General features: G+C 40.2%; 2 protein-coding genes and 1 pseudogene across 2 annotated transcripts; 1 reads left to right on the forward strand and 2 right to left on the reverse strand.

The window, feature by feature from the left end:
• Positions 1 to 20,648: 20,648 nt before the first annotated feature.
• LOC115502691 (vomeronasal type-1 receptor 4-like) lies at positions 20,649 to 21,569 on the reverse strand. The gene has a single exon (XM_030298353.1). The coding sequence runs from the start codon at positions 21,567 to 21,569 to the stop codon at positions 20,649 to 20,651; it is 921 nt and encodes a 306-aa protein (XP_030154213.1).
• An 11,346-nt stretch (positions 21,570 to 32,915) lies between these two features.
• Positions 32,916 to 33,857, forward strand: LOC115502189 (vomeronasal type-1 receptor 4-like). The gene has a single exon (XM_030297371.1). It carries the CDS (start codon positions 32,916 to 32,918, stop codon positions 33,855 to 33,857), a length of 942 nt encoding a protein of 313 aa, XP_030153231.1.
• Positions 33,858 to 65,004: 31,147 nt separating this feature from the next.
• Positions 65,005 to 65,547, reverse strand: LOC116737792 (annotated as a pseudogene).
• Positions 65,548 to 72,089: the final 6,542 nt, after the last annotated feature.

Consider the following 72,089-nt stretch of genomic DNA (forward strand, 5'->3'; position numbering starts at 1 on the left):
GGATGATGGGGAACAGACTCAGTGGTGTTGAAAATGCCCCAGGTGATTCTAATGTGTATCCAGCATTGGGCCCCAGGGCCTTAGCTCATCCATTAATGAGGAATGAACCAGCCCCGGATCTAGAGACAGGGAGAGAGGTGAGGTGGGCTGTCCTTGACATGGGGTGTTATTGGGGGAGCCTGTGACTCCAAGGGGAGGGTTAGTGCAGCCCAGATCCCCTCTGCTGCAGCTTGTGTGTGTGCCTCACCAGGAGGGGAGTGCATTCTGCAGGAAGAGGTCTCTGTGTAGCAGTTTACTGTGCTGAACCCCTCTTTGGCAGTGGGCAGCAGAGGGCCGTCTCCCACATGGGGAGGTCTACCTGTCTGTGGTTGTGGCACAGAAAGGGGTAAGTTGACTCTAAGCATTAAACAGCATATATTTGACACTCAGGTTTGACGTCTCGAGACCCATCTTGAGAATTACCGAGAAGGAAGAGGAGGAAAGCCTAGGAGTCAGGAATAACTTTCTCAGGTAAAGTCACATCTGGGTTCCTCTCCGTCCTGTACCACCACTGGGCCATGCTCATCTCACTCTGAAGCGTCCCTCCTGACATGCTTGCTCACGCTCACCCCAGGACCTTATCTCAGCCCCTCTATCTCCACGCAGATTCCAGCTCCTACAATTCTGTGAATGTATTTTATGGAGATTGGATTTACATGTTGCTATTTTAAAAAAGTTTTTACAAGGTTTTTGTCATAGGCTAAGAGAAAAACATTGACAGTTTTATTTACATTTAGTACAATTTATACGTGTTCGTTGTACTAGAAATGCTGAAATGCACATGAAATGCACAGAATCATAGATAATGAAGAATTATCTAAACACAGATGTCATTTAGAGACTGGTACTTTGATTTCAGTTATTTTCAGTGTGTTTCATTTCATAAATAATTTTTATTTATTTTAACTCTGAAAGTATGCCTGACATGTTTTCCATGGCCTTAAATTCTTTTTTGCACAATCACCTAAATGAGATAACAGCAGTAGGAATACTTTGTGCACATGCACCTGTGCAGACATATATATTGATCTTTATCCGTGTTTATTTTTCAGCCTTGAGCTTGTTTCAGGTTTTCTCCACTAGGAAGCCCTCTGTCAACACACTTTTACTGTTGTGTCCATTACTTCACTGTGTGGTGCCATGGGTTCCATCCTAAAGCCTGACAACTTGTTCAGGTCTGGGCTCTGTCATTTATTACCTATATGACTTGAGGCATGTTCCTTAGAGTGTGTGTGACAGAATTGGGTCCTGTATAAAATGGGAACAAATACTAATTTAATTGGATTCTATATTCCTTTTACAAGTTAAAACTTGTAAAGCATCAGAGTAATGCTTACCATATGGGAAATGTTCAAAACTTTTAGTGAGTTCTGTAATTATGAGCTTCCCATCTTTCCAATTTTTACCTTTGGTGATGCCCGTATGGACTTGGTCATCCCTGAAGACACTACTCATGCCCTCGCTCATGGAGAAATTAGCTGTCATTTGGTGTATACAACATACTATCTAGAACTTGCATATAATCTACCATGTGAAGGTTTTTCGTTTGTGTGTATTTTTTTTCCCTTCCTTCACATAATGTTAAGTCTGTATGTTGGGGTACATTATGGAAATGATATAAATCTACCATTCTTCCTGGGCCAACTATTGTCACTTAGGGCCCCATTTAGTAATTTGGGGACTAGAAAATCATTCTGTGGATGGGTGATACTGCTAACTTCCAGAGCTAATGCAGTGTCCATTTGTTCCCCTTTATTCCATGAAAATATCAGTGGAAGGTGAGCAAACATCCTTAAGCCTCTGGCATACTTAATTCTTTGTCCTAATGGGAAGATCATGTTGTCTTTTCTTCTGTACCATTATTTCTTTCTAGTATGTGATAATTTCATGAAATTTTCTTGTATTCTCTCAAAAGTAAAAACAAAAAACATTTCCTTAGATATTCTTTGCTTCCCAGTACATTGTTTACAAAAGTATGTTCATCCTCAGATTATCAGTTTCCTTTTTTTTTTTTAAGTTTTTATTCATTTTTTGAGAAAGAGACAGAGTGTGAGTGGGGGAGGGGCAGAGAGAGAGGGAGACACAGACTCCGAAGCAGGCTCCAGGCTGCTGTCAGCACAGAGCCCTACACACGGCTTGAACTCCTCAACCATGAGATCATGACCTGAGCCAAAGTCGGACACTTAACCGACTGAGCCACCCAGGTACCGTATTTCTTTGTTTTCTAGTTGAAAACAAACTGAGCCTGAGTGGCTCAGTCGGTTGGGCATCCAACTTCGGCTCAGGTCATGATCTCACAGTTCATGAGTTGGAGCCCCGTGTTGGGCTCTGTGCTGACAGCTCAGAGCCTAGAGTCTGCTTCGGATTCTGTGTCTCCCTGTCTCTCTCTGCCCCTCCCCTGCTCATGCTTTGTCTCTCTCTGTCTCAAAAATAAAAGTGTTTAAAAAAATTTTTTAAAAAAAGTACCTTTCATTTCCACCCAGTCATAATATTGTACCCTCAGCTTCTCCATTCCACTAAGTATATGTAGAGTTACTACATATCATTACTTTTTTTTTATTTTAAGCATTTTATTAAATTTAGGAATATTGACTAATAGCATCAATCTAGTTTGAGGGGTGTAGGCTAATGATTGGATATTTGTATATATTGTGAGATTGTCACCACAAGTCTAATTGACATCCATCACCATACGTTGTTACAGCATTTTTTCTCTTATGATCGGAACTTTTAAGATCAACTCAGCAGTTTTCATATATACAGTATTGTATGTATATTTTCTTTTCTTGCACAATATTGTAAAATCTCAGAATGTAGCTAAGGGAAATTTTCTGATGGAAAGTATAAAATCAGGGATATATGACTTGCTGAAAATGATCTTTTGTAGATTATTCCAGCACTCATTTCTAGTTGATGCTTATACCTCTCTCCTCCTCTCATTTTTGTATAAGAAGTACTCTCCTGATGGCCTCTTGGTGAAATGTGCTTTCATTTCAGGAACTGTTGACATTCAGGGATGTGGCCATAGAGTTCTCTCAGGAGGAGTGGGAGTGCCTGGACCCCGCTCAGAGGGCCTGGTACAGGGACGTGATGTTGGAGAACTACAGGACCCCGGTCTCCCTGGGTGAGGATAGTTTCCCTGCAGAGGTTGGGAAATGTTCTAGGCTATCTTTGTGTTTCTTTCGGGAGGCGCTTGAGAGTCCCTGCCCTATTTGACTGAGAGTGAAGCCCTGTTGATCCAGAAATGAAAAGCTTCACAACGAGGTGTCTGGATTTGAAGTGCCCCCTTTCTTCCGATGATGTGCTCACTACATGCAGGTTAGTGGTGGTGCTAGAAGATGAGGAGACACAAGACTTTATGTCAAAACTTTAAAACATCGGATTGCCTGGTTTTACTTCTGTACTCTTGATTCAGTAGTTCTAGGAAGAGAGCTGGATATCTGTATTTGTCAAACATTTAAGTATTTGGAAGAAGTAGGTCGGTCACTGAACAAGTCTGTGAAATGCTATTCACAACCCGCCTGTGTTGAATGTCCTTGGTCTCAGCTGTCCAGGAACTGGGATTGGTTTATGGAAAAGCTGCAGGACATCATCTACCGGTTTCCATGTCAGCAAGACCCTCTTTCTGAGCTGAATATCGTCTCCACTGTGGAGGAAGGAAGAGCCTTGCACGGCCAGGAGTGGGGTGAAACTAGCGGCAAAACCCAGGTGGGTGGGAAGGTATCAAAGATGTGAAGGCAAATGAGGGTCAGATGGCAGAGAGGAATTGACTCCCTGAAATGTTGTTTGGGACATTCTCCCCGGGTGGGAGAGGTGTTTGGAAAAGAAGAGTTGATCTCTTGTGGGGTCTCAAAGGAGGGTGTTATTCTCCTCCTTCACCCTCTTCTTGGTGTGTGCATGTCTCCTGCCCTCCTCAGTGGGAGTGCAGCTCCTGGCAGCGACAAGGGCAAAGTCTTTGTCACGACCCAGGCATGCCCTTCTCTGCCCCCAGGAGTCCTTACTGGTTCGACCTTGGGGAGCACATGGAGGGCTGTTTGTAAGGGGCGTCTTCCTTCGTTGCGTCTCCTTGTCTAGTCAGTCACACAGATCTTAGGTGAGGCCCCCTTCGTCCTGACTGCGGGCCTTCTCCAGCTTGTATCCTGTTTCATGTGCTTGAGTGACCTGTCATGATGGGAACATTCTTTGCATCTTGGGCCAGAGGCAGGTGCATGGGCTGGCCCAAGCCCTCTGCATGCTCCATGCCTCTGCCATTTCTTCATTTCCACTTTCACGCTGTAGGGGCATGTGTACTGGGAATGGAGTGGGTGTTTCGAGATTGTTATTCAGCAGTGCTGTAAAGACAGTGTGTGGCGGGGGCAGTCAGCTGGGGGGACCTTTGTTTGATCCCCAGTCCTTCATGGGGACCGTATTTCAGGCTTTGGGCCATCAGCCAGGAGTCTGTAGGTAGATCCCAGGTCCTGTTTCAACATCCCACAAAGTATAACCCCTTTCCTTAGTCTCGTATCTTCTTTGTCTCTGTCTTGCAGGTCTTCCTTAGTCTGGGAGTGTGGGAAAACCTTGGCTCTCCCTGATTTCATAGTCTCCTAAGTTTGTGTGGTTTTGCCTCTGAAACTTTCTGGGTTGTGAAATACACTTCCTTAGTGTCTGAACTTTTATCCTCGTATTTTCTGTGGTGATAACCTACCCATTATGTACTGGACGACTTGTGTGGTGAACTCTTCCATACAAAGTTGTAGTGGTAAAAAGAACATTCTAGATGCAGAACACTTATATTTAGATGTCAAAGCACCATTCTGCCAAGTGGAGTTGTGCCCCCGAAGCACCTGAGTAGAGTGGTCAGCATGTTCCAGGATGCTGGCATCGAGTGTAGCATGAGAGCCTGGCCTAGGGCTCCAGGACTTCTGGTTTTTGGAGTGTCACAAAAGTGTCTCTCAAGGGCACTGTGGGAGTGGTGATTGAGTACACTAAGGGTCATCCCCCTTGATTTGGCTGAAGAAATACAGGAAGTTATTCTAGAGGGATCATTGTCTGCCTTCATAACCCCATCTATGAGGCTGTTAACTGAACTGTTATTCACACAACAGTGTTCGTTCCATGTGTACGTCCTTGTTCCTTCCCCAGCAAATAAGATTTTAAATTATCGTATTGAGAGAATTTATGAGTTCATGATGCTTATTACATTATTGAGCTCTACTCCATTTCTTTTGTTGAAGATGCTGGTACTTTGATGCACATTTCCAGGTATTACAAATTTCCTTCCGGAGTGTTCAGGGTTATGGTGGAGCAAGTGTTTTTCTAAAACCTATGTAATGTCTAGAATTTTGGGAAGATATATCATATTTATCCTTCCTGCACATGTTTTGCTTGAATTCATACCTGCTCATTAACAAATACCTGGCCCATCTGAATGAATTTAGAATAAAAAAAAATTTTTTTTTAATGTTTATTTTATATTTGAGAGAGAGAGACAGTGCACAAGCAGGGGAAGGGCAGAGAGAGAGAAATGGAGACAGAATATGAAGCAGGCTCCAGGCTCCAAGCTGTGCACGGAGCATGACGCGAGGCTCGAACCACAAGCCATGAGTTCATGACATGAGCTGAAGTTGTTTGCTTAACTGACTGAGCCACCCAGGTGCCCTGAATTTGGATTTTTAAAATCAAGAATATTGAATATCTTGAGAATATGCTTTTGTTATGAAGTGACTCTGTTCATCCCTGAAAAACAAAGTAATTTATTCATAATTTGTTATATAAAATACCTTGTTTTTTCTATGGTATATTTAAAATTTTCTAAATATGACTTGTTGAATTTTATATGAATTTTATAGATGTTTTATATTTTGGTTTAAGTGCTTTATTTTAATTAATCATCTCCCTGTCTAGATTCACCATGTAACTCTTGGTACATTGAACTTGTACTTAAATATCTAAGTTCGTTTTATAGAAACATAGCCAATTTCTTACATTTCGTGTACTTCTTCATCACTGTTATTCATGAGACAGTATCCACAAAATTTCTAAGGTTCTGGAAATCCTATTATTCATTAACCCATGATGGCTGTTTTCTTCCCCATATTCTATTAACCTGAACTCTGTTTGAAGTGCACATTGTCCTTCTTGACCCATATCCTGGTGTTCTGTTGTTCTCAGGCTGTTACTGGTTTTTATTTGTTGGTCACCACTGCACAGCCACCTCCTGCATGGACCTTCTGGAACTGGCAAATATTGTTTCTTCCTTTAACTGATAAAACTGCCTTCATTAGAAGTTATTCCTTGCTGGGGCCCCTGGGTGGCTCAGTTGGTTAAGATCTGACTTTGGGTCAGGTTATTATCTCACAGTTTGTGGGTTTGAGCCCTGCATCGGGCTCCATGCTTGTGGTGCAGAGCCTGCATGGGGTTCTCTTTCTCTGCCCCTTCCTTCCTCTGTCTCTTGCTCTCTCTGTCTGTCTCTCTCTCTCAAAAGAAATTAAAAAAAAAAAAAAGTTACTCCTTGTTCTTTTGGTCATATGACCCTTAAGGTTATCTATAGTTCCCTAATAATCTTTATGAAGTCAGGATTATTAATTGTGGGCAAGTGCACATTAATTTTTATTTATTCTTGATAATTATATGTTTACTAATACATAGTAAAATGTATTACCCTCACCTCATGTCTGTTTCATGCATGGAATTATGATGAGGGATCCAGTGAGAATTTCAGGGTATTAGAGGAAGCCAGCCTAAGAGAAACTATTATTTTTATATAATATAAACAGACTTAGCTTCAAAATTTTAAGGTATTAAAATTGGAAGATATATATTTTTAAAGCTGTTGTGAAATTACTTACATTGTTATTTAAAAATTAACTTTTTAAAAAATACTGGGGGGTGGGCAGAGAGAGAGAATGGGAGAGAGAGAATTCCAAGCAGACTCCACATTGTCAGCACAGAGCCCAACATGGGGCTTGATCTCACGAACTGTGAGATCATGACCTGAGCCGATATAAAGAGTTGGACACTTAACCAACTGAGCCACCCAAGCGTCCCTAAAGATGAACTTTTAATTAAAGTGGAATTTACGTAACAAAATTAACCATTTTCAACTGAATAATTCAGTGCATTTAGTGCATTTACCAGGTGTTCAACCACCATCTCTGTCTGGTTGTACATTCCCATCACTCCAAATTAGTGTCCATTATCCTTAATCAGTTTCTCCACATTTTCCTCTGTCCCCAGTCCCTGAAACTGCCTGTGTGCATTCTGTCTCTGTTTTTCTGTTCTGTAGATTTCTTCTTTTTCAAAATTGTCTGGACTCTTTAGGGGCCTTTGTGGTTCCATATGTATTGGATCATGTTTTCTATTTCTCAACAAGTCTTGGAATTTTGATAGTGTATCTGTAGAATCTCCAGACCACTTTGGTGAATATTACCATTTTCAAAACTATGAAGTGTTCCCATCCATAAATATGGAACATCTTCTCCATTTATTTAGGTGTTTAATTTCTCTCAGCAACGTTTTATAGTTTTCAGTCTGTTGATCTTTCATCTCCTTGGTTAAATTTGTTCCTAAGTATCTGATTCTTTGGATGTTATGTTATACAGGGAATAATTTTTAACATTTCTTTTTCACATTGTCCATTTAATGTGTAGTAGTAACACAGCTGATTTTTCATGTATTGATGCTGTGTTTCCTGACATCATTTGTAACACTAGAAGGTTGTGTGTGTGTGTTGGGGGGTATTTTATGGAATTTTCTGTAGAAAAAGAGCACCCGACACTTCCTTTCCACATGGACTTCCATTTCTCTGCTTCTGCCGTGTGCTACCATTAGTATGGGTTTCTTTTATATATGCTATACACACATATACTAGCGTGTTAGTTTATTAAACAGTCCACCATATTTTAAGGAGGCTAAAAAATAGGAAAGATATTGTTTATTTATCCATAGAGTTACTACTTCTAGTGCTCTTAATTCCTTTGTGTAGATCAGGAGTCTGCCACCTACAGAACATGAGCCAAATACAGCCTAACATTTGTTTTTAAGTACAGTGTAACTGGAATGCAGCCACATTCATATTTAGGTACTTTTGACCCAGTAAGGACATAATGGAAGAGTGGTAACAGAATCAGTATGGCCTACAAAGAATAAAATATTTACTGTATGTTCCTTGCATAAAAGTTTGCCGACCTCACACATAGAGTCACATTATCATCACATCTGAGTTAGTATAAAATTTGGGATATGAAACATACGAAAAGTCAACTTTGTATAAATACTAGGCACAAGATTGGTCTCACATGGAAGCATAAGACTAGGAATAATTGGGGGTTAGTAGATCTTGTACTAATGAGGAAACATGAAATATGTGATTTTGTTACTATTCAATTTTTAAGTACAATATCTTATTATATGTTAAAAATTTGTTGACATTGACATTGAAGGTATAACTGAGGCATAAAAGACCCACCAAATTTTACTTGATACACATTCTTAAGTAGCAGTATACCCCTGGCTGGCTACAGGGGTAGACAAGATGAAAAGTATGTATCTTAACAAGTTCTGGGATCAAATCCCTCAGACAGTTTTGACAAATGGTATTTACTGTCTTTCCTTTAAGTCCTTACCCCACCCCACTGCTATGTTCTCTCGGTAGGGGTAAGGCTGCCATAAAGAAGTAGGTCCATGCATTCTCCAAAAAAGTCATGGTTTTGGATCTATTACATACAATCTGAAGCACTCTGGGCAGTTTTCCTATTAAAATTTTAAAAATTCTAACTGCAAGGATTCCCAAAATTTAAATGCCTGCAGTGGAAACTTAGTTTCACATTTCTCTAAGCCACACAACAATTGTGGATATTCCCAATCCACTGTAAATATGTTCCCATTCTGGCAATTTTCTACTTGTTTCCTCCACCCACTTGCCCTTCCTCATTGGTATTTGCATGATACGCTTTCAGTGGTTCTGCTCAAAGATGACCTCATCATGTGGGCATTGCCTGAAAACATTGTTTAAATTAGGAAACCCTGTGATCTATCATTGTATATGAACATGTTTATGGTACTTACCAGTATTGTATTTTATCCTTACAGACTTAACCTTATAGAATATAAGCTACTTGAAGGCAGGGAATTTTGTGTCCTGCTAATATCAGTGATTAGAATAGTTCCTGACTGGTAGAATGATCGAATGCCTTTTATCTGTACAAAGCAGAAAGTTACTGTAGTGCGTAAAAGCTACGAGACTAATAGGTCACATGCTCAAGTAAACATGTAATTCCATTTGTGACACCAAATTCTTTACTCCTGTAACTTTGTACCCTAGTGTTCTGAACATTCCTCCTAAATTCTCAAGCTGTATTTTGTTTGGTTCATCTTCTGAGTTTTAGGGAGCACGTGCCAAACAGCTCTAACCCATCTGTGAAGGATGATGCCTTTTGTAGATCTTCTCAGCTACAAAATGTTAAATTCAAGATTCCCTCTCACTTGCTCCATTCTACTCTCAATACAAATATTAATCTTATTGGTCAGGTCGGACAGTTCTTATTTGTGAGGGACAGACCTCCTGGAAATCAGTGGCTGAAACAACTAGGTGGTCTATCATTCTCACATAACAGGAAGCCCAGAGATGCAGGTTGGGATGGGACGGGTCCCTTGGGCAGTCTTCTGCCTGCTCCACCTCCCTTAGCACTCAGCACTCTCTCTCTTCTTACTGCAGGATGGCCACTGTATGACCAAGAAGAATGAATAGTGAGGGGCAAAGGCCTTTTCGTTATTAGGTTTTGTCTTATTTACACGGAAGTAATCCAAGAGGGTTCTTCCTAATTAGCTACACATTTTAAAAGTGCAATTTTTATAAAGATATGGGGGGGGGGGGGTGGGGTCGCCCAGTCAGTTGACTGTCACGACTCAAAAATGAATAAACAAAAAAAAATAAAAATAAAAAGAAAACATTTCATAGACCAAATTTAAAAATACCCACTATTAATATTAACTGACAAGGTACTCAAGGATAACTTTGGGATGAGACAGATTCTTCAGTGGACTTTGTTCTTTATCCTGAATGTATAATATTGCATGCAACCCATGACCAGTCTGATATGTGTTTGAAATGAGTAAAAAATTGTTAATCCTTAGTGTTTTCTAACTTACAGATTTATTTCCTATGAAATTTATTGATTTCATTTTAAGTTAATTTTATCTGAATCAACTAGTTTGCCATGTTTCAATACAGATGTTCTGATTCTAGTACCTTTTTTAAAAGTTTTTAAGAATTTGTTCATTTATTTTTTCACACTCAGTGTGGACCCCAACGGGGGGCTTGATCCCATGAATCATGAGATCATGACCTCAGCAAAATGAAGAGTTGGATGCTTAACTGACTGAGCCACCCAGGCACTCCCTGATTCTAGTATCTTGGTATAAAAATGGAAGGAGTGATTTTGAGATTCCATTCATTCCATTCTCCCTTAAAGTGAAAGCTCTATAAAAGGCTTTTCATTGGGAAATATTCTATCACTTCTGAATGTGTTTTAGTAATAGACTAGAACTTAATAGAAAAAGAATTGGGACATCGTCTAAAAATATCTTAGGTAGTTGATCTAAACAGTAATTCACAACCAGTTTGCACAATCATACTGTGCAGTGGGGGCTATTTGTGCGTCAGGAACAAAAGGAAGCATGAGGAAGATTGTGGTCTTTCCCAACCAAGTCAGTCAGGAGTAAACATTCAGTCTTATATTAAAGAGTCTGGCTCTACTTTTGATGCCTGACTAATGATACTTGTGAAGCATCATTACAACCTCTTACCATTCTGCCCATCTGGGCAGGAAAAGTTAATAATGACGCCCGAGAGGCCCTTCCCTTGGCAGGAGTCATAAGTTCACAGTGTCAGTGAGTACCATCACCCCCGCCCCACACAGGATGCATCATAACAAAAGTAGTCCCCATTCCCTGCTTTCTCTACCCATTTTCAGAACTTGAGAAGCCTACCCTGCTCTCCCGAGAAAGCATCATTATGTAATAAATATTCTCCTTACACTTCAGTGCATGCAGTCATCATTCTTGACATCTGACATCCTGTTCCAGTGCAGTAAGCACAAATGCAAATGATCATAAATGTTTTAGAGGGTAAATATGAGATTTCTAGTTATCAAAATTCCCATTGTGTATATTCATTCTTTTTTTTTTTTAATTAAATTATTTATTTTTGAGAGAGAGACAGAGCATAAGCAGGGAAGGGGCAGAGAGAGAGGGAGACATGGAATCTGAAGCAGGCCCCAGGCTCTGAACTGTCAGCACAGAGCCCGACGCGGGGCTCGAAGTCACAGACCGCTAGATGACCTGAGCCGAAGTCAGACGCTCAACTGACTGAGCCACCCAGGTGCCCCGTGTATGTTCATTCTTGAGAGTAAAATGAAGACTTACCTTTTCAAATTATTCCCTGAGCACTCCAGCAAAAATGTAGTTTGCGTTATCTTTATCCTTCTGAAATTTTCTTTTAGTTCCTAATTCTTTTCATATGCCTACTACTTTTCTGTTGTCATTTAATATAACGGTGCAACACATGGGTCTCATTGCAGCACAAAAGTCATGCCAAAATATAATCATATGGTGTATATTTGTGAATGGGGAGGCAGGTTGTAGAGGGTGAGAATTTGAAATTGCATTATTATGGTATTTTCATTATAGCCAGAAAAATAATCTGGGATATACTGTGGAGTGCATAACTCTCAAACACATTCATCTTATGAATATGTATTTCCAAAATTGTAGGTTTGAATCTAACATGGAAGAAAATTGTTATGGATGACATTCAACCTGGAGAGTCCAAGAATATATTACTAGTATCATTATGAAATGCCCCAATGAGCTGGGATGCACCTGGGCTAATAAAAGGCACATGGGGGCACCTGGGTGGCTCAGTTGTTTAAGTGGCCAACTTCGGCTCAGGTCATGATCTCAGGGTTCGTGGCTTTGAGCCCGCGTTGGGCTTTGTGCTGACAGAGCCTGGAGGCTGTTTCAGATTCTGTGTCTCCCTCTCTCTCTGACCCTTCCCCACTCACACTCTTTCTCTCCCTCTCAAAAAATAAACATTAAAAAAAAAAAAGCACATGATTCATTTAGGGTTTCACAAAAGCTTACATTTTAGTTACTTAGATAAAAGAAACAGGGCATCCTAAATAAAATGATAGATATCTTGATGAGGTTACTTCATTATTGACTTTGGACTTCTGGCTGAAAATCTGTTATTCATGTTATGTCTTCATCACAGACCTTTCATATGTTGCCATGACAGTGTCTGTGATGGAACCTCTTGTTTTGGTCTAATGTAAATGGTATTTTGTTTTCAATTTTCAATTCACTTGTTCATCTTTAGTATCTGGGAAGGCAGTTAACTTTTGTACCTTAGCTTTGTATCCTGCATCCTTGATATAATTGCATATTAGCGTTTTATCTACCAAACTTTGGGCATCATATGAAATAGTTCAATGCTGTGGTGACAGGTCCTACTCTGCTTTGTTCCTCGCATAAAAACAAAGGACTCTCTGTTACCATACTATTACTGAGTGAATCTTGCAATCATTCAGTCCCACTTAATGACCACTTGGTCGTGGGGCAGGTTCCATGTGTAATTGTTGCAATCTGAGTATCTGTAGTTAACAGGATCTCAGAAGCTTTATGCATAATTGGTATTGGCATTAGAGTAAATCTCTACACATAAATGGACACTGGTCACAGTCAGAATTATAGATAAGGCTCTAAAAAGAAGGTAAAGTAAGTATTTCTCAGTGGGTAGTAAAGGTAAGTGGAGAATACTGGATTTCAGTTGAAATGGTAAATGTAGCCAATGGTTCAGGAAGGAAAGACAAAGGAAGGACATGCATCATTGGGAACCCACATATGGCCTCCAGGGTTTTGGCAGTAGGAATGGTCTCCTTATCACAGATTCTGATTAAAATCCTGGGGAATTTCCCTCTTCCTTACCATTACATCTTCCTTTTCTTCATAGGTTAAGGGTAAGGTCCACAGATGTGAGTGTCAGGTACCTGTTTGTAGCCAACTCCTTACTCATCATCTTTACAAGAATCTCCAGAACAGTGACAGCTTTTGGATAGGAGCATTTTCTCCCTGGTTGTGAATTTCAGTTTGCTTGCTGGGGCATACACTGTGCTGTATTATGTAACATGTAACTCTCTGAGGAACCTGGGTAAAGTTTACAAGGACTTTTCCATACTATCTTCGCACAGTTTGTGTGTCTATAATTCCTTCAAAGTAAGAAAGGCAACACGATGTTCGGTGGCTTTTATGAAGTTCTCGTGCAGCTCTGTGTTCAGATGGGAATAAAGGACATTACAGGTGAGTCCAGAAATCATTCTTAAAATACATCACCTCTTTGGGAATTTTCCAGAACACTGTAAATGTGGGTGTGCCTCCACCCGACGTAACATTTAGTCGCTCTTCTTTTAAGAATTGAGTCAGGAGCACAGGAGTACATCCAGAGGACTGGGGTTTAAAGTGTTTGCTTTCCTGTGTATTGGTGGATACTTTGTTCTGGAACCAGCACTGATCCTGCACGAAGTGGGCAGATGGTCTGAGGAAAGGGGATGATGAGTCCAGAAGCACCATTGAAAGTCTCTTAATGTCTGAATGAACAAAGCTTCGTCTTTCTCTTAAGAACAAGGATAAGAAACCCTCCGTTCCAGACAGGAGTTCCCAGGACACTCACAACGGAAGAAGTAGAGATACACAGAACAGCTCCTGCCTCATGAAGGGAAGCCGTCCCCACACAAGACAACCAGTTTTTGGTAGTTCTCTAATCCCATATCTTGACCTTACCCCTAAGCTCTCTGAGCAGGGGCCAGGCCCTCCCTGTGCTTCTGGGAGAATACCGTGGGGTATTGGTGATTGTCACAGCCCTCAAGGAGGCAATGGGGACATTCTTTTGTTTTTACGCAGCGTGAGACAAGAAGAGGGGTATCGGGATTGGTTCTGGTGTCACGGGAGGATTGGTACTTGTGTTGGTGGCAGAACTTCTGGGTCCTGACTTTGGACATGTTGTTTGACCTTTGTTAATTCTCAGCTGGCTCCTTTTGGTGGCACCCGCCCTGCAAGGCTCAGCTGGATATTGTGTGGGACCTTCCTGTGAAATGGTGTGGTCAGCGGGAGCCATTGTACATGTGTGTGCCTTCATATAATAGTTACAGGTCGAGTAACCTAGTATATGAATTCAGGCGCTTCTCAGTCTCATCTAGCCAGAGTACCACCCCAAAAGCAATTCTTAATGTCCCACATCATCCCTCTGCACCTGCCTGCATCCCCTGTGACCTTGCCTCCTATTGTCCTAACCTGGAGGGTTTGTGGAAAAAGTGAGGTAATGTGGCCCCTGCTGTTTCTTACACAAAGCTGATTAAGTATCCCTTTTCCTCACACGACTGATGCAGTCCCAGGATTGCATAACAGCCTGGAGTGGTCATGGGAAAGAGAATTCGTAGGGAATGTAGGAAGAAAGAGAGTTTTAGGATGCAGAGTAAAGGGGCTTTATAAAGCTGGAGATAAACAGGTGAGGGAATTCCAAAACATGAGACAAATGTGTCCGCCTACAGACCCACAAATGGTGCTTTAAAAACATGTCCCACTTGGGGCACCTGGGTGGCTCAGTCACTTAAAACTCCCAACTCTTGGTTTCCGCTTAGGTCACAACTTCACGGTTTGTGGGTTCAAGCCTGGTGTCGGGCTCCAAGCTGACAGTGCAGAGCCTGCTTAGGATTCTCTCTCTCCCTTCTCTTTCTGTTTGCCCCTCCCTGGCTCACATGCGTGCACATTCTCTCTCTCTCTTTCTCTCTCTCAAAGTAAATAAACTTAAAAAAATAAAAACATGTCCAGCTTCACCAGCAGCATGACTACCATCCGTTTCTTCAGTGAACAGGCATTTGCTCACCATGGCTTCTGAATGACGCAGACGATTATATCAGCCCCAATGATTTGTTTGTACAACTTACCGACACAATGATACCAGCCCTTAATCTTAGTCTACAGTTTTTCTAATTTTTTTTAACGTTTATTTTATTTCTCAGAGAGACACTAACTAGCTTCCACAAGGTAATGTGGTCCATTATTGTCTCCACGGGGGAGTAAAGTCCAGGTTGCTTCCTTTTCCTCCATTCTGCTGATGTCCTGTTACGCATATTAATTTTGCACGTTAGCGGGGTGCCTGGATGGCTCAGCCGGTTAAGCTCGCAACTTAGGCTCAGGTCATGATCTCACGGTTTGTGGGTTTGAGCCCTGTGTCAGGCTCTGTGCTGACAGCTTAAAGTCTGGAGCCTGCCTCGGACTCTCTGTCTCCCTCTCTCACTGCCCCCCCCCCCCCCGCCCTGCCGCCCTGCTCTCTCTCTCTGTGTCTCTCAAAAAATAAACCTTGGGGCACCTGGGTGGCACAGTCGGTTAAGCGTCCGACTTCAGCCAGGTCACGATCTCGCGGTCCGTGAGTTCGAGCCCCGCGTCAGGCTGTGGGCTGATGGCTCAGAGCCTGGAGCCTGTTTCCGATTCTGTGTCTCCCTCTCTCTCTGCCCCTCCCCTCCTGTTCATGCTCTGTCTCTCTCTGTCCCCAAAATAAATAAAACATTAAAAAAAAAAATAAATAAACCTTAAAAAAATTTAATTTTGCACATTAGCATTTTAATGTACACGCATGGTAGCGTAACAAATGGGATAACTTACTTTGTATCTTTTGATTGCATCTTTCCATAACACCCTAGGCCTATTGGCAGACAGGCAAAGGAGATTCATTCCATAGAATGATATGGGAAAATATGGAAGCTGTGGCCTTGAGTATTTATACTTAATGAATCACTGGGAAGGTGGTGGGAGGTAGTGATGGGCAGAACAGATATTATGATGGATATAACCGAACTGGGACAATTATCCATAAGGAAATCCTTACTGCTAGAAGAGATCAAGGGTATAAAACATTTGGGGGGAAACCCCACCTTAAGTCAGTGATATTTGCAGAAAGTGTCTTTGAACCCAAGGACCAAAATCCATTTTTTTTTTTTAATTTTTTTTTTCAACGTTTATTTATTTTTGGGACAGAGAGAGACAGAGCATGAACGGGGGAGGGGCAGAGAGAGAGGGAGACACAGAATCGGAAACAGGCTCCAGGCTCTGAGCCATCAGCCCAGAGCCCGACGCGGGGCTCGAACTCACGGACCGCGAGATCGTGACCTGGCTGAAGTCGGACGCTTAACCGACTGCGCCACCCAGGCGCCCCACCAAAATCCATTTTTAAAAAAATGTTCATTTATTTTTGAGAGAGAGAGTGTGAGCAGGGGAGGGGCAGAGAGAGGGAGACACAGAATCTGAAGCAGGCTCCAGGCTCTGAGCTGTCAGTCAGCACAGAGCCCAACATGGGGCTCGAACTCACGAACCACAAGATCATGACCTGAGCAGAAACTGAATGCTTAACCAACTGAGCCACCTAGATGCCCCCAGTGTATAGTTTTTCAAGTGGCAGGTCATACAGCTCCGACATGGGCAGTAAGCCAAGATCCTGGATTCTGACCACTGAGTAAAACAACCACATCAGCTCACATTTCTGTATGTTTGGCATTGAGGATAAACATCCAGCCCGGTGAACCCATATGAGGTTCCAGCTTTAGCTGAACCATCAGTGGACCAGTGCCAGACATTGAGGGGAATCTGGGATGATTGAGGGCCTCACGGTGCCAGGGGCTTTTCTTCCGGCTGCAGATAGGACTCGGCTCTGTAGACCTGAGATGTTGCTGAGGCTGGTCAGAATTCATTCGTAAATATACCGTCTTCATTCAGCCAGCAAGTCATTTAGGACCTTTCTGCCTTGTTCTTTTAGAGTCCAAGTTGACTCATCCACATGGGAATGTCACACCAGATAGTCACAAGTCCTGAATAGATCAGGCTTCACTTTTGACAAATGTTCAGTAGCAAGCTAACGGCTGCTTTTCCAAAGCAATTTACCTGTTACGTTAAACCTGAGTCTGAACCCCAGCAGAGTCTTCCAGATGGAGACTGCCTGCCTTGGTCACAGACTCCAAATGGTGGAATCTGGCACAGAGTTTTGCTTTGTCTCTGATATACTGGAAGTCTATTAAGGGGTTGGGTCCTTTACCTACTGGCAGACAAGGAACATACTAGGCAGGGCTATTGAGACTGATGTCTCTAACTTTCCAACAAAGAACTCATCCACCTGGTGAAACTTTGACAACGGAGGGCTGAGGCAGTTGTGCTATATCCTCACCCACCCACGGATGGCAGACGCCTGGAGAGTTTGCTACACTAACACTTCTCTAGCTTCAGCTCACCTTGAAGAATGTGGATAAATGTGGAATCTCATACAAATGGTAATGGCTGTAAAAAGTGGTAAAACATTTTGAAAAGTATGTCAAAGTATTTGCTGAAGTGAACAGATGTTGGGGGGCCTGAGTGGCTCTGACGGTTAAGCGTCCGATTTCAGCTCAGGTCATGATCTCACAGTTCGTGAGTTTGAGCCCCACCTCGGGCTCTGTGCTGACAGCTCGGAGCCCAGAGCCTGCTTCAGAATCTGTGTCTCCCTCTCTCTCTGCCCCTCCCCCACTCGCACTCTGTCTCTCTCTCCCAAAATGAGTAAGCGTTAGAAAGTAATAATAAAGTGAACAGATGTAAACCTCTGATCCATAAAATTCACTACCCCCATATTGTAAACAACAGAAATTTGTGCATGTGTCACCAAAACACAAGTGCTAGAATTTACATAGCAGAGCTTTTCTTAATAGCCCCAAACTGAAAACCACCCACAAATGCATGGAGAGTGGAAAGACTGGAGCAATTGGTAGACATTTATACAATGGAATCTGTTAACGTGTTAGGGTCCACACAATGGAATTAAGGCTAATAGATGACCTAATGATAGTAAGGATGGGTTCACAAACAGCATTTGTAATGAGAAGCCAAATACATAAGGTTTTATTCTGTATGGTTCCATTTCTATAAAGTGCCAAATGGACACTTTGAAAAGTGGTCTGGGGACACCTGGGTGGCTCAGTTGGTTAAGTGTCCGACTTCAGCTCATGTCATGATCTCATGGTTCGTGGGTTTGAGCCCTGCGTTGACCTCTGTGCTAACAGCTCGGAGCCTGGATCCTGCTTCAGATTCTGTGTCCCCCTTTCTTTCTGCCCTCCCCCACTCATGCTCTGTCTGTCTGTCTTTCTCTCTCAAAAATAAAACATTAAAAAAGAAAAGAAAGAAAAGTGATCTGTGCTGTTAGATGTCACATTGCTGTTTACCCTGGTATGGAGTCACTGGGAGGGTTACAAGGAGGTATTTTGGGCTGAGAAGCCGGTCTTTTGAACTAGGGCATGGATATATAAGTTTGTCCCATTTGTACTGTTTCGCCAGACTCTGTACTTAATCCCTGTACATCGGTCTTTAAAACTCATTTTGAAATACCGATTTTTTAAAATTCAGGAGAAGGTAAGTAGATTAATGCTTTCATGTCCTTGCAGTGCTATTGTAGAGATATTGAATAACAACGTAATTTGTTTTTGTTTGTTTATTTATTTTTTAACATTTATTTTTGACAGAGCATGAGCGGGGGAGGGGCACAGAGAGGGGGAGACACAGAATCCAAAGCAGGCTCCAGTCTCTGAGCTGTCAGCACAGAGCCCGATGCGGGTCTTGAACTCACAGACCACGAGATCATGACCCGAGCTGAAGGTGGACGCTCAACCGACTGAGCCACCCAAGCACCCCCATAATTTGTGTTTAAATGTGTGCTTAATTTCTAGGTTGAGAATTAAGATATTGGTTAGGAAACCTTCTAAGTTAATGGGTAAAACACAGAATTGTTAAACATTTACACAGAAGATAGAAAAAAAAGAAAATAGACCACGAGTAATGAGGAACATGCAATAAGTTGGTAAATCGAATCCTAACTCACCACTATTATACTGAACATAAATTGGGTAATTGTTCTTGTTATGGTCTAACATTGTTTGATTCTGTTCAGTAGGATTTTTTTTTCCAAAGGGCAAAACATTAGGATTAAAGTAAAATAATGAAATATAATCTGTTGACATTTTAGCCTAGTAAATTGCCAACTAGACCACATAATAGAGTTTATTGTAGGTTATCATCATAATTATTATTTTGAGTGCTATTCTTGACATTTATTAATGTACAGTTGTCCAGTTCCATTACTCAGTGAATAACAAACATTATCTGAGAACTCACCACACATACATGTTCATACACGCACAGACACATATACAAGTGTATGTGTGCATCTTCATTCATGGTCTAATGTGTGGTAAATATTTTTTTTTAAATTTTTTTTTTAATGTTTATTTTTGAGAGAGAGAGAGAGCAATACACAGAATCGGAAGCAGGATCCAGGCTCTGAGCTGTCAGGACAGAGCCCAACGTGGGACTGGAACCCATGAACTGAGAGATTATGACCTGAGCTGAAGTCGGATGCTTATCCAACTGAGCCACCCAGGCGCCCCTGTGGCAAATATTTCTAAGTGTCTCTTGTCATCTAAAAATGTGTTCTCTATTTGGTGCCACAAGGTTCAACATATCAATGTTGTATCAAACTAATTGTCTTTTCAAATTACTGAATCTAATATTTTACTACGGTTTCATAAAGTAAATACAGAGATAGCTACATTATAAATTTTTCTGCACTTGAGAAATAACCATTTGCTCCTGTGGAAATCCTCCTGCCACACACTGGATATAAACAAATGGGATTCCTGACTTTACCTCTAAATGACTGTTCCTGAGCTCCTGCAGTCGTAGCGAAAAGCTCTGCTTACTTCCTCCTAAGTGAGATGAGGGCCCCCAGGACTCTTAACAAAATGACACTTGTCATCTTCACATTACATAGAAAACTCTGTCCTGTACAGTTGCCAAAACCCATGTCACTGCATCCTAGACATCTTGCCTTTTTGCCTCTCACTCGCCTGATGTCTTGTTAAAAATTGGCCGTATATCTGTGTGCTTTTTCCCACTGCAGTTTAATCTGGATCTTTCTACAGGAAAAAATGTATGCTTATCTCCCTCTATACAGTGGTCTTCCAAATGACCACCATCACTGTAAGCTTGAAATGTACTAACTTCATAACTTGAGCCCAAATACACCTAATACCTGAACCCGATTTCTGTTTCCACTTCACCCCGTTCTGTTTCGTTTTTCTCAGAGAACATTTTGTTTTTTCAGTTTCCTGAATGGCCAGCTCACATATTGTTCCTTTTTCACGGAACTTTACCAGACATTCCATGCTTGGTTAATTTCTGGATAAATGTGTTCTATTGAAAGTTACATACTCAAAGACACCCCCTTAATATCCAGGTTGTGTCAGGACCCACATTTTATTATTTCTAGACGTTGAACTACTCCACTACAAACATGACCAACAATTATGTAAGGACTTATGTGATAATTACATAGTATTACATTTACAGTAATTAGCATTTATGGTTTGTTATCGGGCATAAGTTCAGTGTGGTCCAACATTTCTTGTAATATGGCTGCATCACCACTGCGCACACAACTCTGTGAAGAGGAGTGAATAAACAGTAAACACGCTGTGCAGAAACAACTTGATACGCTTCTGATGAGATCAGGAGATTTTGTTCCTTGGCCAGACAAAGCAGAGCCTGGACAGGCTGGAGCCGTGGCTTATGAGAACATAGGGGCTGACAGTTGGGAAACATCCATTGATGAAGGCAGAGATGTTCACCAGCAACCAACTGGGATTATTAATAAGAGCAATGCAGAGTTGGAAGGTGGAGGACAGGGTGTAAAATGACACGAAGATGCTCACAAGGACAAGGATTCTTTGGGTGGCAGTGGACTCGGGGGAGCATCTAGCAGAGAGTTTGTTGCCACGAATGTATCTGACCCGCTGCTTGTGCCTGTGCAGGATGGAAACCATGGAGCCGCTGGCCCAGATCATGAGCCCCAGACATAAAACATCAGGGAATGATAACATCGCTGCCAGTACGGATAACATGAGTTTGTTATTGCCCATGCCAGAGCAGTATCCCAAATTCTTTTTCATGGTGATGTTTGCGTTGCTCCATTTGCCAGTCACATTTACGGGAAAAGAGATATTTGCCAGCATTGCCAGAATCCAGCACAAGAAAACAAAGGAGCCAGTGTGCTTGGGAGCCTTCAGTTTAAGTTCTGCGTGTGTGGAGTCTCTGGGGCTGATCATGATGGCCTGAAAGACACTCAAGAGGCAGATGCTGCTCATGGACATGGCCCTTCCAATTCTGTGAAGATAGAAAACCAGTTTGCATCCGGCTTCGTTGAGGAAATCTTTGAAACCGAAAGCTGTCATTGTCTGTGGGACTCCTTTAGAAAGCAGGGCTAAGGAGTTGGCTATCATCAGGTGCTTGAGAATCAAATCTGTGGGCCTCAGCCTGTGCTCAGTGGGGTAAAGGAAGAGATAATGGTAGAGAAGAGAGAAATTTCCAAGAGTTCCAAATACTGTCTGTGATAAGAAGATTGTTCCAGTGGCCACATCCATGGATGCCATTCTGCCAGCTTGCAGTGACTGATAATGTCTTTAGGGCCAGAATAAGATCCTCCCTGCTTGGGATTATGGTGCACAGGCTACATTTATCTTGTCCACTGCAATTCAGTATTCTCCAGTTACCATTGGTTCCCCTTTAGAAGTATTTATAGGTGTTTTGTGTTTTTTTCTACACATGCTTTCAAGTGTTGAATATATAAGTTTTTTTTTAATGTTTATCTTTTTTTGAGAGAGAGAGAGAATGAGCAGGGGCATTTGCAGAGAGAGAGAGGGAGACACAGAATCCAAAGCAGGCTCCAGGCTCTGAACTGTCAGGACAGAGCCCGATGCAGGGCTCGAACTCACAGACCCCGAGATCACGACCTGAGCTGAAGTCAGACACTTTACGAGCTGGGCCACCCAGGCGCCCTGAATATATAACTTTTAAAATCACTTAGGGGTACCTGGGTACCTGGATTTCAGCTCAAGTCACGATCTCATGATTTGTGGATTTGAGCCCCACCTTGGGCTTGGTGCTGATAGTGTGGAGCCTGCTTGGGATTCTCTCTTCCTCCACCTCTGCCCCTCCCCTGCTTGCTCTCACTCTCAAAATAAACAAATAAACTTAAATAAAATCACTTACTGCGTGTAAAAACTGGTGTGAAGTCCATACACATGGTAGCTTAGTTTACTCTTGTAAATCTATAAACCCGCACTACTATTTCATTATAAAGATCAGAACAATATAGACACACCGTATTTGTTTAAATTCACACCTTGTTTAGGGGAAAATAGGGAATGTAACCCATCTGGGCTGGTTGCAAAGACAGGGCACTTAGCAGTCATGCCAAACTAACCAAGTCTGTTAGGTTAGCTGTTTTCTTTGAATAATTTAGATAAAGATTTAGTTTTGTTTTTATACCTGTCATTTTGTTTTATATCGCTGGTATGTTTAGTTTCCAATTTTGGTCGTAACAAGTTTCAGTTTCTGTGCGAAGATTTCTTATTCTAGATGACAACACCCATCATGAATGAAGACTTGAGATGTTAGGGCAGGATAGATGTGCTGACTGCAGTAGGGGGCTGCAGAGGCCTGCCTGTGACCAGGTTGGACTTGATTAATTCAGGAGTTGCTCCATATTAGGAGGTAAGAGAAAAAGGTATTTGCCTTTATGCCAGGAAGACAAGTACATTAGCACCTATATGGAAACCACTGAACAGTAGCATGTCTTGCCTTATACTGTGAGTTGTAGAACGCTAATCCAGTATAAAAACATATAGGATTAAAAACTAAATTATCACTAATTTCAGACTATATAACTGTCTGCTTGTTAACACTTTAGAAGTAAGACTATTAGCAGTGAGGCCACATTTATGAAAGATTGTAAAATATCAGACACACAGAAGATGTAAGGGATGGGGTTTTCTGTATTTCATTAAGTGTAACTTTTAGATTTTTGGATTTGTATTAGAATAAATTTAAATTAGAGAAAAGATCACAAGGTAGATTTGGGTCTGACAGCTTCTGTCTGACATGCAGATATAGTTGCCTTTTCCTTAAATTCTGCTTCCTTAACTTCAAGCAGAAAACAGTTTCACGAACACCAACAGACAGTGGGTATTTTCAGGGGCAACACAATTACTGTCTTCATTAAGCGCTCTCTACTTATGCAAGCTAGATAAAACATTCGCATTCTAGCAATTTCCTTTCAGATAAAATGTTTTTCATTGAATTGGCGATTCCTGTGGATTCACCCTACTCTTTATTGCAAGCATGGAAGTATTCTAAGGCACTTTAATAATTCTGAAGAATTTGTCTATGGTTCCTGTAAGGTAGGCTGAAAACAATTGATTTCATAACTACAGTTCTTAAGCACTCTAAAAATCAGATTTTATTGTTACTTGAATTAAACATCAACAATTATTCTCAGTGGCGATTACGTTAAATCACTTATGGAGCTGTTGAGTGCTGCAGACTTTAGGACCCCCGTTTCTATTTGCTCATTCAATTCACACTTAAGGGGTAATTTCTCCTTCCTGTGGGGTTTTTGCACTGGATCCCATTCAAACCTGAAAGAATCCCAATTTCCAATATGATCACTAACTCGGACTTCTGATATGCTTGCTTCCCTTACAGACTGTAACTCTCAGCCTGAAACAAAATACTCACCACACACCATCGGTCTGGACAGTGAGCTCCTGTGAAGATCATAATGGCTAGTGAGTAAGTGTACAGGAGGGAGGGAGGCAGATCCTGAGATAAAGGATTGTGAATCTGTGACCTCCACCTCCCCTGAGAACTGCAATTATCATTTCATCAGTTAACAACATTGATATTATGCGCTTGGGGAACTGAGAACATTTCTGGAGAACTTTTTCCCAGTTGCTAATTACTCAAACACATTAAAAGTTTCCGGGTAGCAGCTCCAAAGAGACATTGAACTGTCTGGGAAAGGCTCTTTTCCACGTTTCGGGGAGCAGAAAGGCTCGCACATGGGAGCACAGAATGCTAAGGGCTGACCTGTGAGGGCCTGGCAGTGAAGCGTGTGTGTCTTGCCAGATGCTCTGCTTCCCTGAGAAGTTTTTCCAGCCAAAAGTGAGTCCTTTCTTAATCTTCACACCTCCAAAGCCACAACATAATTTAAGTTGTAAGCAAAGAAGTTGGAACAAAGTCCAATGGTTTTCAAAGAGTTTTAGTAACAGGAAGAACACGATGTCAAGCATTCACTGACAGTTTGGAACTCCAGACGATATGGAAGTTTTGTGGGAAAATATACTTTACTGATACTCAACTCGCAGGAGTAATAGGAGGTCTAAAAAGAACAATAAACAGGCACCTGGGTGGCTCTGCCGGTTGAGCGTCCAACTTCGGCTCAGGTCATGATCTCACAGTCCATGAGTTTGAGCCCCACGTCGGGCTCTGTGCTGACAGCTCAGAGGCTGGAGCCTGCTTCAGATTCTGTGTCTCCCTCTCTCTCTGACCCTCCCCCGTTCATGCTCTGTCTCTCTCTGTCTCAAAAAAATAAAATAAAAACATTAAAAAAAATTAAAAAAAAAAAAAGAACAATAAACAAAGTCTGTGGCCATACCACCCTGAATGCGCCCGATTTCGTCTGATCTCGGCAGCTAAGCAGGGTCAGGTCTAGTTAGTACTTGGATGGGAGAACAATAACCATAGAAAGAGAGAAGTTCGTGAGGTCTGGACTAGTAATAGCACCAGGATCTGATGCTTTAAAAGGTCATTCCTTAGGGCGCTTGGGTGGGTCAGTTGGTTAAGCGTCCAACTCTTCATTTCAGCTCAGGTCATGATCTCACAGTTGTGGGATTGAGCCCCTCATTGGGCTCCATGGTGAGCATGGAGCCTGCTTAAGATTCTCTCACTCTCTTTCTCTCTCTCTCTCTCTCTCTCCCTCTCTCTGCCAGAGAGGGAGAACCCCCTCTCCCCCCCCATGTGCTCTCTTCTCTCTCTGAAGTGAATGAATGAATATTAAAATAAAAAGCATTAAAAATAATAAGAAGAAAAGGTCATTCCTCTAAATTCTGGATCAACCAATGCTACTTACACAGTTCAGTAGCACTGAGTGGTTGCCACAGTTCTCTGTACTTGTTTTTTGCTGAATTTTTAGTAGTGAACCCTGATTACCTTTGTAATTAATCAGGAAATATAGGGGCGCCTGGGTGCCTTAGTTGGTTAAGTGACCAACTCATGATTTTGGCTCCAGTCATAATCTCACAGTTTATGAGATTGAGCCCCAAGTTGGGCTATGCTTTGACAGCTCGGAGTCTGCTTGGGATTCTCTCTCTTTCTCTCTCTCTCTCTCTCTCTCTCTCTCTGCCCATCACCCACTCATGTATGTCTCTCTCTCTCTCTCTCTCTCTCTTTCTCAAAATAAATGAACTTTATATTAAAAAAAGAAATATAAAACATGAATTTGAATAAAAATTTTGTGTCATACAAACCCACTTTTGATCCAGGTTTATTATGCAGTGTCTCTCAATGTTGAACTCAGATATTAGAACTGTATGGACAGCCCCCAATACACCTACCGACACACCCCAGCACACACACAGTGACACACTTACATACAGATGCAAGCACACACGTGCATTCACACTCAGCCAAATACACAGCCACATATACTCACATATTTATGCACATACATCCCACTGTGAACACACTCCTCTATAGACCGACTTACTCTACAGAAGTACGCACTCACATAATACACAGTGTTATGCACTTTCACAAAACTCACAAGGTCTCATTTTCATTCAAGAAATCAAACTCAGATGGTAAACCTATGCATGTGTGTCAAGACACACATTGTGTTCGTGTATAATGAAATACATTGTGTACATTGTGTTCATGTATAAATGAAATAGTTGTATTTCCAGACCACTTGTGTCAATCCACCTTTTTTTTTTTTCCAATGTTTGTTTATTTTTGAGAGTAGGGGAGACAGAGTCCCAAGCAGGCTTCATACTGTCAGCACAGAGCTTGATGCGAGGCTTGAACCCATGGACTGTGAGATCATGACCTGAGCTGAAGTTGGATGCTTACCTGACTGAGCCACCCAGGTTCCCCTCAATCCACCCTTTATATTTTCAACTCTGTACCATCTCATGGGGATGAGACTACAGTGTCCAAAATACAACAAGTGATCTGAGCATCACTCCCTTAGTTTAAAGCATGTAAGAAAATCGAGTGCTGGAGGCGGTGACAGTGCACAGTTGTGTGATAGAGCAGGGTAGGAATGAAAGCCCAGGGAGAGCATGGAATTGGGAGAACATGGGGGTACAGAGAGCCTGGAGATGTGGGAATGTGAAACGGGAAAGAAGACAGAGGGTCAAAGGCAGGATTTCGTTAATGTTGCAGAGGGATTAGAGGGTATTGGTGGTGATACAATGTGCAAGGAAGTTGAGAGTGCAGGAACTATGGGATGCCGTGGCATTGGGGGTTTTGGCACCATGGAACAAAGGGATATGCGGGCAGCGAGATAGCAGGCAACGGTAAAGAGCAGCAAAGGGTAAAAGGCACACGAGACTTGATGTCTGAGGAGTTAAAGAAAGGAGAGCTGGAGGAGGATCACGGGCAGAGATGGGGTGTAGGTAGAGAGCTGGGGTTTGGAGGGGTGGTGGGCACTGGAGGCAGAATGGGAGCAAGGCCGTGAAGGGAGCTGGGGAGGATGGTGATCACAAGTGGGGGCAAAGAGCAGCTGTGGTGGTCATAGGGAAGCTGAGGAAACACGATGGCTGGGAATTCAGATGAGGATGAACGGGGCAGTGGAAGGCAGGAAGGTTTGACCGGCATCCCTGGAGGGGAGAGAGAAGTGGTGAACACAGATTATCTTCAGTAACTGCTGGCGGTAGGAGAGCTGGGCTCCGTTACAGTCTGTGCCAAGGTGACTGAGTGTTTTAGAAGGAAAAGGAGGGGCTCAGAGGAGTCGGAGAAGTGAGCATTACCAAAGGTTGGTCATTGTAAGTGGGATTAGGCCTGCTGTGTGTCTGCAGACAGTCACTGAAATTAGATTCTGTCCTCCCACAGACTGAGAGAGACCCTGTCCTTCCTGATGATCACACTCTACAGGAGTGGTTCCCAGTCCTTGAGGAAGATACTCCTGAATTGTAAAAGATACATATGCACGTTTGTAAGCCCTTTTTTAGTAAATCCTCTAAGAAAGGGAAGTCAGGGGCCTGTCGTCAGGTGTGGGCTAGAATAAACATAAACTTCTCCTGGCAGCATTGGGGCTTTCTCATGCAGGCATTTTAACAGGAGGGGGACATGGCCTTGTGCTGTCAGGAGCCATTCTAGAGTTCTGCAGTTCTCAGGGGTATAGGTGGCATGGAGGGATGGAGGTCAGAAGGGCACAGGACGGAGATGGGGCTCAATAGAGAAGTCTAGCAGTGTCGGGTAGATGTGGGGTGACACACAAAGGTCTTGGGAATGGCTAAGAGTCACAAGAGTGGCAGACAAAGTTCATTAAAGGAGATAAAGGTGGAAGGAGGGACAGAATGGAGGACAGACAGGCTGGTGGAAATCACAGACAAATTGGAGGCCATGTAATTGTGGTAAGTCAGGATTTGGGGATCGATCAAGAAAGGCAGAACACACAACAAGCTTCATTGGGTGGTACTTGAACAGGGTTACATGAAAGGCAAAGGGTCCCTGCTAGCAAGAGACCTTCCACAGACAGTGTCACGAGGCCAATTCCCAGAGGGAAATGGGTAACGGTCCCAGGAGAAGGGGAGATTACAGAGAGTCCCATGTGACTGAGGATGCTGACTTAGCTCCCACGTGCTGCACCCATCTGGAGTCTGTTGTAGCTACAGGGTCTGCTTACCTGTGCTTGGCACACATTGGGTAGGGTTTTCAGCAAATAGGTAGCTTTAAATGGGTAGAGATATGTTTGTTTGGGCTAAATGTAAAGCAGCTGACTGTATAATAATTTGAGTTTGGTTCCAGTGGCCAATATTCCTAGCCCTTCCTGTGGTGAAGTAAGGAAAAAGGGAGCCACAGGGGCTGTCTTTGGCCCATTTATAAAACCCTCATGAATTCCCTCACTCATCAGTTTGCTCATTACAGTCAACTCACAGCTTCATCATGGTTTGATCCGAGTTTGAGATCATGAGGCAAAAATGAGGGCAAAAACAACCCTGAAAACCCCTTAAGTTGAACTTCCAAGTAAAGGAAGGATTCAGAGCGTCCAGTGTGCCACAACCTTTTCTCTCTCTCGGGGATACCAGGGACAGGACGTGACCATCGTGGGTCTGGCAGGAGAGGCAGTTTCTCTCAGGTGGAGCCTGAACTCAGTGTGGGAGTGATTATCTCTCCACACCTGAGACAAGGCCTTCTTGTTTAATCCACTCGATCCCTGTGAATTGTGAGTTTTTCCAGTGTAGCTGTTTGGAACGGGTACTATGTCTGGCCCTCTGTGAGCACCAAACATTGTTCCCTCCAACCCTATCATGTGGCTTTTTTCTGCGGTATCAGCTTGTTTCCTCACATGTTTGTGCAGTCAGGACTCGGCCGAGTATTTGGGAGCACTCTGCAGATTTCTGGGGTTCTTTCAACATGCAGATTTCTTCCTGTTTGGTATTCTTTCCTTTGAGCCCCACCTGCCTTGATCTTGTTCATTTTTCCATTTCTCCAAATGTGTGTGTGTTATCAATGCTTGATAATTTTCCACATATAGGCTTTTCACGTTTCTTGTTAGATTTATTCCTGTCTCATCTCATACTTGTATTAATCGTAATCCCCCTCCGTATGCAGTCCGCATATATGAAGACCCATATGTTATGTATGTTAATGTTCTATCCTAATATTTTTTCATTGATGGATTGATTTTTTTTTAATTTTTTTTTTTTATGTTTTATTTACTTTTAAGACAGACAGAGACAGAGCATGAATGGGGATGGGGTAGAGAGAGAGGGAGACACAGAATCCGAAGCAGGCTGCAGGCTCTGAGCTGTGAGCACAGAGCCCAACGCGATGCTCGAACTCAGGAACTGTGAGATCATGACCTGAGCCAAAGTTGGACGCTTAACCAACTGAGCCACCCAGGTGCCCTGATTATCTTTTTTTAAATAAAAAATTAATTATTTGGGCTTCCCAGGTATATATTTATGTCTTCTACAAGCAGTAGGTGCAGTAATACTATGAGTGCCTGGGTGGCTTAGTCAGGCATCTGACCCTTGATCTCGGCTCAGGTCACGATCTCACGGTTGGTGAGTTTGAGCCTCGCATCAGGCTCTGTGCTGACAGTATGCAGTCTGCTTGGCATTCTCCCTCTCTCCCTGTCTGTCTGCCCCTCCATCATTCATGCATGCTCGCTCGCTGTCTCTCAGAATAAATAAACTTAAAAGAAGAAATCAGTGATATTTATCAACTTAAGGACATCCTAATATTACTTTTTTTTATCATTGTCACCTATAAAATTCTGCCAAATATCTTGGTTTGCAGTTACCAACATGATCATCTGTCTTCCTCCTTAACTTCTTTTTCTTTCTTCCTTTCTTTCTTTTTTTTTTTTTTTTTAGGTAAACTGTCCCTCCATGTTGGGGCTTGAACTCACAACTCAAGAATTACATGCTTTACAGACTTAGCAGCCAGGTGCCCCTATGCTGTAATCTTTTATTGGTGACAGTATTTGCAAATATATTTAATAATTTGGGATCCCTTATGTATGTGAGATTTGTTAAATATTGGTGGCAATCTTTGTAAGATATTGGGAAATTATTTGCAAGCATTATTCTTTTGAAGTATAGTAAACATAACATTTGTGAATGGCCCAAGTAACATGGATCTGATAGTGAAGAATAATAGAGTATCACTGATAAACTATCATCTGGTGCTGTCTTTGTGAAAGACTTCCTGTACAAATATTGCTGTTTCTGCCCCTTCCCCCCCCCCCCCCACTGGCCCGTGCACAGGGTTCACTTCAGAATTTGTACTTCTTCTGGGGTCAGTGCCATGAAGTACACATTCCTAGAAATGTCCATGTCAACTGGACTTTCCAGTTAACTGCACCGAGTTGTACAAAGCATATCTAATGATTTGTGATACATGTTTGTTGCATCACAGCCTTCCTTTCGCTCTTCTTGAAAAATCCTCCCTGGGCCTTTTGTATCCTTACTTGTCCCTGCTCAGAACGTGCCTTATTTTTCAGCTTAGGAGCCTGAGCGTAAACAGACAATTATATTTTAAGGACGGTGACATTCTCCAGGAAGTGCAGGGTCTGACTAAATACTTGTGCTTCACTGCTGTTCTCTCCTGGGCCAGATCTCAACGTTTTTCTATTTCTACCAAGTGAGACTCTGTCTATCCCCAGCTATTATGGAAAAGGAAAACACTCCTCCAAAACATTCAGTCTGTCTCTTTGGAGAGGCTAACTAGAAACTCTAATTGTTTCTGGGAATTGGGAACTGGAAGGATTTTTTTTTTTTTTTAAGATTAATTTCAGCTGCCACATTGTACAGCGTCATTGGAACTGCCTGCGAAGTGATAATTGTAGTTCTGTGGAGAGTTGAGATCACAGAATCACAGACTCTTATCATAGGGTCTGGCTGCCTCCCTCCCACATGAGCAAAGGGTGTCATGACTGTCACACCGAGCTCACTGTCCCAGCAGCAAGAAAGAGATACGTGAGTATTTTTCTGTTTCAGCCTGAGACACAGATTATGTTTGGAGATGAGGCATATCACAGTCTGGGGAAATGCTCCTGTCTGGGGAAGGGATTCTTCTGAGGGTAGAAAGTGACACAGAAACAGTCCCATACAGGAAGAAATAATAATTTCTGAGGCACAGGCTGAACTTGGGGAGAGGAACCAGAGGTCTGAGACCCTATATCAATCTCCAGTTGTTCCTAATGTTTATCTTACTGTGATCTTCACTGATGATGATGGTTGGGCTTCATTCTGAGCATTAGTGGATTCTGGTTTTTATGATCCTTAAGACTATAATTCAGAAGTTAATCTGCTCTATAGAAATCATGGAGTGATTTCCAGGATTAGCATTGTTATTTCAGTAAGAGTTGTGTGGATGTGATAATGAGTTTGATGGAGCTCATTGAACCATTCCTCCCTGTACGAACAGTGTGGTCAAGTGACACTTGCTGGCGTGTGATTTTTCTGTTACTTAGGTTTGGTGTGTTTAATGGAGGTGTTAATTATCTCTCTTTTGAAAATACCCATAGTCTGTTGATCTAGGTGGGACAGTTTTCCTCCATGAAGTTAGTGAAGCAGCCTTCAAGGAAAAGTTAACTTGAGGGTTTAGATGGCAGAGTAAACTAAGGACTTGGCATTTTTCAATCGCAAATGTGCCTTCTGATATTTTCTCTAGCTTGTAATACTCTAATGTGTCATTTTCAGACTCACCCCTGTGTTCTCCTATTTGAATTTTTTCAGCGCCTAAGATTTCATGTCTCAAATTCCATCTTGCATAGGACTTGTTTTATATTTTTATATGTTTTATATTTTTACATGAAATAAAGACTAATTGAGGTTTTTTTTCAACTTTTTTTTTTTTTTTTTGCTTTTTTTTAATTTTTGGGACAGAGAGAGACAGAGCATAAACGGGGAGGGGCAGAGAGAGAGGGAGACACAGAATCGGAAACAGGCTCCAGGCTCCGAGCCATCAGCCCAGAGCCTGACGTGGGGCTCGAACTCATGGACCGCGAGATCGTGACCTGGCTGAAGTCGGACGCTTAACCGACTGCGCCACCCAGGCGCCCAAATTGAGTTTTTACCCTAAACATATTTCAGTACTTACTTAAATGTCAAATTCAACTGCTTAGGAGAAAAAAAAAAAAAACCCATAGTATGCCATAATTTATATGGTAGATCTCACTGGAAAAAATAAATGATATGATTCATTACTTTGCTATCCCCATATTAATCCATATTCTAATTTTTTTTTTTTAGCTAAATTGTTTTTTAATGTTTATTTATTTGGGGGGTGGGGGAGGGAACAGAGCACAAGTGGAAGAGGAGCAGAGAGAGAGGGAGACACAGAATCTGAAGCAGGCTTCAGGCTCCGAGCTGTCAGCACAGAGCCCGATGCGGGGCTTGAACTCAGGAACTTCAGGATCATGACCTGAGCCAAAGTTGGACCCTTAAGTGATTGAACCACCCAGGCGCCACTGACCTATATTCTACAGTCAATTTGATGCTGGAGAATTATTTAGTGCATCTGCATTGTAAGACCTTCGATGGTCTTGTTAGTGGTGCTAGTCAATAGCCTAAATACTAAAAAATAATTAATTAGCACAATTAAACGTAAAATACAGCAAGTTTCAAATATGACAATGTGTAAGTATATTTGGATTATTTAAAGAATACAAGATCTGAGAAAGTAGTACGATGCCAACGGCCAATGTCACTGCAACCCGGCTACTCAGGTTCAAACCATGGCTCTACTACTAACATTTAGTTGAGTCACTTAACCTCTTTTCAGCTAAATTCTCCTTATCTGGGGGCACCTGGACGGCTCAGTCAGTAGAGCTTATGACCAACTCTTGATCTCTGGATCGTGAGTTTGAGCCCCACGTTGGGAGTTAACAACAACAAAAACACTATAAATTCTCCTCATCTGTAAAAGGAAGATAATTTTAGGTACTAACTTGGAGAGTTGTAAATATTAAATGTTATAAATAAAGCATTAATAACAGAGACCCATACATTGCAAGTGCTGTATAAGGAAATACATCAAACTTGGAGAAGAATATATATTAGAAATAAGTTATCAGGGAAAAGTAAGAGTAAGTAGAGATTTTGGGATTTAATTTTTCTTGAAAATTGTAGCCCATTCCCGGTGTCTCCACACAGAATCCTCTTCTTTGCGAAAGTGAATACTGAGCCCTGGAAAATAACTGAATGATGTCTGTGGATTTGAAAATTGCAGTAATCTTCCTGGTCCAGATTACCATTGGAATCCTGGGGAATTTCTCACTCTTATATCATTATATGTCCCTTTGCTTCAATGGAGGTAGGTCAAGATCCACAGATGTGATTTTCAGGCACTTGACTGTAGCCAACTCTTTGGTCATTCTCTCGAGAGGAATCCCGGAGACCATGGCAGCTTTTGGGTTGAGATATTTTCTCAATGACTTTGGATGCAAAGTTGTTTTCTATATGCACAGAGTGGTCAGGGGTGTATCCATTGGCACTACCTGCCTCTTGAGTATCTTCCAGGCCATCACCATCAGTCCCAGGAGTTCCAGGTGGGCAGAGATGAAAGCAAAAGCCCTGAAGTACATTGGCCCCTCCACCATTTTGTGCTGGATTCTGCACATGTTGGTAAATATCATAGTACCTATGTATGTGATTAAAAAATGGAGTAATGAAAACATCACAACTATAGACTTTAAGTACTGTTCAGCTACACTTCACGACAAAGGTACAGACTTCCTATGTGCAACTGTCACATCCATCCCTGATGTTTTGTGTTTGGGGCTCATGTCCTGGGCCAGCGGCTCCATGGTTTTCATCCTTTACACACACAAGCAGAGGGTCCAACACATTCATAGGACCAACCTGTCATCTAGATTCTCCCCTGAGACCAGAGCCACTCAAACCATCCTTGTCCTGGTAAGCACCTTTGTATCTTTTTATACCCTCTCTTCCGTCATTTACATTTGTTTTTCTTGTTTTGGCAAGACCACTTGGTGGCTGGTGAACACCACTGCCTTAATCAGTATCTGTTTCCCAACTGTCAGCCCCTTTATTCTCTTAAGTTGTAACCCCTGTGTATCTAGACTCTTCTGTACATGTACTAGAAGAAATACACAACTACCCCATCTCACCAGAAACATATAAATTGTATGTTTTTTACCATGTTTGGTCATTGATATACTCATTCCCAGTAGAATCCTACACACAATTACAAGCCAGTCTCCTTGTAGATTGAGTTGTGAAAAAGACAGGAAGAGCATCTGTTTCAGTAACAACTGAAATATGAAAATACTTCTGGAGAAAGATGAGCATGTAAAATACTTTCAGGTAAACATTACAACAATGAATTGCAGAAGACAAAGGAAAACAAGCAAGAAGACATGTCAGCTGATACTTAGAAAGTGTGCAGGTAGGAAGCAAACAGACGTTTCGTTTCATCAAGTTAAATGTATATGGGGAGTATTTAGAAGGTAGGTTGTTCTGGGGTGCCTGCGTGGCTCAGTCAGTTAAGCCTCTGACTTCAGCTCGGGTCATGATCTCACCATTCGTGGCTTCGAGCCCCACATCGGGCTCTGTGCTAACAGCTCAGAGCCTGGAGCCTGCTTCAGATTCTGTGTCTCCCTCTCTCTCAGCCCCTTTCCCACTCATACTCTGTCTCTCTCTCAAAAATAAATAAACATTAAAAAAAAATTTTTTTTTAGAAGGTAGTTTGTTCTAAGTCTTGATGCCAGTTGGCTCTATTAACAAGAAATGGATTTAGGGTCATCTCCTACATTTCCGATTTTATGAAGCAATTTTAAGGAGGAGTCTTTCATCAAACTTGGAGCAGCTAGAGTAGTAGCATTTGGAAGTTATTGATTGTACTATTATTTATATCAGTATAATTTCACATTTTTTTTTTTAATGTTTCTTCATTTTTGAGAGAGACAGAGTGTGAGCAGGGGAGGGGCAGAGAGAGAAAGAGACACAGAATCCCAAGCAGGCTCCAGCACAGAGCCTGACGTGGAGCTCGAACTCACAACCGTGAGATCATGACCTGAGCTGCAGCCGGACGCTCAACCGACTGAGCCACTCAGGTGCCCCTCACATATAGTTTCTAATATTTTGCATTATAATTCAAAACTGACATTTATTGTCTTATTCAGATTGTTCCAGCTTTGGCCATTTGGCATACTCGGATACGTATATACTTTTTAACTTTCTTACTTTCTGTCAGTACAAGATACTCATGTTCATCTTACATATGTTTTTTTTTAATATGTATATATTTAAATGTTTATTATTTTGAGAGGGAGAGAGAGAATCCCAATCAGGCTTTATGCCCAGTGTGGAGCCTGACACAGGATTCGATCTCACCTTCTGAGATCATGACTTGAGCCGAAATCAAGAGTCTGATGTTCAGCCTCCTGAGTCACTCAGGCGTCCTTCTTTACTTTTGAACGGCTTAAATAGTATTGGTTTACCTATGAACATAACCTCCTCACTGTTAAGCCATGTCATCAGGGTACGTTTGTGTGTGTTTGTTGGGGGGGGGGGGTTGCTCTTTGATAGATATCCCTGTTTCTTCCATCAATATTATTCAGTTTAGAATTTATTCTACACGGGTCAAACCCCATTTTGGGCATAGAGTTTACTTAAACAAAAAAACAAACAACCTCATTAGAATGTACTATCTCATTTTGATTAATAAAATCAGTTTCTTTTATGGTATCAATGAATATTATTTAAGGCATTCAATATGTAAGTGTTTTGTACAGTTTTATTACATTTCATATCTTCATTATAATTTATTTATAAATATATAATCCTTTTTTCTAATATGTTTAGATTTTTAAACTTCATCTTTTGTTTACTTTCTACAGAGAACATTTCTAACATACTGAATTCTGTGTGTCGTGTACGTATGTGTATGTGTGTGTATCTGTATATGTATGCATAACAACATGTATGCGTGTTTATACGTGTGAAAGTGTGTATTTGCATGCATATATTTTCATAAAAACTCTGATGATGATTGTTGGAATTTGTTCCAAGCAGTAATAAAGTCTAACTTTTATGATCTTTAAGACTATGACTCATAAATTAATTTGCTATTCAATCTGCTCTACAGAAATCACAGAGAAGTTTGCATGATTAGTATAGTTGCTTCACAGCAGTTCTGTGCATGTAATATGGAGTTGGAAGGAGCTCACTGAATCATCTACCTCTGTGCACCCAATGTGATTGAGTGGAAATTGCTGAAGTATAATTAAGTCTCTCTTGAAAATATCTGTAATCTGTTGTTCATAGGGAGACAGTTTTCTCTTGTGAAGTTAGAGAAGACATTTGGAAAAGTTAACATCCCACTTGAGAGGTTCAGATAGGAGAAAAATTAAGGGTTTCAGCGTTTTTCGGGCTCAAATATGTTTGCTTAGGATTCTTGCTCCCTCTCCTTCTGCATACTTCCTCTCAAAAAAAAAATCTAATGTTATTTTAAGGTTCATCCTGTATTTCTCTCATTTCAATTTATTGAGTGAACAAAATGTAATGCCTTGAATTTCCATGTTGCATTATTGTCTTATATCTTATTCCCAAATCACTTATTATTTTCAGCTAATTTTTTCTAAAATATATATATAATATTTTTAAATATATATATATAAAATTTATATATAACTCTAGTGATGATTACTTTCTACCATAAAATATTTTATCACTTACTTGAATTTCATACACCATAAATTAGAATGAAACCTAGATTATACATAATTTTTGTAGTTGGTCTCATTGAGAAACAAATGTGATAGAATTATTTATGTTGCTATCCAAATGTGGACCTTTAGTATATAAACCCAATAGAAAATTATTCAGCATTTTATTAAGACCCTTGAATGGTCATTGACAGGTAATATATATCTATATAATATTTACATGAAAATGATAAATTAGCACAAACTTATAAATCAATTTATAATATTGTATTCAGTTGACCCTTGAACCATGGTTTTTGAACTGCATAGGTGTACTTATGTGTAGATTTTTTATAGTACAGTACTGCAAATGTATTTTTCTTATGGTTTTCTTAATAACATTTTCTTCTAGGTTTATTGTAAGAATAAATTATATAATATGTATGAAGATGTAAAACAGTACATAATACATATAACATACAAAATAGGTGTTAATAGACTTATGGTTTTGGTAAGGCTTCTGGTCAACATTAGTTGAGTTTTGGGAGAATCAAAAGTTATGGGGCACTGGGTAGCCCAGTTGGTTGAGGGTCTGACTCGATTTTGGCTCAGGTCGTTATCTCTCAGTCAGAGATCAAGCCTCGCATGGGGCTCCATGCTGGCCATGGAGCCTGCTTAAGATTCTCTTTCTCCCTCTGCCCCTCCCCCATTCATGCATTCTCTTTCTCCCTCTCTCTCAAAAAAAAAAAAAAAGTTATACATGCATTTTCAACTGCACAGCGGGTTGACAGCCCAAATACCCATGTTGTTCAAGGGTCACCTGTAGTAACAGTTTGGGGGCAAAAGATACGAAACTGGGGGCGCCTGGGTGGCGCAGTCGGTTGAGCGTCCGACTTCAGCCAGGTCACGATCTCGCGGTTCGTGAGTTCGAGCCCCGTGTCAGGCTCTGGGCTGATGGCTCGGAGCCTGGAGCCTGTTTCCGATTCTGTGTCTCCCTCTCTCTCTGCCCCTCCCCCGTTCATGCTCTGTCTCTCTCTGTCCCAAAAATAAATAAACGTTGAAAAAAAATTTTTTTTAAATGTGACTTTCTATAATTTATCTATTTTTTTATTTTTATTTTTTTAAATGTTTATTTATTTATTTTGAGAGAGAGAGAAAGAGCGCATGCATATGTGTAAGCAGGAGAGGGACAGAGTTGTGCTTTCTCTTTTACCTATGTAGTTTGTCACAGAATGGCATTTCTCACCTTAGGACGTTTTTGGACAATGTGTGTGTTACCGAAATATGAATCATCTTTATGCTCTTTCCCAAGATTAGGTATTATATTTTATCCTTAATTTTGTTCTACCCATCTCATGTTTTGATACCATTCTCATTAACTTTTGCATCCTCTGAATGTATTTTCATCACTTTACCTTAGAGATTACTAAAACATTCTAAAGATAACAAATCATCATAAAGTGATATTGTCAATTGCATACAAAACTCTTCTACTTATCAACTCCACCCCTGCACCCACCTTAAGTTCTTGATATCACAAGTTCTGTCTTTTATGTTGTGTATTTTATTACCTAGATTTATGATTGTTATACTTTTATTTAAAAAAATTCTGTAGCAGAAATAAAAGTGACTTGTGCTGCTTCATTACAATCTTACAGATTTCTATAATTGTGTAAATATTTGTATTTAGCAGAGAGCTTTGTGTTGTGTCATTTTAATTACTGTTTAGAATCCTATTTTAACTAAGACTTCCTTGAACATTTATAGGACAGGTCTACTGGTAAACATACAGAGGTTTTTACTTGGCAAAGTCTTCATTTCTACTTTCATGGAAAACAGTTTTGCCAAATAGGGATTCTCGGTGGATATTTTTTGATCATTCAGTACTTGAATACATTGTCCCATGCACTTCTTCCTATCAGGTCTGCTGAGAACCCCACTAATAATCTTACAGGAGCTCTCTTGTACAAGAAGAGTTGCTTTTGTCATGCTTTTCAAAATTCTCTTATCACTTGTGATTTTTGATAGTTTAATTATAATGTGTCATTGTGTTCATGTTGACATTTATCTTACTTTGAATTTATTGAACTCAGTGAATTTGTCTCTTTTTTCTACATACATGGGAAGTAGCAGCCTTTACTTCTTCATGGAAATGCTCTGTCCCCTTTCACTCTCCTCTCCTTATGGGGTCCCTGTAATGTACATACTGGTTCATTTGTTGGTGTCCCATGGGTCACTTATCCTCATTCCTTTTCCACATTTTTCTTGTTTCTCAGTAGATAACTTAACACAAAGGGTCTTTAGATTGTCTGATTCTTTCTTCTGCTTGATCAAGTCTGTTGCTCACCCTTTATTGTATTTTTAAATTCAGTGATGGTACTCTTCAGCTCCCAATTTCTGGTTGATATACTTGCTGTCTCTTTGGGTTTACATTTTGGTCCTGCATAGTTGTCCTGACATCATTTAGTTACCTGTTTTCTCTCCTTCCATGAGTATCTTTATGATGGTTATTTGAATTCTTTGTCAGGAAACTTATGGTTCTTTTTTTTTAAATTTTTTTTAACGTTTATTTATTATTGAGAGACAGAGCATGAGCAGGGGAGGGGCAGAGAGAGAGACACACAGAATCCGAAGCAGGCTCCAGGCTCTGAGCTGTCAGCACAGAGCCCTGCACGGGGCTTGAACTCACAAACCATGAGATCATGACCTGAGCTGAAGTTGGACACTTAACCAACTGAGCCACTCAGGCGCCCCAAGTTCTTTCTTAATTTAGGGCCAGTTTTAGAGATTTATTTTGTTCCTCTGATTAGAACACAGTTTTCTATTTCTTTGTATGGCTTGTGATCTTCTACTGACATTTGGGAATTAAAAACAAAAACAAAAATAAAAAGCCTCTGGGCCCAGGATTATGGACTTGCTTTGTACAGGAGAACAAAAATAATAGTAATTCTGGGGCCTGTCATACATCTTCTGGGCATTTGCAAAGTCTGAAATTTTGTAATTTTCCAGTTTACAAAGGTGTAGTTACTTCTTTAGAGCCCATGATACCTTCCTCTCTCTGTGTGTCCTCGCTCTGTAGTCTTTTCATTGTTTAAACAAACAGTCACCTTTTGTTTGAGCAGCCACCACAGTGCATCCAGAGGGTGCTGTCATTCCCTCTGCTTCCATGTCCTGCGTGACAGAAACAAGCCCCCCAGGCAGCTGCAAAGAAGCAAGATCACTGAATATACAGGTCACTTACTTGTTTCTCTCCTGATGAGGGGTAACCGTTTTCTCAGTCTTGCCATGGAGTGCCACAGAGGGTGAACAGCTGTTGTGTGCAAGTGTCACAAACTTTTCTTGTCTCTTTGATGCGGCTCTTCATTTGTACTTGCCTGGGTGTGCTATGTTCTCCTAACTAGCTTCCAAAAGGTAATGTGGTCCATTTTTGTCTCCACGGGGGAGTTAAGTCCAGGTTGCTTCCTATTCCTCCATTCTGCTGATGTCCTGTTATGAGTATTAATTTTGCACATTAGTGGGGTACCTGGATGGCTCAGCCAGTTAAGTTTCCAACTTCAGCTCAGGTCATGATTTCATGGTTTGTGGGTTTGAGCCCTGTCAGGCTCTGTGCTGACAGCTGGAGCCTGCTTTGGACTCTATGTCTCCCCCTCTCTCTCTGCCCCTCCCCTGCTTGCTCTCTCTCTCTCTCTCTCTGTCTCTGAAAAATAAGTAAACCTTAAAAAAATTTAATTTTGTTGGAATGCAAGCTGGTGCAGCCACTCTGGAAAACATTATGGAGGTTCCTCAAAAAACTAAAATAGAACTACCCTATGACCCAGCAATTGCACTACTAGGCATTTATCCATGGGATACAGGTGTGCTGTTTTGAAGGGACACATGCACCCCCATGTTTATAGCAGCACTATCAACAATAGTCAAAGTATGGAAAGAGCCCAAATGTCCCTCGATGGATGAACGGATAAAGAAGATGTGGTATATATACACAATGGAGTATTACTCGGCAATCAAAAAGAATGAACTCTTGCCATTTGCAACTACATGGATGGAACTGGAGGGTATTGTGCAAAGTGAGATTAGTCAGTCAGAGAAAGACAAATATCATAAGACTTCACTCATATGACGACTTTAAGACACAGAACAGATGAACCCAAGGGAAGGGAGGCAAAAATAATATAAAAACAGGGAAGGAGACAAAACACAAAAGACTCATAAATATGAAGAACAAACAGAGGGTTCCTGGAGGGGGTGTTGGAGGGGGGATGGGCTAAATGGGTAAGGGGCACTAAGGAATCTACTCCTGAAATCATTGTTGCACTATATGCTAACTAATTTGGATGTAAATTTAAAAAAATAAAAAACAATTTTGCACATTAGCATTTTAATGTACATGCATGGTAGCGTAACAAATGGGATAACTTACTTTGTATCTTTTGATTGCATCTTTCCATAACACCCTAGGCCTGTTGGCAGACAGGCAAAGGAGATTCATTCCATAGAATGATATGGGAAAATATGGAAGCTGTGGCCTTGAGTATTTATACTTAATGAATCACTGGGAAGGTGGTGGGAGGTAGTGATGGGCAGAACAGATATTATGATGGATATAACCAAACTGGGACAATTATCCATGAGGAAATCCTTACTGCTAGAGGAGATCAAGAGTATAAAACATTTGGGGGAAAACCCTACCTTAAGTCAGTGATATTTGCAGAAAGTGTCTTTGAACCCAAGGACCAAAATCCATTTTTAAAAAGATGTTTACTTATTTTTGAGAAAGAGACAGAGAGCGTGAGCAGGGGAGGGGCAGGGAGAGAGGGAGACACAATCTGAAGCAGGCTCTAGGCTCTGAGTTGTCAGCCCAAAGCCCAATGTGGGGCTCGAACTCACAACCTGTGAGATCATGACCTGAGCTGAAGTTGGACACTCAACCAACTGAGCCACCCAGGTGCCCCCAAAATCCATTTCGTAATCCTTCATATTCTCTAGAAGGACATTTGGAAATTCTGGAAAGTCACCTAAACCATGCCGAAAGTAATCATTGAAACCATTTCAAATACAAGATTGGATTAGTAATTCACTGAAATATTTCTGAAAGTTAGACATTTAAGAATAAAGATAAAAGTTCTACATGTGGTTTTGAGAAGACCTTTTCAGAGTATTCATTATTCTCCCACCAACACATAATCCCTCCTCATTCTAACGTCTAATTTTGATAAACTTCAGAAGGTCTTTATCCCAACATCACTGTTCTATAGTTATCACATGATACTTAATTTGGAGCAAGTTTTTATGTATTGTGATTTTAGGAAGGTCTTTAGTGAGGACTCAGTCTTCTGTAATTACTGAGGTATTTGTAGTGGAGATAAAACTTACTAATGCAATGAATCTGGGAAAAAATGTCAGTTAAGGGTCAAATCCTAGTAAACATCAGAAAACTCAGTTTCCAATGAACCAGTATAAAAGTAATAAATGTGGGAAAGTCTTTTATAAAAGCTCAAATCTTATTGTAAATTATTGTATCTTTACTGGGCAGAAGACTTACAAATGTAGTAACTCTGGCAAACCTTTTAACTAGTCTTCAAAACTCACTCAACAATAGAGATTTAATAATGGAAATAAATCTTACAAATGTAAACAATGTGGCAAAACATTTACCACTCAAAACATCAAAATTAGGTAATATGTTATGGAGAGAAGGCTGAAAAATGTTTACAAAAATGTGACAATGCCCTTAAGCAGAACTATAAACTTTCTGAACATCATAGTGTGCATACTGAAAGAAACCCTACAAATGTAAAGAATATGGTAAAGCATTTAATTCATAACCAAAATATCCAACGTGAGGCAGTATCTCTTGGGGAGATAAGTTACATATGACAAGAATGATGGTCATGTCTTTATCTGGGTTCAAACACTTACTCAACATCAGAGAAATCATATTGGTTGGAAGCCCTATAAATGTAATGGTTGATGAAAGACCTTTGTTTTTAATACATGCTTCAGGGAAAAAAGAGTCTTTATAACAGGTAAAAACATGAAAGTTGTAAACAATTGGCAAAGTATGTAATGGAAAACAAGATATAAATAAAATGAGAGGTTTCACAGCAGAAAGCAATAGGTCTATCATTTTTCAGACACTATTGTAAATCAGAGCATTTATTATAGAGAAAAATTTGAATGTAAAACTCTAATATGAATTACATTTTCACCTTGGAGAATGTAGGCATTGGGGGTATGACCCCACCACACCTGAGAATCTTACTGTAACTTTTGAGTCCCCCAAATTAAAACCATACCTGGTTTTCCACAGAAATAGCCTATTGTTGACTAGAAGTCTTACCTAGAATATTAACAGTCAATCATCTCATTCTTTGTTGTCTGTATTATAAATGGTATTGTTATAATTAAGTAAGCTTGAGAAAACAAAAGATTAAGAAAATCATAACAGAGAAGAAACATTTATAGTACTGCAATGTGTTTGTCAAAAAATAAATCTACTTGGACCCACACTGCTCAAACCCATCTTACTCAATGATCAACTGTATTTGTTAATGTGCCTGAAAGTCTCAGGGAAAGATGGATGTCTGGAGGGGAATAATTTCAGTGTGTCTCTCTCTTTTTTTTTTTTTTTTTCTATTGACCATGTTTGAGATTTTTTTTTGCATGACAAATACTATTAATTTCACCCTTAAATCATGTCATGCAATGCCTTTATTTGTGTGCGTGCAAAATGATTTGATTGTTGTCTCATAGACATGAGTGGCTCTTTTATGATGGGGAATTCATTCGTACCTACTTTTCCATGGAAGATTGAGACTGTAGTGTACAATGTATGAAGAAAATCTACTTGGAGATGCTGTTTGTGTTTGATGTCTAAGAGGGATACAACTCATGATGAAGTAAGGGTTCAGGGCATTATTATTTGAAATAAAGTAAGATAGAGAAACATTTTGAGTTTTAAATAGTTGTGTTAGTTGCTGTTTAAGGAGAATGGCAGTTCATTAAAATCTGGATGTATTTTCATAATAGCAATTGATACAAGTCAAGAATATTAGTTATGTGGTGGAAATTTAAAAATTTTTCTCTGATATCTGGGGAAATTATAGCTAACTCTTCCATAAAAGGGTATGAAATTATTATAATCCACATTTACTCAATAATGAATAATTATTTGAAAGTGTAGGAAGTATAACTCACAGATCCTTATATCACAGGAACAAGAATGGTTCTTGAATGCTTGTCATGGGTATTTTAACAAAGAATCATACAGTAATTTTGCAGTGGTTTGTTTAGAGTGCATTTGAACTTAATATATTTTCATTAATAACACTGAATGGATTTTAATGTGTTAACACTGATGTGTAATAAATGAAGTTTTAACCTACACAAACCCTGGACTGTTCCACCTTCACAAGGTTGCAGGTTAACAGATGGTAACACAAAGTACACTTGACCCTTGATCAACATGGGTTTGAACTGTGTGGGTCCACTTACAGTCAGATTTATTCATAGTACAGTACTGTAAATGCATTTTCTCTTGCTTCTGATTTTCTTGAGCTTCCATTATTGTAGGGATACCATATGTAACATATAACATATAAAGGTGTAATAATTGACTGGTTTTCATAATGTTTCTTGTCAACAGAAAGCTGCTATTATTATTTTTTGTTTATTTTTTTAAAGCTATTAAAATTAAGTATTGGGGAGTCAAAATTACACATGATTTTCAACTGCATGAGTGGTGGGTACACTGAACATTACTTGAGATTATTTTCCCTATGTTCATGTATCATATATTTTCTTCCTTATTGTGACTGCTGGAACATTATGATATTTTTAATAAGGATATAGAAGTATTATTGAGACTGTAGCTAATCAATTCATACTGCTGCCTTGGAATCCATCTTGGACAACTAGACTGCCTGCAGGGGCTTTTGAAGTGACTCTGGCTCTGCCCAGTAGCAAATACACTATAGATAACAGTCCCTAAAGTCACAAGCAAAGGTAAGATCCTCCTATGACTTCCCCAGTAGCCTCTGTGAATGAGTGTCCACTCCCTATATATTTACCTTGTGTACCCCCTACAGAAGACTCTCTCAGAGTTTACCATTTTCCACTCATTTTGATTTGAATTGTGCATTCTAGACTTAGCACAGGAACTCCAAAGCACTCCAACCATGCACCCCAAAAAAGGCATCTATCCCAGTTCCTGCCATTCTGTCTACCTGCACTCAGCCTTGACCTCTCCATGTTGTCCCTCAAGGGATATTGTGTACATCCTCCAGGATCTAAGGGTAATAAAGTTCATGTATTTAAATTTCTTTGTTTTCTTTTATTGAACCATGGGTCACCATCCATGTGACTACCAAGTACTGGTTCTACTTAACTGCTAATTGAACAAAGTCACTGCAAATATAGTTATAAGCCATATCTACAGAATTCTCAATCACTGTTTTTAAAACTTTACACTATATTTTTCTTTGCTTATGTTGCTTTTCTGAGCATACTGAACACAGTTTTTTGGTTTTGATATGCACAGAAAATAATATGCTCTATTAAGCTAAAGGTATATCTTGTAGTAAGAGAACAAATTAAGAAGAAATGCATGTATATCTATATCTTCAGAATGAAAGGGAATATTAGATCAAATGAAGTAATTTCCAGATTTCAAAATTGATGATTTCCTAGCAAGCAAAATGTTATATATTCATAGTGGGAATAATTTTCTCTACATTGTATTGAATTGATTTCTCCTAAATCACTTGTATCTTGGTTTGAGAATCTCCCCATTGCAAATCCTGTTTTGTCTACCTACTTATTACTCATGTAGGATCTACTCTGTTTCCCTTGTTCCAACGTTCATGAATTGTTGCTTTTATGACTTGCTCAGGGATTTTAAGAATACATTGCGTGAAATGACATGGTGTTCCAAAATTAATTTGAATATGGGAGTAATTCCACAGTAGTTTAAGTCTATGTAGTTTAATTGCTCCCTTTTACTTCTTCTCAACTGGACAAGAATACTAAGTACAATTTCTTTTAGTTACTGTTCTTTTTCCTTCTTGGAACTGACATCATCCAAGTTATTCACTTTACTGGAACAATTTGATTAGGTGAAAACTTGGAGACTTCATGAGTCATGTGTTATTTTAACATCAATTTAAAGGAACCAAACTTGGGACAGTACTGGGTGCTTAGTAGGTGTTCTTGACTTAGGAAGAAAACAAATACTAAGAGTGATGATGCAGCCCAGGGTAAAAGATAAAATGTCCAGGCTGAAGCATTGGCATGAATTCTTCATTTAGGTAGAGGACACCTGTCAAAGGCTGAACTACTGAGTCTAAATTTAGAAGGATAAACTTTACTTGTTTTCTTTCCAAATCATCTCCAGTTCTTTGATGTCCTCGTCTCCATTCCAGTGATGTAGGCATCACTGCTATCCTTCTTTCCTGTGTTATGGAGACCCCATTTTCACTGCTGTCTCCTCCCACATAAGCCATGTAGGCCCTTCTAGGCTCTTAGGAGTAGTTTGGAATTTTTTAATTCAATGGGAAATGGTTGGTCACTGGATCATGTATGGCCATACTTGGGACTTAAATACTATGTTGTCACCACTTCATTGGAAGAACAGGAAAACACCATCAATGGGTCACAGGATTATTTCAGGCACTTGGTATTAAGATGTGTGGGGATGGATAAAACATGATGATGGTATCCTTTAAGAGGAAGATAAATCCTACTAGAAGCAAATACGGAGAACTCTTGAGATGCAGAGAAAGATCTGGTAGGGAGCCCCTCTTGGTCACTGCAAGGTCTTAGGAAGCTACTTGTAATGGACAAATGTGACAGGGATGGGGACTTGGAAAATGTGGTTTCCTGGGATTGAGGGAGTCAGATCCTTTCTTCATGATTTAATGCATTCCCTGGTGGTTCTGAGGACTGTTGTTATTGGATGGCAGGGATAACTGTACTTTCCCAGGCCCAGGTGGGTGGCAGTGGATGGAAAGGGGAGATTGGATATTTAAACATTATGGCCATTGTTTTAAGATATCACAGGGCAGAGTACATACTGAAGATGAAGAAGTCTTCTGGACACGAATAATCAGAATCAGCAAGGCATGTGGATAGTTCCTCAAAGCACTGGCCTCCCAGGTGTAAAACCCCAGTATAGGTCTGATGTAGTATAAATGGATCACTTTCCAAGGATGCTGATCTACAGCTGGCAGGGACCGCTTTCACTTCCACCTTTCCCCTTTCAGCTTGTGATGAATCTAGTCCCGTGCTCTGGATGGTGTATAAGGCACCTTTTAGTTAGGGAGCAGTTCACTGTTCATGGGCCGTGAACATTTCTGTTTCAAACAGCCCACCCACTTTTTAGTCTAGATGTCCCTACATTGTTTCACAGCTCATGCTATCCTTTCACCCATTCTGACCCAAGTGGAAAGAGGATTTTTATCAGTTGTAGAAACTGATAGAATAAAGTTTGGTAGCATGTTATATTCACATTTAACATAGATTCAAATGAAGATTAATCATTCATTTTTCAGTACCTCCGATTTTATGGTCAACTATACCATGAAAAGGCTGATGTGTGTATATACAGAAAAGAGGTGGATTTTGTGTTATGTATACAGTGAGTAGGTAGATGCTCATATCTGATAAAATGGCACAGACACCCTTTGGTGTGCTCTGGGTTTTCCATTTCTTCTCTCTTGTATTGTCTACCCCCAGGTGTTGTGCTCATATTTGCTCTCCCATGGCCCCAAGATACCTACCCCACCACCAGGCATCATAGTATGTTCTATGCAGCAAAGGAGGCGGTGTAAATCTGATTGAGCTAGGGAATTTGTTTTGAAGTCTTGTTTTCATTCAAGGAAGGCCATCCTCCCCAAGGCTCTTCTCCCTCCAAGTCATTGACAAGAACTTTGACATATGGGCCAGTCTAAGTAGAAATATATAAGTGTAACACAGGTAGACATATAAGATGTTTGTGAAGGGCTCTTTTTCTCTGAACCGTATCACAGCATCTGACAGAAAGGCAATCACATTTTGCACTGAAACTAGCTATTACAAAAAGTCTGTAGGGGCGCCTGAGTGGCTCAGTCAGTTAAGCGTCGGCTCAGGTCATGATATCATGGCTCGTGAGTTCGAGCCCCATGTTGTGCTCTGTGCTGACAGCTCAGAGCCTGGAACCTGCTTCAGATTCTGTGTCCCTCTCTCACTCTGCCCCTCCCCTGCTCGTGCTCTCTCTCTCTCTCTCTCTCTCTCAATAAATAACTACTTAAAAAAATTTTTTTTAAGTCCCTAAAATTTACAATTTCCTTAACCTTACTTCATAGGGATTTTATTCTGCATACAAATGGAGTGCTGATGAAGCACTTCTTAAGCCTGCAATTACTTATGGTCTCATGTTTAAATCATCAAATACAGATCTATAGTGAGAGTGCTATATTCAATCTCATGATAATATATACCATGTGTTAATGTCTGGTATGCATTTCATAACTCACTTGATAAAATATTTAAATAAGTTCCAATTCACTCTAACTTGGATTGCTTTCATTCAGGAGCATGAACAGAAGTGTGTTTGGGGTCATTCCAGGAAGCTCAAGGAGGGTATTGACCGAAGGGAGAGGAGGAAAATAAGACAGGCTTTTGTTATTTTTGAATAACAAGAATGTGTCTTGTGGATCTTGTGTGTGTGTGTGTGTGTGTGTGTGTGTGTGTGTGTGTGTGTGTGTGACAACACTAGCATGACCACAAGCATAGAGCAATTCTAACAGTGATTTACCTGTGATGACCTGTAACTTAGTTACCACAGAGGCTCTCAAATTAGTGTCAGAATCCCCAAGTGAACTTGTAAATCAGATTGCTGTGCCTGTCCCCACATTACTACTTTGGTGGTTCTGGGGTAGAGCTCCCCCAGTTCCCTTTCATACACATTGTCAGGTACCTGTCTATGGAACCCACTCTGAGAACCAATGTCCTGGGGCACGTTTATGGTTGTGTTACTCAGTAAAAATATTAGCATGTTGCAGAATGCAATCAGGCACATAGGTGTCTAATTTTGGTTTTCCAGATGTGAAAGTGAAGTCATGTGTGTGCCAGACCTTCCCTGCACTTGTACTTTGGATGTCTGACCTCTATGTCTGGTTCTTAGTAGTCAACCAGAAAGCCACTCAGGTTATATGTGTGTGGTTTGGGCTGGAATTTTCACTTTGAAGTCTCATTTCATAGAGTCTGTTCTCTGCGAAGACTTATGGTGGGGCAGGTTTGGACGCTATGCTCAGCAGTGGGAGGTGACTTCCAACTTGCATGCCTGCTGAGACAGGCCATAGAATGGCTTCCATGCTCTAGTTCAACCTGTTGGCTGGAGACACAAGTCAGGCATAGCTGCTAACAAAGCTCCTCGACCAAGTAGGTCCATCTCAGCTCTGCAGGTGGGCAGAGTCACTGACATCTCTGATTGGGTGTCACCACAAGGTGGAACAAGTCTGTTCTGACAGTCTTCCAAGATCTGAACACTGGTTGTTGTAAGGCTTACCCACCTTCTCCATCCTTATATGATACCCTATGGTCCAGCAGTATAGATTCCCCCAAGGATCCACTTGATAGGAGACCTAAGTGGGCCACCCAGGAAGAGGCCGGCCATTTGCAGAATGTTGGATTCCCACCTTGGTCTCTCTCTCTTTTTGATGGAGGAATCATTGTTTGAGGTGGTCTCTCATGGTGGGGCACTGTGCTGTCCTGGGGGAGGTGCTTGTGGTCAAAGTGAAATGGCTCTTCTTACCCTTCTAATGCTGTCCTTTTTTTTTTTTAATATTTAAAAAATTTTTTTTTAACATTTACTTATTATTAAGAGACAGAGCATGAGCAGGGGAGGAGCAGAGAGAGGGGGAGACACAGAATCCAAAGCAGGCTCCAGGCTCTGAGCTGTGAGCACAGAGCCTGACGCAGGGCTCAAACTCACAAACTGCGAGATCACGATCTGAGCCGAGGTTGGACGTTCAACCGACTGAGCCAGCCAGGCACCCCTCTAATGCTGTCCTTGGTCTCTGGTCTGGGGTCTCTGGTCCAGGGGTGCTTCAGTCTCATTCCTGAGAACTGAGATTTGCCCAATCGTGTCTTACGTGAATAGTTGCTAGTTGAGCTTATTACAAGACAGACTGAAGTGGGAACCATATATTTCACCATCTTAATGATGTCACCCCTCTGTAATCAATATTTTCATGTCTCATGATCTAGATTTTTTTTGATGTTTGTTTATTTTTGAGAGAGAGTGAAGTCAGGCAGAGGCAGAGAGGGGTTTGGGGCAGAGGATCTGAAGCAGGTTTCACATGCTGATGGTAGAGGGCCCAATGCAGGGTTTGAAGTCATGAATGGTGAGATCACGCCGGAGCCAAAGTCAGTAGCTTAACCGACCAAGCCACCCAGGTGCCCCATCTCATAAGCTAAAAATGGATGTTTCCCTTTTATAGATAGTACCCACTTGCTTCATTAGTGAGAGAATGAAGACCATTCTCAGCAGACTGTAGACATGACAGAAAACGTTGACATCAAACATCACTCTGGAAGAATGCACTGTTATTGAGAAGGGCCCCAGAGAAACCCTGTGAAGGGACTTCAATCACATCAGTGTAGAATTCAGTCTCCTGGAAAGGAAAAAGAGGAGGCTCTGAGTTGACAAATGGTGGGGAAATAGAAAAGAAGTGGCTACAGTTCGCACCATCTTTCATCATGCACGGTGCATTTCAAGGAAGGGCATTAACCGGGCTTTTGTAACAAGATGAGGTCTGCCTATGCTCACTTCCCCACCAACATGGTTATTCAGGAGAATGGTTCTCTTGCTGAAATTCAAAATTTCACGGGTGGAAAATACATCTGTAGGGTTTGGATGAGGCCAGGTGTTGCTTGTTCTGTATCTCAAGCCCCTAAAAATAGGTTAATTCTTGAAGGAAATGTCATTGAACTTGTACCAAACCCAGCTGCTTTGATTCAGCAAGCCACAACTGTTAAAAACAAGGATATCACAAAATTTTGGGATGGTATCTATGTTTCTGAAAAAGGAACAACTCAGCATCTGATCAATAAGATCTCAGTTGTCCAGCTCCAGAAAAAGCAAGATGGTGGATGATTTTCCAGACTTATTTGTGATATTTTATTTTTTAATCTAATATCTTATAATTCTATATACATGTATGTACATCTGCATATGCTTATATATGTGTATGAATATGGGTTTTATTTATTTATTTTTAACTTTTCATCCTCATGTTTTAGTTACAGCTCTAGGAATAATCCAATTGAATATAGTCAAGCAAATGTTAGGAGGAACATTTGGCTTATTTATGTTAATATTCTAAGGGAGATGTTGGGGTTTGGGTTTACCAAGTTTTTTATATTTTCCCTTACACTCTATTTTTTTTTATTATGTTTTATGTGCTTTCCTGTGTGCATTTTAAGAAAATAATTCTAAATTTCATTCTTTCTCTGTGAACACTGTGTACTCAGTACCATATGGTTTAGCTAGAAATTAAAGCATGCTTTCAAAGTCTAGTCACAGTTTGAAGTTACTTCCTACTTTTAATTTCAACTTGTCAATATGTGTACATTATGATACTTATCTGTTTACTTATATCTATTTTTTCAATCATTTTTTTAAAGTCACACGTGCAGATCATAAGTGAACACACAGCTCAATGGAATTTCACAAACTGATCGCATCTCTATAAGCCCCTGAGATCAAGAAACAGAATATCATTTGTTCTCCACAATTCCCCCTTGAGGTCCTCAGTAGCTTTGCCCAAAGCCCAGCACTCTTTTAACATGTAGACAATAGATTGATGTCCTCGTTTTTGCACTTTTTTGTAAATGTAATCAGGCACGAAGAACTCTTCTGTTTGGCTTTTTTTCTTTCCATCTATTGCTTGTGAATTTATCTGTATTTACTGCACGTTGTTGTGCATCATTCATTAGACTGGATGGATCCAATTCCATTGTGTGAATATCCATTGATCTCATCATTCTACTTTTACTGGGCAGGTGAAGAATTCTCCATGTAGAACTGTCATGAATAGTACTGGCATATAAAATCTTTAATTTTCCTTCTAGTGGAACATGCACACATATGTGCTGGCTATATATGTGGGAGCATATTGCTGGTAAATACAGATGTGTTCAGCTTTTATAGATAGTACCCAATACTTTGCCAAATTCTTTGTACTAATTTTCACACCCACCAGCAGTATATGGGATTTCTGGCGTATCTACATACTTTGCAAAACTTGGTAGTTTAGGTCATCTTCACATTAGGCTTCTGGTTGGTATGTGATAATGACCAAGTCATGGTTTTATTTGCTTTGTTGTTGTTGTTACTTCGTGTTACTATGGAGTTAGGCATTAATTTGGATAATCTCCTTTTCAAAATGTCTAGTTAGTTATTATGACCATTTTGTTCTGTTGTGATATCTTTTTCTTCAGGCTTTGTAGTTCCGTATATATGCTAAGAATGACTCCATTGTCTCCTCTCTCATGCCACCTCAATTTCTAGCTCTTGAGCTTGTGGTACAAAGAAGTTCTTAATTTTAATGTATCTAATTTGTCACTTTACCCATTATGGTTAGTGTTTTTTATTGTCTTTATAAATCTTCTCTTATACCAAGACCACATAGAATCCTTTGTGTTTTTCTCAAAGCATCATTAATTATCTTTACAATTTTGGTGAGAAATGTACTAAAAATCAATGAGTTATGTGGTTTGTGTAGTGACTGATGTTTTTTATTCTTTTTCTTTTTTTCATAACATGGCTAACAAATTGAAACATATTCTGAAAACGCTGTATTGTGCTTTTTTCCTTCTGCTTGCACAAGTCATTTATTTCTTTTTTATGTTTTTAAATTATTTTAAGTTTATTTATTTTTGAGAGAGAGAGAGAAAAAGTACAAGCAGGGGAGGGGCAGAGTGAGAGAGGGAGACATAGAATCTGAAACAGGCTCCAGGATCTGAACTGTCAATATAGAGCCTGATGGGGGGCTCGAACTCATGAGTGTTGAGATCAGGACCTGAGCTGAAATCGGACGCTTAACTGACTGAGCCACACATAGGCGCCCCACACAAGTCATTTCTTGACATGGATTAACATCACCACCATCTTGGAGAACATTTGTACTGTGATTTCTCTCCATCTTTTCCTGCCAGCGGTGTGTCCATTGTGTTATAATGTTTGTATTGGGTGTCTTCTAGACTGTTAAGATTAGCCCTATGGACATTGATTGGAGCTTAAAGTAAAAGCTTCCAGGTACACTGAGTTTTTAAAAATTTTCCTCTATATGTCATTGCCAAATGAGCAGCAAAAACATCATGAGAGGAAACCCAGAACAACCCACTGTTGTGGATATCAGAACAAAATGATATATTCCTACATACAGCATTGTTATTATTCCTTGAAATTATGTTGTCAGCTTATGATCTAGACCAACATTTCCTTGATTTTCATCCAGTAGAGGCACAAACAGTGCTTTCTTCCATCAGTGTTTCTTCCATCAATGTTTCTTCCAGCTCTTCAACTGAGTTCAGGGCAGCCCAAAGTATTTTTGTCCTTGTGACCACCTCTGTTTCATTTTACACAATCTCCTTCATCTTTTATATCTATGTTGCTCCTTTAAATATTCCCTGTTGATGGTTGGTAAACACCTCTTCCCTAATTCCTATGTGTTTCTCAACTCTCAGCCCTTTTCTTGTAATAAACCATGATTTCATGGTATCCAGGACCTGCCTTGCCTGGGTAAGGAGTACAAAATCCCCTCACCTTGTCAGATTCATGTAAATCGTATGATTTTGCATAGTTTAGTTGTTTCTTCACCCATCTCCCTTAGAAAGCCCACTACTGAAATTTAAGGTAGACCCTCGTGAGTATTGGGATTTCTTTACCTGGTTGAATGCAATGACTCACAAAGACATTGGAGAAGTGAGCGTTACAAGTCCTGGATTCTTCTGCATTGTATCCTGCCAATCATAGCGTTGGAAAATGTTTCATGACATAAGTTGAATAGATTTTATCCCAGATCCTATATCAGATTAATGAGTGTTTGATGAGGTGGTGTACACATGAGAAAATTAGGCAGGAGTCAAACCACGGTCAGAATGGTGGATATTGTTGGGAGACAATTTTTTAATTATTTCAGTTTCTCCATGTGTTATAGATAGAGCATTGTAAGTTTTTTTTTTTCCTTAAACGTCTTTCCACTAATGTTTGTGTATAGAAAGCATTGGAATGTAGTGATATTATCTTGTCCATGGGGTAGAGGACATATTTATTTATTGCACATGAAAACAGATGTCTTCTATGGCAAAAGTTTGGGCAGATGTGCTAGGTGTTGCTTTAGGATATTGGGGTTTCCTGGGATGCCTGGGTGGCTTAGTCATTGGGCATCTGACTTGGGCTCAGGTCATGATCTCATGGTTTGGGAGTATGGGCCCCCACATCGGGCTCTGTCTTGACAGCTCAGAGCCTGGAGCCTGCTTCAGATTCTGTGTCACCCTCTCTCTCTGCCCCTCCCCTACTTGTGCTCTGTCTCTCAGTCTCTCTGAAAAATAAGTAAACATTAAAAACATTTTTTTAAAGATATTGAGGTTTCCTATGGTCAAGGTCTCACAGATGTTACACAAACCATCTATGTGGGCAGGATTTACCTGTATGAATTGGGAGTTGGGCCTGGGAGTTGGGGCTGACAAATGAAATTAGTGTGAAGAAGTTTATGGTGTTAGCTGTGTCATAAGGCATAAATTTTTTGAGTTTGATTTAGGAGTCTCTTGTTTTCTGCCAACATTGGAAAATTGTTACAGGCCAAATTGTTACATTGTAAATGTGTGGAATTTTGGAAATTTTATAATTCTTGAGATTATCCATGGACTTTTTTCAAAACAAAATAGATATTTATGAGTACGTTTCTGGTTTTATTTGTTCATTTGTTTTGTTTTCTAGATCGCACCTATAAATGAGAGCATACGGTTATATGTCTTTCTTTGTCTTATTTCACTTACCATAATACCTTCTACATCTATCCACATTGTTGTCAGTGGAAGAAAAAAAACACGACAAAAGCAGAAACAGATCCATAAATACAAAGAACAAAGTGCTGGTTATTGGAGTGAACTGGGAAGGGAGCATGGGTAAAATGGGTAAAGGGGAATGGGAAGGACAGGCTTCCAGTTGTGGAATGAATACATCTTAGGGTAAAAGATACAGCTTTGGGAATGCATTCAGTGCTATTATAATAGCATTATATGGTGACAGGTGGTGGCTACACTTGTGGTGAGCACAGTAGAACCTATAGAGTTGTCAAATCACTATGTTGTACACCTGAACCAATGTAATTTTGTATGCCAGGTATACTTTAATTGTTCTGGCTAGACTATCCAGTACTGTGTTGAATGGAAGGTGGTGAAGGTGCTTTCATACCTTGTTTCTGATCATACAGGAGAAGTTTTCATTCTTTTACTATTGAATATGTTAGATTTCAGCTTTTCATGCGCATGTACCGTCTTTTAGATTTGTGGTGGTTTCTTTGTATTTTAATGAGCGTTTGCAATCATGAAATGGTGTCCAAAAGCTCTCATTCCTATTATGCATCAATTAATATAATCGTGTTATTTTTTTATCTTTAATCTGTTAATGTGCAGTCTTAAACTGATAGCTTGCCATAGGTTGAAACACCCTTGAATTCCAGGAAGAATTCCCAGTTGATTATGCTGTAAAATGCTAAAATGTGCTTTTGATTCAGTTTGCTTTGTTTTATTGTGGATGTTGCATGAATATTCCTCACAGGTAGTAGTTTGTCTTCTTGTTTACCTGTAGTCTCTTTCTGTGACTTTGATAACCGGGTGATGCTTGTGTAACAGATACTGTTTTGTTTTGTTTTTAATTTTTTTAATGTTTATTTATTGTTGAGGACAGAGAGAGACATAGTGTGAGCAAGGGAGGATCAGAGATAGAGAGAGAGACACAGAATCTGAAGCAGGCAGCACAGAGCCTGACACAGGGCTTGAACCCACAGACCACGAGATCATGACCTGAGCCGAAGTCGAATGCTTAACTGGCTGAGCCACCCAGGCACTCCATTGTTGACCTTTTCTGAAACCAATTCTTCCTATTGTTGATACTTTCCTATTTTTGCTGTATCCTATTTTGTTGAGTTTGGTTTTATGTTTAAATTTTCTTCCTTCTGCTAATTTTGGGCTCACATGGTACTTCTGATTTTTTGAGGTATAGGAAAGTGATTTGTGCTACAGCATGACAATATTACAGAGTTATCTCTTAGGCAAGTTTATGTGTTCATAGAGGAATGATGTAGTGACATTTCCTTCTCAGCCATCTGATTACATCCTTTGATTGTATATTAGAAGTTTTCAGAATATTCATCTGAGAGTAGTAAGTGGAATGATTTTACTTTTCTCTTATTTGATATCTTTCAGCTGTATCTTCATATGGTGCCCAGAGATTCCTGCCAAAGCCACACATAGAAGCTTCTTTCCAAATGTGTCAATGGGTAGATATCAACTTAGTACCCTTGAGAATTTACCCTTAATTACAGACTGGGACAGTGATGGGGAGAGTGAAGGGCAGCAAAGATTTCCTGAAGTACATATCCAAATGGAGACAACTGCCCATAGTAAGAATCTCACTGCCCAAAATGGTGAAGAACATAAAGCAGTTTGGAAAACATCCGTGTTTAAGTCTGCTACTTCTGCAAAGCAGTGCGTTTCTGTAAGCAAAGACTCAAATAAAATACTTAAGGATACATATTCACGGAAAGAAAATTTGAAAACTCTGGGAAGTTATCTAGTCCATGCTGAAAATAATTATTTGAACCCTTCTAAAAAGAGGATTGGATTGGCCTTTCAGTCAAATATTCCTGAAAATCAGAGATTTAAAAATGAAGAAAAAAGTGCCAAGTGGCATCAACTTGAGAGGGCCTCTGCTGAGCAGTTGACCTTACAACATAACCACAGCATTTTTAATGGAGGCAGAATTACTGAATGCAGTGAATCTGAGAAAAAATTTAACCGAGGCTCAGATGTTAATAAGCATCTGAGGACCCATTTTCCAAAGGACCATTATGAATGTAACAAATGTGGGGAAGTCTTTTATCAAAGTTCAAAACTTATTATACATAAGAGTACACATATGGGAGAGAATCCTTATAAATATATGTGGGAGAGCTTTTAACCAGTTCTCCAATATTGATGATCATCAGAGAATTCACATGGGAAAAAAATCATACAGAAGCGATAAACCTGGGAGCATGTTTAATCATCAGGACTAAATATACATAAGATAATAGGTACTAGAGAGAAAAGGTACATTTGTAAGAAATGTGGCAAAACCTTTGACTGGCACTCAAGACTATCTCAACATCAGCAAATGCATACTAGAGTGAAACCTTATAAATGTGAAGAATGTGGTAAAACCTTTATGGCTCATCACTATATGGACATAGGAGAATCCATACTGGAGAGAAACTTCACATATGCAAAGAATGTGGGAAAGCCTTTAACTGGGCCTCAAGCCTTCATCATCATCACAGAATTCATACTGGAGAAAAACTTCACAAATGTAAAGAATGTAGCAAGGCCTTTAACCAGCTCACAAGCCTCATTAGACATCATAGAATTCATTCTGGAGAAAAACCTTATGAATGTAAAGAATGTGGTAAGGCCTTCAACCAGCAGTCAATGCTTACTCGACATCACAGAATTCATGCTAGACAGAAATTTTAGAAATCTAAAGAATGTGGCAAGGCCTTTAACAGGCAGTCACACTCAACATCACCGATTTCATACTTGAAAGAGTCTTTATCAATGTGAAGAATGTGGGAAAATCCTTAATCACTGTTCAACGTTTACTCCTAATCACAGAATTCATACTGGGGCAAACCTTACAATTTTAAAGAATGTGAGTGAACTTCTTTTTTTTTTTTTAATTTTCTTTTCCTTTTGATAGAGAGAGGGAAGGAGAGTGTGAGCATGAGAAAGGGACAGAGGTAGAGAGAGAGAGAGAGAGAGAGAGAGAGAGAGAGAGAGAGAGACTTTCAAGTCTGCTCAGCACACAGCCTGATTCAGGGCTAGTTCCCATAACACTGGGATACTAACCTGAGCTGAAATCAAGAATCAGTGTAGAATGTCAGCACTGAGAAAGAGCTTCATAGACTCAGATATGAAGAGACAGCTATAAGGAATTGAGATTGACTTTATGGAGCCAATAAAGCCCCCTTGGAATTATCAGCTTAGTACCTTGCTGACAGAGTTTTCAGCAGTCTTGTGAGTTGAGTAAAGAAGATCATTTCTTTTTTTTTAATATACTTTTTTAAACGTTTATTCATTTTTGAGAAACAGAGAGATAGAGCACAGTAGGGTGAGTCAGAGAGAGAGGGACACACAGAATCCAAAGCAAGGTCCAGGTTCCGAGCTGTCAGCACAGAGCCTGATGTGAGGCTCGAACTCACGAACCATGAGATTATGACCTGAGCTGAAGTCAGATGCTTAACCAACTGAGCCACCGAGGCTCCCCAAGAAGATAATTTCTTTTTTTTTTAATTTTTTAAAATGTTTTATTTATTTTTAAGAGTGGGGATGGGGCAGAGAGAGAGAGGGGGACACAGAATCTGAAGCAGGCTCCAGGCTCTGAGTTGTCAGCACAGAGCCCAATGCAGGGGCTCGAACTCACGAACTGTGAGATTGTGACTTGAGCTGAAGTCGGATGCTCAACCAACTGAGCCACCCAGGTGCTCCAAGAAGATCATTTCTTAACAGGTGCAGGAACCTCAGGACATTTGGGGACTTCAACTATAGGTATTGTAGCCAAAGTCTGATGGCAAGTATTTGGCTTGGCTTCTGGGCTTGAAATGCTATTAAAAATTAAATCTAGAGATTCATTGTGAAAAGCCCTGGCACAACTGGTTTTAAAGAGTCTTTAAGTCACTGCAGCAACTTCTTATTCGCATGTCTCCAGAAGCAAGGGAAACAAAAGCAAAAATGAGACTTCATCAAAATAAACAGCTTTGGCACAGCAAAGGAAACCATCAGCAGAATTAAAAGGCAACCAATGAAATGGGAGAAGATATTTGCCAATGACATCAGATAAAGGGTTAGTAAGCAAAATCTATAAAGAACTTATCAAACTAAACACCCAAAAAACAAATAATCCAGTGAAGAAATGGGCAAAAGACATGAACAGACACTTCTCCAAAGAAGACAACCAGATGGGCAACCGACACATGAAAAAATGCTCAACATCACTCATCCTCAGGGAAATACAAATCAAAACCACGAGATACCACTTTACACCTGTCAGAATGGCTAACATTAACAACTCAGGCAACAACAGATGTTGGCGAGGATGTGACCTAAATATGTTGCTCCACTTTCTTTTGGCAAAAAGTTTCACTGTTAAAAGTCTAGTGATAGGGGCGCCTGGGTGGCTCAGTCGGTTAAGCGTCTGACATCAGCTCAGGTCATGATCTCACAGTCCATGAGTTCAAGCCCCACATGGGGCTCTGTGCTGACAGCTCGGAGCCTGGAGCCTGCTTTGGATTCTGTGTCTCCCTCTCTCTCTCTCTCTGCCCCTCCCTTGCTCATGCTCTGTCTCTCTCTATCTCAAAAATAAATAAAAACATTAAAAAAAAATTTAAAAAAAAAGTCTAGTGATATTCCAATTTTCTCCTATTTTGCAAATGTAGCAATATATTAAATTCTGTTAAATAGGGGGAAAAACGAGTCTTTAAGTCAAACCTCTATTCTTGCTGCACTTATATAAATAACCAGGCCCAGTGTTTTTCTCCTAAACTAGACTTTTTTTGCAATGAAATTTGGCTATGTTTGGTAAAAATGAGGGTGATTATAGTAAAAAATATTTCAGTGAAACATCTTTGTGGATATTAGACTTAAATGCTATTCATCGTAAACTGGACTAAAATGCTGGATCAGTGACATGAAACCTGGTCAACTTTTAATACGTGAAACTCCCAAGGAAGTTTCAGATGACGGAACGGAAGGGGATTTGGACAGACGTTCCCACCCCACCCCCATAATGTGCCAGTTTGGCCTGTGGATAATTTCAGCTGAAAATACCTGAAACTGCAGCCTCATGAGGAAAACTTCTCCCTCCTTTAACCACACGGAAGAATCTGAAATTGGAAGTCTTTCCCAGAAGAACAATTATTTTTTTTTTAATTATTTTTTTTTCAACGTTTATTTATTTTTTGGGACAGAGAGAGACAGAGCATGAATGGGGGAGGGGCAGAGAGAGAGGGAGACACAGAACCGGAAACAGGCTCCAGGCTCTGAGCCATCAGCCCAGAGCCCGACGCGGGGCTCGAACTCACGGACCGCGAGATTGTGACCTGGCTGAAGTCGGATGCTTAACCGACTACGCCACCCAGGCGCCCCGAAGAACAATTATTAACAGAGGCAAAGTTTATCTCAGTGACCCATCTGTAAGTCAGGGCAAACATCTAATTACCTAATAGCTGCTCTTACTGTCCTGTGAAGTCCATTCATTTCCTTAGGAGTTCTAGGCACCTACACCATTTTCCTTAGTTCAGGATGATATTTGTACCTCATCTTACCTGACAGTCTTTGGAATGTCCCCATCTATGTGAATTCCTTGTATGTCTACCTATTAAATTTTATTTTCTCCTGTTAATCTCTGTCATGTCAATTTGATTCTTAGTCCATCCAGAATGACCTTTGAGGGGACAAGAATTCTTGTTTTCTGACAGAGGATTTGATTTTAATACCTCATTTTCTGGCATCCTATTTCAAGTATAAAAAGATGGTTGAGAAGTAGGAAATACTTCTACAAGGGTTGATTAAAAAAATTTTTTTTGGGGCGCCTGGGTGGCGCAGTCGGTTAAGCGTCCGACTTCAGCCAGGTCACGATCTCACGGTCCGTGAGTTCGAGCCCCGCGTCAGGCTCTGGGCTGATGGCTCAGAGCCTGGAGCCTGTTTCCGATTCTGTGTCTCCCTCTCTCTCTGCCCCTCCCCCATTCATGCTCTCTCTCTGTCCCAAAAATAAACGTTAAAAAAAATTAAAAAAAAAAAAATTTTTTTAATGTTTATTTTTGAGAGAGAGACAACATGATCAGGGGAGGGGCAGGGAGAGAGGAAGACACAGAATCCGAAGCAGGCTCCAGGTTCTGAGCTGTCAGCATAGAGTCCGACGGCTCTATGGGGCTTGAACATACGAACTGCAAGATTATATAACCTGTGCTGAAGTCAGACACTTAACTGACTGAGCCACCCAGACACCCTGGGATTGGTACATTTAAGCTCAGTTTTTGTCACTATTTCAGAAGGCTCCTTTTTTATTTCTTCCATGGTAACTATCTTGTCACTGTTTCCTTTAAAAGCTTCTAAGTTGCAGTCAAAATATATACCCCATTTACTTTGTTTAGGTGAATAGATGGCTGTCTGGAGGAGGATGTATACGTATACAAATTGAGTATTTCTAGGGGTCTTCATTGAAGCCATGTGAGCGTTAAAATCATGCCATGAGTCCCATGTTATGTTAAAATAAAAAAACATCTAGTTAGAATTCAGCCTTTCATTGCCTTGTTACAATAAGGTGAAATTGAGCACTTCTATTGTCCTTAGCTCATCAGAAATAATAGAAATGGTGTAATTTTGTGGGGTAAGGTGAATCTGCAATAAACAGAAAAGAAAAAATATAGTAGATCTCAGAAAAAAAAATGATAGTGCCACTGACTAACAAGGTCTGGTCAGCGGTCAGTGTGTCAATACTCTCCCCAAAATAAGCACTCTTGGCAGCTGCTGGCTGAAATCTTTGAGATGCCCCCACTGGCCAGGGGCCAATGAATCATGTATAGAACATCTACATGGGACTAGGTTCCCGCTGTGCTCACCAAAATAGTAACCAAAGCAAATGAGAGTTTGTCTACCATGTGCAGCAAACCATAAAATCATACATTGAGCTTTTTCAGTAAACCAATTTAAGCTATTTGTGTGGACCCACCCAGGAGAAGGAGGAGCTAATGCTCCAAAGACTTGAACTCCTCAATGGCTTGCAAATTAAGGTTTTTAAGGAGAAAATTGGGTTCAACAATATTCTGATGAGACAGAGCAAAGACTAGATTCAGCTCTCCTCAACCATGAAATCCAGCATTTTTTGACTCCCTGGATAAGGGGGGGGGGGGGGGGAACCAACCTAAAACTCTATGCCTCTTTAGTAGTTTGTGTTGCAGGAATTCAGAGGGAGGATGCTTACTGTGAACACTGGTAAAGACGACCAAACTAGGGTACGTCATGATGAATTCCCTGATCTCTAATTTAGGGGGTATGCCAGAGGACACTTTCCTTTCCTTGGTGTTGTGTTCTTGATCCTCAAGCATGCAGCCCAGTGAAGCCTTGCATGAAACTCCCAATTTGTTTCATTGTTGATTTCTATTGATCAGAGAGCTCAAGGACTGGGTCAGTTTTCGTATCACCGAGAAAGTGAATGCCCTTGATTGGAGACCTGTGAGGCCATGTTAGCAGATGTTACTTAATAACTTTTGGCCATACTTCACCTGGTACCCCAGAGGTGTATTCCATCTCAAAAGTCTTTCAATCAGAAAAATATCTTTCTTCTTTATGTTAGAGGTTTCATTAGGGGCATCTGGTAGTTCTGTCAGTAGGGTAGTGCTGATAACGTGTAAGCTAGTGGGGTTGCATTCCAATCTCTTGAGTCTAGGCTACCTGTTCCTTGGCTGGTACAGCTGTGCCTAGGGGCAATATGACCTGTGCACTGTTTCCTCTGAACCTTCAAGATCAATGCTGGCTTCATTAGATCAATTTTGTGTAGGTAGTGTCAGGGAGCATATGAATTTCTTTCCCCTTTAAGGTCCTTCTAGCTGGACTAAATCCAATTGAAATAAGACAAATTAACAGGAGAAGATCAAATTAAATTTCATAAGTAGAAGATACCCTCACAGACATGGAAATCCCAAAGATAATCAGGCAAAAGGAGGTATACATGTCATCCTGAACTAAGGAGGCAGGTCTGGGACTTCACAGTGGAGAAATGCCCTTCACAGGGTGATAATAAGGGCAGATGTTTGGTAATTAGATGTTTGCCCTTTCACACAGGTGGGCGACTCAGGTAAGATTGGTCTCTGGTAATACTTATTCTGTGAAGAAAAAAAACACAACAACAACAAATTTTGATTCTTCTCTGTAGTTAAGGAGGGGCAAAAGTTTCTCTTGGGCCTACAGGGTGTCAAATGCCTTTAGCTCAAAAAACTCTTCATGCCAAAGTGTCCCTTCTTGGAGCAGCCTGCCCGGGCCACTAAAGAACATTGCTTTAAGGTAGTCTCTGTACATAGAGCTGTGTGTCATGTTAGATAAACTCTAGTTCAGGTAACCTTGGTTGAAACCTAGTTTGCCTTTATTGGTTGGTTGGCAAAATACTGTCATAAAAGAGGAAAAATAATATATTTGGGTTTTTTTTTTTTTTTTAATTTTTTTTTTCAACGTTTATTTATTTTTGGGACAGAGAGAGACAGAGCATGAACGGGGGAGGGGCAGAGAGAGAGGGAGACACAGAATCGGAAACAGGCTCCAGGCTCCGAGCCATCAGCCCAGAGCCCGACGCGGGGCTCGAACTCCCGGACCGCGAGATCGTGACCTGGCTGAAGTCGGACGCTTAACCGACTGCGCCACCCAGGCGCCCCTATTTGGTTTTTTTTTAAAGTTTATTTATTTTGAGAGAAAAACAGAGCATGTGAGTGGGGGAGGAGCAGAGAGAGTGGAAGAGAGAGAGAGAATTCGAAGTGCTGTCACTGTAGAGACAGACTCTGGGCTCGAACTCACAAACTGGGGGATCATGACCTGGGCTGAAATTAGGAGTTAGACGTTTCACCGATTGAACCACCCAGGTGCCCCAATATGTGTAGTTTTAGAAAATTTTCTTTTATTTTTTGCTTTAACTTACAAAAATTGTTGTGATGTTATCCAGTGACTAGTAAATGTTTAAAGAGGATTATTGTTGCCATTTTTCATATAACCTATAGAACCTATAATTGTCATAAAAATTATTCCATTCATTCATCAAATAATATTTTGGGAAACTATTTCCTAGAATTCTACAATGTCCTCTCTTCTCTAATGAGGACAATACTGGATTGAAAATTAAAGAATCCAACAAAACTCATACTACTATTTTTAAAATAAATGAGTCTTGCAATATAGGATGAGTCTAAGCCCTATCTGATCACCTCATGGAGCAGAGAAGGAATCCTGGGATGTGAATAGAATGGAGCCTTACATCCAGGTAGGATGGAATGAATGAAGCAGATGACCAAGGTGAGGTCCTAAGGTCAAGCAGGAGACCAAATCTTAAAATGTGGATTGAGAAGCACTACTTGAAATAATTTTCCAGAATCTTCAGTTCATATCTCCTGCTGTCACAGAAGGACAGTCCTATCCAACACTCACTATCTTCCTATGTCTTCTAAGGATTCTCCTTCTGCTCCCCTGGTCTTCCATCATATTCACAGTGAGGGCCAAAGTGCTTTCCATAGTCTGTGAGGGCCTGCATGATCTGCCTGCTTTTCTATGGCTTTGGGGGGCGGTGGTCTGGGGAAATCTGTGCATATTTCTGAGGAACTCTATGCTAAGCCATTTTTTTAAGTTCATTTTTGCTCCATAACAGATGTCAATTGTTACTGTATTTCTTAACAATGATGATTTTCTAATTTTGTCTTGTATATATTAAGTTCGCATGACTGTGTTCTAGATGTTTTCACTTTGTGGTTAGTTTTCTGTGAAATTCAGCTGTGATTTTAATTTCTCAAGTTCTGACAGAACATGCTTGAATGTACATGTGTTTTAAAAGTAGTGAGTTTGATCATTAGTGAAAATCCCCATATTTATTAAAATGTTTTGTTCATATATATAAATTTCCCTTGAGACAAAAAAAATCATCAGGATTTTCATCCACTTTCCTTAAAATGTATCTGAATTGTGGTATGATTAATACCTAAATGTTTATTTTATATAGCTGTGATTCTCAGCATATTTTGCAATAATCGTGCTGTTTCTTTATTCAGAAATGTTTGTTGTTGTTGCTTCTAAGGAATGAATAAACAGACTTGCCATTCTGTGTAAAAATAGGAGTAGCTCTTAATAACACATTCTCTGATGTCATTTAAATATTTATCATACAAAATTTTTAAGTATTTATTTTGAGACAGAGAAAGCAGAAGAGGCAGAGAGAGAGAGAGAGAGAGCGCGAGCGAGCGGGAGAGAGACAATCCCAAGCAGACTCCATGCTGTCAGCACAGAGCTCAGCATGGGGCTCCATCCCAGGAATGGTGAGATCATGACCTGAACCAAAATCAAGAGCCAGATGCTTAACCAACTGAATCAGCCAGCCTGCTCCTTTCATAAGATTTTTATTAGAGCATGTTATGATCGACTATAATGAATTTTCTGAACAATTTATGTCATATAATACATGCTACTTCTTCAAATGCTTCTTTTCTTGAGTGCACAGTCTCAGTTTAAAATGAAAGTTATATAGAAGGATTCTTTTATAATAGAGTATCTATGTGTTGTTTTTAAAAAAATTTTTTTCTGGCTGTTGATTTATTCGACACAAAACAATCTCCAGCTTTAATGAGGTGGCTGACCACATCCACAACCAAATCTGCATGTAAACTGGAATTCAGTTGCTGACCTAGCCCAGGCACCAGCTTTCTTGTTGGCACCAGGGGGCACAGCGTTTCATCTGTTGGTATCTCTGTCAGCTTCCCCTTGTGTGAGACTTGCAGGTGACTTTCCCTCCAGGCCTTTGGGCCATGGCCTCCCTGTCTCAGGACCTCTGTGGGGCAGCGTGGCAGGCATAATTTCAGGGGGCAGGTGGAGGTAAGCGTGGAGATCCTGGATCCCCTCATTGGTAAGATAGCAGTAGAAATGTCTGCAGGCAAACTGTTCCTTTATGTAGCCTCATGATTTGAGAGACTGCATGGCCTTCATGATGGGAAGTTTGACATGTTCTTCTCTGCCAGCTCAGGGTGTTCTGGCATGTGGACATCCTTCTTTGCCACCATCACTCCCTCCTTGAAAGGGAGTTCATAAATGGCAATTCAGTTCTTCTCCGGCATCAACATCTTGGCAGCTGCTATGTATGGGACCGGTGCTGGAAAGCTAGAATATCTAGGTTTTATTCAGAATTTTTTAACATTTCTCTTATTCTTTAAAAAAAAATTTTTTTAACATTTTTTCATTTTTGAGAGACAGAGAAGAGTGTGAGCAGGGGAGGGGCAGAGAAAGAGAGGGAGACAGAATCCAAAGCAGGCTCCAGGCTCTGAGCTGTCAGCACAGAGCCCGTCACCGGGCTCGAACCCGCGAACACCAGATCATGACCTGAGCCGAAGTTGGACACTCAACTGACTGAGCCACCCAGGCGCCCCAACATTTCTCTTATTCTTGTTTTGCAATTCAATAATAAAGCTTCCTGTTTAATGATGGTTCCCACAGCATTAATTAGTTGTGCTTTTGTTTTTTAATCTATGTTTTATAATTTTGGATAACAATTCAACCCAGTACTTGAAGACCATGTAGGGTTTAATTCAAATAGGATTTGGGTTAGACATGTCAATTGCCAATAAAAGTATACGTGTATTGTTTGTATAAATACTACCTATACAGTATTTATACATGACTTACCACATTTGTTTCATAAAAATAACTTAAAAAACTCATATCTCTATCAATTTTAGGTATCATAATTTATTCTTTTTTTTTAAAAAAAAATTTTTTTTTCAACGTTTATTTATTTTTGGGACAGAGAGAGACAGAGTATGAACGGGGGAGGGGCAGAGAAAGAGAGGGAGACACAGAATCGGAAACAGGCTCCAGGCTCGGAGCCATCAGCCCAGAGCCCGACGCGGGGCTCGAACTCACGGACCGCGAGATCGTGACCTGGCTGAAGTCGGACGTTCAACCGACTGCGCCACCCAGGCGCCCCCATAATTTATTCTTAATTGTGGCAAAAAATATATGCCATGAAATGTACCATTTTAATCTTTTTTTTTTTTTTTGAGAGAGAGCGAGAGCACAAGTGAGCAACAGGCAGAGACAGACAGGGAGAGAGAGAGAGTCCCATGTGAGGCAGAGAGAGAAGCAGGGTTAACCCGAAGCAGGGCTTGTGCTCACCCAAAGTGGGGCTCAAGCTCACCTGAAGTGGGGCTCCAACTCATGAATTGTGAGATCATAATATGTGTTGAAGTCGCATGCTTAACTGACTGAGCCACCCAAGTGCCCCTTAACCGTTTTTTTACTAAAGTGTTAAGTGTATTTACATTATTGTAAAGTCAATCTGGAGTTTTCTCATCTTGCAAAACTGAGACCCAATACCTTTTAAGCAGCCAGTTTGACATTTGTCTCCATTTCTAAGCCCCTGGCATGCTTTCTCTCTCTCTTTCTCTCTCTCTCTCCCCTCCTTCCTCCCTCCCTTCTTCCCTCTCCATCCACCCATCCATCCATCCATCCATCCATCCATCCATCCATCCTTTCCTCCCTCCCTTCCTGCCTTCCTGCCTTCGTCTGCCCATCGTTTCATCCTTCCTTTTTTGTGAGGTTCTCGATACTAGGTTAGTCAGTTAAATGAATCATAGTGTAGCTCTCTGTGACTCATTTGTTTCACTTAACTTAATATCATCACATCTTAACCATGTGTGTAAAGTGACAAGATGTGTTTCTTTTTTAAAGCTGGGTATTATTCTAGTGCATGTATATGCTACATTTTCTTTATTTGTTCACAAACATTTCTATTGTTTTCATTTATTAATGGTTTTCTGAATAATGCTGCTATGAAACTGCTTCTGCAAATATCTCTTGAAGATAGTACTTTGAATTCTTTTGGTTATATATGCTCAAGTGGGAGGGCTGGATCATATGAAATATGATTTAAAAGTTTTTGAGGAAACTCCATTCTCTTTTCCATAGTCGTTGTGCCATTTGCATTTCCTCTAGTGGTGCATAAGGGTTCCAATTTCTAGTCTTGCTTTCCAACATGTGTAGGTTTTGTTGTTGTTGTTGTTGTTGTTGTTTAATGGTGGGATCTGAATGGGTGTGAGGTGATACCTCACTGCTTGATTTGTATTTCTCTAATGAATAGGGATTTTGAGCATCTCTCATATGCTTGTCTATTTGTATATCTTCCTTGGATTATGTCCATTCAATCCTTTGTCCATTTTTTAATCATGCTAGTTGCTTTTTGGTTGTTGTTGCAAGAGTTCTTTCTATATTCTAGATGTTAATTCTTTATGCTGTAGAGGCTTTGTAAAAAATTTCCTTCCATTTCTCAGATTGCCTTTCTACTCCACTGTTTCCTTAGAATCACTTTCTCTGAATTCCCTGAGTTTAAATATATTGTGTTTCATTTCATTAGCCTCAAGATATTTACTGGTTATTTTTTGAATTTCATTTTGACCCATTGATTGTTCAAGAGCATGTTGTTCAATTTCCAAATATTTGTGGAATTTCCAATTTTCCATCTGGTATTCATTTTTAGTTCCATTCCATTGTGGTCAAAAAAGATACTGGTATGATTTTAATCTTCTTTATTTTGTTAAACTTATTTCATAGACAAACAGGTTGTCTCTACTAGAGAATGTTCCATGTGTGATTGAGAAGATTGTGTATTCTGCTCTTGCCTGGTGGAGTGATCTATGTTATGTCCATTATATGTAATTGGTCTATAACATTGTTCAAGTACTCTCGTTATTGAACTTGAATGTAGTCTTTTTATCCAGCTAAATCGAAGTATTACCCTTTGCTACTATCATGATGCTGTTTATATCTTGCTTCAGTTCTGTCTTTTGTGCTTCATATATATGGGATCTCTCGTGTTAGGTGCACACATAATGATAATTGTTCTGGTACCTGAGTAATTTCATCTCTTTATCTACATATAATGCCATTTTTCTGTTCCTGCACTCTTTGCACTTAATGTGTATTGTCTGATATTAATATGGCCACCTGTGCCCTCTTTTGGTCTGCATGAAATGTTCATTTAAATACTTTTACTTGCATCTTATGTGTGTCCTTAGATTTGATGTGACTCTCTTGCAGACAAGAGGTTGTTGGATTTTGTGTTTTACTCACTCAGCCAATTTATGCCTTTTAATGGGGGAGTTTAATCTACTTACCATCAAAGTAATTACTGAAAGGGAAGGGCTACTACTGCTGTTTTTTCATAGTTTTCTATACTTCTTGTGCCTATTTCATCCCACTTTTCCTCTTTTATTTGTGTTCCATTATGTTTTTTTGATGTTTGTAGTGATATGTTTTCATACCATTCTTATTTCCTTTTTGTGTCTTCTATAGTTTTGTTTTGTTTTGTTTTTGGTTACCATGGGGATACTTAAAACATCTCAGAGCTGATATTGTCAATACGTACACAAATGTACTACTTAAAATGTCCACCCCTGCACCCACTTTATGTCACCAATAACCCAAATTCTTTTGTTTTATACTCTATAATTTAGATATATCATTTTTATGCCTTAAAAAAATTGTCACAAAAAGAGCAATTTGTGCTATTCACACCAATAGTCCAGTTTTCTCTACTTGTGTAAACACTTACATTTACCAGAGAGCTTTATATTTTCATGTGGTTTTAGTTACTGTTTAGAATCTTTGCATTTTAAGCAGGAAAACTCCTTTGTTTTTTCTTCCTTAGTTTACTTATGTATTTATTTTGAGAGGGAGAGAGCAAGCAGGGGAGGGACAGAGAAAGAGAGAGAATCCCAAGCAGGTTCTATGCTGGCTTGATCTTATGAAGTATGAGATCGCAACCTGAGCTGAAATCAAGAGTTGGATTCTTAACTGATTGAGCCCCTACAATATTTTTGGTTGATATTTTCTGATCTTTAAGTACTTGAATATATTATCCTATGCACTTCCTCATATATGTTCTGCTGAGAAACTATTCATATTCTTAGAGGAGCTCTTTTGCACAAGTTGGATTGCTTTTCTCATGATGTTTCACAATTCTCTGTTCACATGTGATTTTTGATAAATTAATTATAATACATCACTGTGTTAATGTCTTGACATCTATCCTACCTAGAATTCACCGAGGTTCTTGAATTTGTCTCTTTTCACAATTGTGAGAATTATAAACCAATAGTTCTTTATGTAAGCTCTCTACCTCTTTTCACTCTCCTCTCCTTAGGGGATCTCCTTAACGTGTATATTGGTCCACTTGTTGGTATGTCATAAGTCCCTTAGACTCTGTCCTTTTCCACATGTTTTTTTTTTTTCTCCTCTCAATGGGTAACTTAAACTAATGAGTCTTTAAATTGTCTAATTCTGGGGCCCCTGGGTGGCTTGGTTGGTTGAGCGTCTGACTTCAGCTTAGGTCATGATCTCGCAGTTTGTGAGTTCGAGCTGCGCCTCAGGCTCTGTGCTGACAGCTCGGAGCCTGGAGCCTGCTTCAGATTCTGTGTCTCCCTCTCTCTCTGCCCCTTCCCCGCTCATGCTCTGTCTCTCTCTGTCTCTCAAAAATGAATAAACGTTAAAAAAAATTAAATTGTCTAATTCTTTCTTCTGCTTGATCAAGTCTGTTGCTGGCCCTTTAGTGTAATTTTAAATTCAGTTATTGTGCTTTTCAGCTCCCAGTTTATACTTGGTTGTTTTTCATACTCTGTCTCTTTTGATTTTCATTTAAGTCATGCATAGTTTACTGGATATCATTTAGTTACTTATCTATCTTTGCCTCTTCCTTCATGAGCACCTTTATGATAGTTATTTTGAATTCTTTGTCAAGTAATTAATAGTTTTCTATTAATTTAGAGCCAGTTTTGTAGTTTTATTTTGCTCCCTTGATTGGAACATGTTTTTCTGTTTCTATGTATGCCTTGCGATCTTTTGGTGAGGATTGGGAATTTATTTTTCTTAATTTTATTTAAATCCAAGTTAGCTAACATGTAGTGTAATAATGGTTTCAGGAGTAGAGTTTAGTGATTCATCACTTCCATATAACACCCAGTGCTCATTCCAACAAGTGCCCTACTTAATGCCCATTGCCCATTTAGCCCATCCCCCCACCCAACACCCCTCCAGCAACCCTCAATTTGTTCTCTGTATTTAAGAGTTTCTTCTGGTTTGCCTTCCTCTCTGTTTTTATCTTATTTTTCCTTCCCTTCCCCTATGCTCATCTGTTTTGTTTCTTAAATTCCACATGAGTGAAATCATATGATATATATGTTTCTCTGACTTATTTCACTTAGCATAATACAGTCTAGTTCCATCCATGTTGTTGCAAATGGCAAGATTTCATTCTTTTTGATTGCCAAGTAATATTCCTGTGTGTGTGTGTGTGTGTGTGTGTGTGTGTGTGTGTGTGTGTGTACACCACCTTCTCTTTATCCATTCATCTCTCAGTGGACATTTGGGCTCTTTCCACAATTTGGCTATTGTTGATAGTGCTGCTATAAACACTGTTGTGCATGTGCCCCTTAGAATCAGCATTTTTGTATCCTTTGGATATATATCTACTAGTGCAATTACTGGGTCATAGGGTAGCTCTATTTTTAATTTTTTGGGGAAACTCCATACTGTTTTCCAGAGTGACAGCACCAGTTTGCATTCCCACCAGCAGTGCAAAAGGGTTCCCTTTCTCCACATCCTCACCATCATCTGTTGGTGGCTATGTTGATAATTTTAGCCATTCTGATAGGTGGGAGATGGTATCTCATTGTGGCTTAGATTTGTATTTCCCTGATGATGAGTGGTGTTGAGCATCTTTTCATGTGTCTGTTAGCCATCTGGATGTCTTCTTTGGAAAAGTGTCTCCATGTCTTTTGCCCATTTCTTCACTGGATTATTTGATTTTGGGGCATTGAGTTTGATAAATTCTTTATGGATTTTGGATACCAACTCTTTGTCTAAAATGTCATTGCAAATATCTTCTCCCATTCCATAGATTGAATTTAGTTTTGTTGATTGTTTCCTTCTCTGTGCAGTAGCTTTTCATCTTGATGCAGTCCCAGTAGCTCATGTTTGTCTTTCTTTCCCTTGCCTCCAGAGACAGATCTCATAAGAAGTTACTCTAGTCTAGATCAAAGAGCTTGTTGCCTGTTTTCTCCTCTAGGATTTTGATGGTTTCCCGTCTTACATTTATGTCTTTCATCCATTTTGAGTTTATTTTTGTACATGGTGTAAGAAAATGGTATAGGCTCATTCTTCTCCATGTTGCTATCCAGTTTTCCCAACACCATTTGTTGAAGAGAAGGTCTTTTTCCCATTGGATATTCTTTCCTACTTTGTTGAATATTAGTTGGCCATACGTTTGTGGGTCCATTTCTGGGTTCTCTATTCTGTTCCATTGATTTATGTGTCTGTTTTTGTGCCACTATCATATTGTCTTGATGATTACAGCTTTGTAATACAGCTTAAAATTTGGAATTGTGATGTCACCAGCTTTGGTTTTCTTTTTCAACATTGCTATTCAAGGTCTTTTGTGGTTCCACACAAATTTGAGAATTGTTTGTCCTAGCTCTGTGAAAAATGCCAGCGTTATTTTGATAGAGATTGTATTGAATGTGTAGATTGCTTTGTGTAGTATTGATATTTCAACAATATTTTGTTCTTCCAATCTATGAGCATGGAATGTTTTTCCATTTCTCTGTCTTCTTCAGTT

This window comes from Lynx canadensis, chromosome E2 (assembly GCF_007474595.2).
Source record: "Lynx canadensis isolate LIC74 chromosome E2, mLynCan4.pri.v2, whole genome shotgun sequence".
Taxonomy (NCBI): domain Eukaryota; kingdom Metazoa; phylum Chordata; class Mammalia; order Carnivora; family Felidae; genus Lynx; species Lynx canadensis.

Coding starts and splice junctions, on each gene's coding strand:
- LOC115502691 (XM_030298353.1), bottom strand. CDS start 21,569: ATGGCATCCATGGATGTGGCCACTGGAACAATCTTCTTATCACAGACA.
- LOC115502189 (XM_030297371.1), top strand. CDS start 32,916: ATGATGTCTGTGGATTTGAAAATTGCAGTAATCTTCCTGGTCCAGATT.